The 69,213-nt window shown below is 55.0% G+C and overlaps 3 protein-coding genes and 2 long non-coding RNA genes across 8 annotated transcripts in view; all 5 read right to left on the bottom strand.

Moving 5' to 3' along the window:
• The window catches only part of LOC112316798 (TBC1 domain family member 14), a 168,565-nt gene extending 162,389 nt beyond the window's left edge, over positions 1–6,176 (bottom strand). Inside the window, exon 1 of one of the 4 annotated variants that reach the window (XM_053922485.2) lies at positions 5,976–6,176. The gene's annotated coding sequence lies outside the window, so the exon portion shown is untranslated. Of the gene's footprint in view, positions 1–5,204; positions 5,354–5,975 lie in introns of those variants that run through there. The other 3 variants (XM_053922483.1, XM_053922481.1, XM_053922482.2) reach the window with 3 other exon arrangements.
• An 11,358-nt stretch (positions 6,177–17,534) lies between these two features.
• LOC123477998 (uncharacterized) lies at positions 17,535–18,766 on the bottom strand. The gene is made up of 3 exons (XR_006653091.2): positions 18,679–18,766; positions 18,251–18,359; positions 17,535–17,710 (listed from the first exon to the last, which is right to left on the bottom strand). It is a non-coding gene; the product is annotated as an uncharacterized lncRNA (long non-coding RNA).
• Positions 18,767–35,182: 16,416 nt separating this feature from the next.
• LOC128780703 (uncharacterized) lies at positions 35,183–42,366 on the bottom strand. The gene is made up of 6 exons (XR_008426703.2): positions 41,987–42,366; positions 39,937–40,081; positions 39,209–39,368; positions 38,338–38,491; positions 35,949–36,107; positions 35,183–35,824 (listed from the first exon to the last, which is right to left on the bottom strand). It is a non-coding gene; the product is annotated as an uncharacterized lncRNA (long non-coding RNA).
• A 5,058-nt stretch (positions 42,367–47,424) lies between these two features.
• On the bottom strand, positions 47,425–48,752 carry BLOC1S4 (biogenesis of lysosomal organelles complex 1 subunit 4). Its single transcript, XM_024573750.4, has one exon. The coding sequence runs from the start codon at positions 48,707–48,709 to the stop codon at positions 48,053–48,055; it is 657 nt and encodes a 218-aa protein (XP_024429518.2). The 5' UTR covers positions 48,710–48,752; the 3' UTR covers positions 47,425–48,052.
• Positions 48,753–55,135: 6,383 nt separating this feature from the next.
• S100P (S100 calcium binding protein P) lies at positions 55,136–57,335 on the bottom strand. The gene is made up of 2 exons (XM_024573751.4): positions 57,126–57,335; positions 55,136–55,406 (listed from the first exon to the last, which is right to left on the bottom strand). The coding sequence occupies exons 1-2, from the start codon at positions 57,261–57,263 to the stop codon at positions 55,260–55,262; spliced, it is 285 nt and encodes a 94-aa protein (XP_024429519.2). The 5' UTR covers positions 57,264–57,335; the 3' UTR covers positions 55,136–55,259.
• Positions 57,336–69,213: the final 11,878 nt, after the last annotated feature.

The raw sequence follows: 69,213 nt of genomic DNA, 5'->3' as shown, positions 1-69,213 counted from the left end.
ATCATCCCCAATTCTTTGGGGCAAGTTTTAAGAGCAGTTTATTAAGAATATGTAGATTCCTAGTGATTTTTTAAAAGCTCATAATCATAAATATAGTCAATGTACATTAAATAGCAATCAATACATATTCTTATGTTGTTGCAATTAGGGACTTCCATATTATTTTAGAGCCAACAGATACCACTTTTTAAAGTTTCTGGATACAATTTGTTAATAAGTAATGCATATAAACTGAAAAATAGTAACTAAACATTGAATTAAAAATTTCCAAATTATAGCTGGTTTTCCTCACCTAGTTTCTCCCTGCGTAGCCAGGGGTAAGACTACTGACCAGAGAGAGAGAGACAGAGAGAGAGAGATACAGAGAAAACCTCGTTCGGGGGAAAATGACTTGGAGATGATGTTAAAGACAGAATTTCAATTTCAACCATCATTCCAAATACTAAATAGGGAGACTATTGCTTAATGAATTATTTCAAGATAAAAGATTAAAATGAAAATATTTGCTTTATTGAAAAAGAATATAGAGTGTAAAATTTGACAATTTCCATTTTCTAGTGACTTTCTTAAGTCACACACAAAAAAACAGACTCGCCTACAGTTAGGTTTGCCCATCTTCTGAATAATTTTGGATCACGGTCCTGAGTCTGCTTGTGAGACCCTCTCCAACCGAATGCTCACTTTTCTTTCTTTTTTTCTCTTCTTTTTCAAGATTTTATTTATTTATTTTTAGAGAGAGGAGAAAGGAGGGAGAAAGACAAGGAAACATCAGTGTGTGGTTGTCTCTCGCACGCCCCCTACTGGGGACTGGGCTTGGAACTCAGGCAAGCTCCCTGACAGGGAATCCACCAACGACCCTTAGCTTCGCAGTCCCGCGCTCAATCCACTGAGCCACACCAGCCAGCGCCTCCAAATGCTCACTTTTCTGCTTATTCCCAAAACTAATGAAAGGACAGAGGCGCGGGTGGAGAGACGAGATGACTTCTTCTTTATATTTGAGCACGAGGAATAAACCCGTGAACACTGTCACAGTACACCAGCATAAGCTATATAAGCAATCCACTTCCCCAAGCACCGGTACTCTCCACACCTGCTCCGACTGGCAGCGGCTTGCGGCCACTTACTGAGCACTGCCTATGTGCTGGGCCCTGTTCTGGTGTGGCAGGAGGGTTGGAGTCAAGAGGCTGTCACACAAAGCCAGCCCGACCCAGAGACCGCGGAATGAGGGAGTTAATTCGAACACTTGGGGAACGCATGCTGTGTAGAAGGCTGCAAGGCACTGGAGAGGGAAGCAACATCGGATAAGACTTTCCTCTCTTCTCTCAAGGGGCCCATAATCCAGAAGAGACCTCCATGTGCAGACTTCACCAAGAAGTCAAATGGAAAAAGCAGCTAAGTGGAGATAGCAGTCAAGCACCGTGTGGAAGAATAACAAGGAGTTAATTCTGAAAATCAGGGGAAGCTCCTCTCACAGAAATGGAAGTATTTAAGCCAAATCTTCAGCATCAGAGACTCTGACAGGAAGAAAAAGGCAGAAAGGGCATTCCAGCATGAAGGAGTGGGACAAACGACCATGAACAAGGCCAGAGGTCTAGTGCTGAAACACAAGGTGACGAGAGATGCAGTAAAACATCAAGCTCAAGGTTGGAATGAGGCCAGATGGCACAGGTCTTTGAATGACTTCCTAACCCTGTAACATTCATTCTCAACCGGGGCCAGGTGGTGGGGCCTCCAAACTGAAACCTTTGCGGGAGTGAGCCTGCCGCAGAACTAGGTCACTCCCCTCCGGCGCAGTGAGATGGGGGCACTGCTGAGGGCCTCTGGTGTAGACACCTGAGGGAAGATGTGCTCTGATTTGATTTACACAGTAAATCTTTCCGGTAACAGAACACAGGAGGACCAGAGAGGCCAGAGGAAGGGAGGCCCATCAGCAGGCCTCCCCTAACAATCCCCGGAAGGACTGCCAGGGCCTGCACAGGGCGGGGGCAGAGGGGCTCTGGAGACAAGGGCGAGGGAGAAGACACGTGGGGGCAAGCCTGGTAAACATCTGGTCGGGAAAGGGGAGACTCAAAACACTTCCGCCTGGGGTGACAAGAAGACGAAAGTGCTGCGAAGTCAGACGTCTTACTGCCCGACATCTGAAAGAGGACATGCAGCACACGAAGTGTAAGCCACTGTAAGTGACACTACGAAGCAAAAATAGCACAGGCAAGACTGTTCTCATTTCACAGAATAAAGGGACTAAAGTCCAAAAGAGATGTAACCGACTTGCCCACGGGGGGTAGGGGAGAGCTGAGCAGAGACACAAACCTGAGTCTTTCAAATACAGGTCTGGTGGTCTTTAAACAAGCCCCCCAGCCTACAAACCAAAGCTCACCAGTTCGATTCCCAGCCAGGGCACATGCCTGGGTTGCAGGCCACGTCCCCAGTTGGGGACTTGTGAGGGGCAACCAATCAATGTTTCTCTCCCTTCTTTCCCCTCTCTCTAAAAATAAGCAATAAAATATGTAATAAATAAGCCCTCCAAATGCAGATTACTATTTAATGAGAATAGTAAATCTTTTCTAAACAACCATTTTAATCAAAAAGCATGTAATCTGCTGGGAGCAGAGTTCTATTTGGAAGGAAAGGAGTATTTTCAAACTTGGGCTCTGGCCTCCTCTAGCCAAGAGACAGGGTGCAGTGACTTCAGCCAGCAAGCAGGCTCACGGGTCCCGCCAGTTTAGACAGATGGGAGGTGGGGGTTTCGTGCTTTGTATGAAGATCCCACTTGGTATCATGTGAGAGACCAAAAATAACTGAAAAGAAATATTCTAAGTATTAACTATCTTCAACAGAGCACCACTGCATTTCGAATGCTGTGGTTGGTTCTCCATGTCTGCAATTAACATACTTCATAATAATAACATGCTACGTGAGTCGGACTACAGACTTTATTTAGCAAACATTTGAGTGCTTTCATGTTTAAACTCCAGGGCAAGGTGCTGGGAGCCAATAATGACATGGCCACTACAGCCAGAGTCTGACACACGCAACTCAGCGTGACAGCACAATCGGTGCGAGCACAGAGGGTTGTGACCGCAGAGGTGCCAGAGCCCGTTTTTTACAGGGCTTCCAAAGGGCTCCAGAGAGGACCTAAAACCAGACGTGGACTTTTAAAAACAGAAAGGGATGGGAGTGAGACGGTTCTTCCCAAGAGAGCCAAGACGATGCGCAAAGGAGGGAAGCGGCGGCTTGGCTTGTCCCCAGGACCTAGCTGGGTACCGATTAGCAGCAGAGTGTGCAAAAGTGAGGAGGAGGACAGGTGAAGTTCAGAGACAGCTGGGGCTGGGCCATGAGGGGCCTTAAATGTGGTGCTGGTGGGCCCATTCTCCAGTCAACACGCAGTCTTAGAGCTTTCTGAGCCAGAGACTGGCAAAACCTGACCAAGTGCCAGAAAGGCGACTCTGGCAGCCAGACAGGGAGAAGTGGAGAGGAGCCTGAAGTCAAAGCTTTAAGCCTAGAAGGAATCTGGATCTCTGACACGCTGGCATTAATCTAATATTTTAAGGGGGCGGAATGTTGCCGGAATCTCTCACACCCCCTCACTTGATCATCCCCCGCCCCCAGGTCCTGAGTGAGACAGGTGTCGTCGTTACGACCATTCTGCGGATGGGCAAACTTGCTCAGAGGCCAGTAACCGTTCCACGTGAAACGACACGAACACAGAGAGAAAATCCAGGCTCAATACTTTTCCACACTGGGGAAAAATTTTTTAAAGCCTGTTACTTTTGAAAAGTGCTACTATAAAACCTGAGTGACCTATAAATAGCATTAGAGAAGTGCTAAAAATCTATGTAATTCTCCTAAATGCTTGTAACTTGTGTAACAAATAAGCTAATTACCCTTCAAATAGTTACATGCTTTCTGCTAACGCCACGTTAAAGATCTGTACTCTAAAAAACAAACAAAAACCCTGTACCTTAAATTCCACTTGCTATATGGAATTAAACTTTTAGGAGTAGTATTCCACCCTCCATTCAATGTTCCAGTGGCCGAATTGGCATTTCATTAATGAAACAGGCTTCAGTAGAAAGCGTTATACATGTGCCCAAACTGAAGCAGTAAACTGACTACTTTTTGAATTATTAAAAATTCATTATTTAGCCATGGATGGTGTAGCTGAGTGGATCGAGCGCAGGCCTGCAAACCAAAGGGTAACAAGTTCAATTCCCAGTCAGGGCACATGCCTGGGTTTCGGGCCAAGTCCCCAGTTGGGGGTGTTCGAGAGGCAGCCACACATTGATGTTTCTCTCCCTCTCTTTCTCCTTCCCTTCCCCTCTCTCTAAAAATAAATAAAATCTTTAAAAAAAAACTAACTTAAAAAATTCATTATTTACCAGGTACAGCAATTGAATCAAGAATACAGGGTGAGGCAAAAGTAGGTTTACGGTTGTAAGGAAAACAATAATAAATAGTAACAAAAGAATAAACTGTGTTTTGCATAGGCACAACTGTATTCCTACTTTTGCCCCATCCTGTATAAACAGTTGCAAGGAGCTTACCTACAGATTCAGAAACATTGTCTGTCACAAAGGGATGGCATAAAGACCCTGAAGCCCATTTAAGAACGGTAGATCCAAAATAACTGAGAGAACCTCTGACCTTCAGGATGCACAGTGGCAGATTTTCCCCCCGTTGAAATTCGAAGTCTGTGATACGGTCAAGGGGTTCTGGTGCGGGTCTTATTTTACGTGCACGGAAGAAATCTAGCTTGCGGGTTTCTGTGCACAGTTTCATTCACAGCACCTATTATCAAAAATGCTTGCCCTCCCCACCTTACCAATCTTCTACTATCGTTTTTGGTTTTTGTTTCTAAACAAGCAAAGACCCAAAGACGTAAAACCCCAAGTTCTCAGGAACTTGGACGCAATATTCAACCTAGATATCCAAGTATCCAAGCCAGGTAATTATTAGCAGAAGCCGCATTTAGTTAAATCATTCCAACGAATCTCATGCTCCCCTCCCCGCTTAACTCCTATACTTTCTACTAGGTAAGATCTCTATACCTGGCCTACAAAAGACAAAATCTGAGAGGCAGCGAAAGTGAAATCAGGGAAATCAAAACTTGGTTCGGCTACGATTTGGGGGTCTGCTGCCAGGAACGCGCGAGCCCTGCCATCAGTGCCCTCCGTCTGCACGCCGAACCCTGGAGCAGAACGCACCATTTCACTGGCGACAACCCTCGTTTCTCCCGCAGAGAGGAGCGGAGAGCTCGGAGAAGCCGCGGCGGACGCGTGTGCTCAGGAGCCAGCTGGTTAGGGACCTAGCGGGCTCAAGACCTCTCGCGCCGCGGAGACGAGTGACTTCGTGGGTTTGTCATTCCTGCAGGCGGCCGTAACCTTCGCTAAACCTTGCGCCGCGCCCGCCCCACCCGGCGAGCGCCCCGCCCCGCCCCCACCAGTCCCCGCCCCTCGCGCGCCTCACCACAGGCCAGCACGCCCGTCAGTCAACGCCCGCCCCGCCCCTCCCGGCCCCTCCCCCGTCGGCGGTTTCCCTTCCCGGGCCCCTAAAGGACAATGCTAGAGGGGAGGGGGCAGTGCAGCGAGTGCCCACCCGCCGACCGGCCGGCCACTCGAGGAATCCCGCCACTGCCAGCTCGGGGCTCCGAGCCTCTGCCTACGTCCGGCCCCCACCTCACTTCCCCCAAAGAGCCGCTCCCAGCGCTGTGACACCGGCCCATTGTGCGGACTCATCGTCCGCCCCCCGCTCGCCCGAAGCGTGGCCACAAGCCAGGCCCGGGGCGGGGGTCCCTGTGCCCTTAGCCCACCGCACACCGGGGCCGAGCTGGGGTTCTCAAGGAGTCCGCGGCTCAGGGGGCTGCCCGGCCTCCATCGGGCCGGCCCCAGAGTCCCTCGGCGGCAGCGGCGGCCTGTCTGGTCCACACCCGCCCGGCCGAGGGGCCGCCGCCCGCCCTTCCCGGTCTCCCCCAGTACCTGCCGAGCGGCGCGGCAGCTAGCGGCAGCGCCTTCTCTCCCTCCGAGGGCTCCGAGCGGCTGCCGAGCGCCGGACGGCCCTGGCCTGCGCCTTACGTAAAGCGGCGGCGGCTCCGGCGCCACTCGCGGAGGGCGGGAGGCGGCGCGCCGTGGCCGCTCTGCTCCGTTACCCGGCAACTGGCCTCAGCGCCCCGCCAACCAGGCGCGCTCCATATCCTTCCGCCCAGGCGTCGGGATTACATCAGCGCCGGCCGCCCCGCCCCGGCCCCGCCCCTCCAGCCGGCTTTTGGGCTGCGGGAGCGTGAGAGCGGGCGGAGCGCCCTGGCTCCGGCCCGAGCCGCGCAGCTAGGCGTGGGTACCCAACGCGAATGGGAGGTTGGCGAGCTGGAAGCACACCCAATATGCGAAGCGTCAGAAGGCAGACATCCCACACTAAGGCGCGCGTGGGGCTGCTCTTTGCAAAAGCCCCTAAACTCCGCCGCCGCTCTGGCCCCGCCCGGAAAATGGGGCGCGACTTGCACCGCCCCACCCGCGGCCCGGTGCAGCCCCCGCCTTCCCCGGCACGCGCTCCACCTGTCTGCGCCCCTCCTCTCTGCGTCCTGGGATGGCTGGAGTGGGCGGTTTAAAATAAAGACTTTAATTTTTTTTTTTTAAAAAAAGACAAGCTAAAAAAAAAATGTAACGTGGCTCTTTTTATTAAGCAGGCAAAAATAAATTCTGGAAGATTCGGAAGTGGAAACCAAAAATGCACTAACCTTTTAATCATTCTCTTCTCACCCACCCACCTTCCCCAAATGTGATTCCTAGGGCTGGCCCCAAAATGGAAATCACTAGGTATGATAGGAACCAGACAGGAAAGCGCTGGGAGGTTACATACCTACAAAGTGGAAGGGGTTTCAGAGGGGGAGCAACCTGCCTGGGGTCATTATTCACTGATTTATTTATTAAGCACCCACTGGGTGCCACGCACCGAGCTTTTCTGTTCAGAACTTGTGAGCAAAGTTCCCACACCAGCTCACAGGCTCCTGGGAGAAGCAGACCTACGGCCTGAGAAGGGGCACACGTAAGGTTAGGTGCTGAGGGCTGGAGGGCTTTACCATCAGCGTTTACACACTGCCTGCAAAGAGTGTTCATCTCAGTTAAACGAATCTCATCAGGAATCCGGGTGTGTTCGTTCGATCAGGATCTTCTGAGCGCCTGTTGTGGGCCTGGTTGCATGCCAGGTAGGAGTAGTCCTACCCTTTTGGAAACAGAACTCTGAAAGGGGAGAAAAAGAATGAAAGGGTGTAGGAAATCCAGGGTGCTCAGGGAGCAAAAGTAGGGGTCAACTAATGGAGCTTCAGGGGCTGGTTCCCAGGTGTGCCCAGACCTGGGATTCACAGACTATTAAAATGCTCCCCCCGAATATAGGGGATTTGAAAACAGTTGTCAACTTTTAATTTTGCCACTTTAGTAACATTGCTGTAATCAACAGTCACAGCCTTGTGAAAGGATTTACTAACAGCAAAAAAAAAAAAAAAAAGCAACAATATATCTCAGATAGTCTCAGAAGGGCTATATAACCACACACAGATTAGAGAATGAAATTGCCCTGGTTACTTTGTTTCCTTAACAATTGTTTGCTTTGCTAAAAGTCCTGGAAGTTTGTCTGACCCCAGCCTCAGGGCCTATGCACTTACCAATTCATGTTCAAGGAACCCTCTCTCCCCAGGTCTTTGCAGAGCTGGCTCCTGTTCAAGGCTCAGCTACAATGTCGCCTACTCAGAGACACCTTCCCTGATCCCCTATTTAGAGTAGTAACCTTTCCAGTCAAAAGGCCACCACCCTGTTTTGTTTTTTATTCACAGCTCTGTTCAGTATTTGGAATTATCTTGGTTGTTGGCTAAGGTCCCCAAGGAATGCAAAGGAGGCTAGAGGGCGCTGGCATTAAAGCACAGTTGGTGTGGAAGCAGAAGAGTCCCATGTCAGGATTTTCTGAAGAAAAAAACACTTGGTCCCTGGGCATGTCCATGAACACTCGTTTCTCCAGGCTCAGAACAACCGACCACAGCTCTTGAACCCCTGCAGGAGGGTGAGGCATGGACAAGGGGAACATGACAGCTTCCTGTGCCCTCTGACTTGGATGGTCTGGATGCTAGCTGGGGCAGTGTTTTGCACCCACGTGCATGCGTGGTGAACAGCAGCCAAGGCTGCATCTGGGATGCTTCCTGACACACACGCTGACTGGCAGACAGCAGGGGCCAGGCCTCCCGGGCTCCGTGATCTCTGGTGCATAATCTCCCTCTCTGGGACTCAGTCTCCCCATCCACATAGCTCGGAATTTAGACAGGAAGATTTTAAAGTCTCCTCTTGCCCCACCCCCCTTTTTTCTGTGAACTTTGGAAACAAAATTTCAATGAAGCTGCACTTGGATAAAAGGGAGAGGCCATGTGTGGGGGCAGGAGGTATATGGGAACTCTCTGTACTTTCTGCTCAGTTTCACTGTGAACCTGAAGCTGCTCTACAAAATAACGTCTGATTTCAAAAATAAAAGAATATGTACAAACCCCAACTTTTGTCCAACAGTAAAATCCCAGCTCACTGACTGACCTCCAGCAGCGGCCCAGTGCTTTTCTCACATTGCCTCAACCCCCACAACGCCCGGGGGGGGGGGGGGGGGTTCTCCCCGCTGACAGTGAGGGGGGAGGGGGGGGGGCTTGCCCAAGGCCAGGCTGCTCCCCGCAGGTGGCAAGCAGCAGGATTGGATGGCAGCCTGCTCTTGCCACTGTGCAGTTCTGTTTCACTCAAGTCCATCCTGAGTCAGCTATTAATCCGTGTCCAGAAAAGAGCCCGCACCAGGCACGCTCCCCTTGCCTCCCCAGGGGCCAGCACCCTCATTTAGAGTTTGAACTAGTCATCTCGGCTTGGACGTTGTCAGTCAAGGTGGCCAGCTCATCTCCCCAGGCCTGCAGCCCCCCTGGCAGCCCCTTCTCAGCAGCCCTGCATTCCTCTTAGGAGTGGTAAACGCCGTTCCAGCTCTGACACAGACTCAGGATAAGGCCTTGAGGAGCTCGGGGAGCTTCACAGGGCTCCCCAGTACATGAAGTGATGGAGAGAGAATGGCGCTGGCCGGGTCTGTCTGTCATATTCGGGGCCAAACAAAATCAGAGATGTGGTGTCCTCCCCAGACTCTAAGAGGCCATATAAATGTCAAGTCTCATCTTATTATTTCAAACTTGTTCTAAGGGCTGAGGGCTTTCCGCCCCCTCCTGCCCCTCCACCCCTGTCCACAGAGACCGTGCAGGCTGGAGGTGGGGTAGCGTGATGGTGAAGCACACGGGCTGGACCACAAGACTGAAGCCCACTCCACCCCTTACTAGACTGCTGACCCAGGTTAGCTATTTAGCCTCTCAGTTTCCTCACCTGTAAATGGCAGCCTCATAGTAGGATCTATGGAGGCAGTTGGTGTGAGGGGATGAGGGAATCCACGCAGAAGCTCAGAGCAGCGCCCGGCCCACAGCACACACTCAGTGAATGTCTGCCCTCCCTCCCTGCCCCACCTCTGGTCCCTCTTCCTCCGCCCTTCCTGACTCTGCCCCTTCCCCATCCTTCACCATGCTCCTGGACAGTTCCATCCACGCTGCAGCCCTCAGCGACATGAACATGTCGGGACAGCCACATCTTTCCCCACCCCCCCAGGGCCGAGACCTGACGCCTGCACTGGTCTACCTGGCTGGGGGCATCCCCCGCCCCAGCATGCCTTCAGGGGCTCCCACAGTCACGCCCTTTCACCCATGGCTGTTTCCTGCCTCTGCCCTCGCCTTCTGCCATCTGCTGAGCTGCAGTCCTCAGCCTCCGAAATGACCTTGCAGGCAGTCCCTGAGGTCAGACAGCTGGCTGCTGTGCAACCTTAAGCAAGTGCCTTCCTTTCTCTGACCTGGCTTCCATGGCTCTGAAATATTGGGTCGGCCAAAAAGTCTGTTACGATTTTTTCAATAAAATACGAGACATTTTTCATCTCCACCAATATTGATTTGGATATTTTGACTATGTCGGCTATCTCCTGCTATTGGCTTCTAGTGGGCAGAGGCTGAGGGGAGCAGAGGCCACGGGGGCTGCTAACGATCTTCCAATGCATGACAACCTCATGGCAAAGAATTATTTGGTCAAATGTCAATAGTACCAAGAAACTTTGCAAATCACTTTTGACATGTTCATTCAGTCACAGAACCTTCTCCGTGCACTGCACAAATTTGTGTGTGTGTTTCAGTTGTGTTTTTCCCTTTCTTGAAATAGGAAAGAATAATATGTTGAAAATGTTGTGTATCTTCTTCCATCTTCAATATTCAAATGGCTGCACAAAAGTTCACCAGTTTTGATGTTTTTAAATGCATGCTGACATGACAGCTGTCACAATGTCATCTAACAACATTGTTTTGAATGAAATTAAAGACAACTAAGCACTACCAGAGCCATCGTACAGAAAAAAAATGTAACAGACTTTTTGGCCAACCCAATAGATGTAACCAGAGCGCGGTCTCCTGATTTGGCTGCCCAGGATATGAAGCCCCTCTGATGTTTAGGGAATCCTCCCACCCAGTGAAACTGGGTGGGAAGCAAGGCCGACATCCCTCGACAGGAGCCTGAAGGCTAGACACCGACCAGACCTCCCAGCCTCAGCCCCGACGGCTTGTCGTCATTAATGACGCCACACTATTTGTGAGGCTTCGTCTGCACTGCTTTTCCCTTGCAAACCCGGGAGCACCCCGTGCCTGGGTGGTTGGCATGCAAAAGGCCTGGAAGTGATTTCTAAGCAAGGTATTAACCTGTGAACATAGCCTGCCAGCAGCCACTCAGCAGCCAGGCCTTCTGTAGGAGGGGCTGATCCACCCAGGTGATATTTGAGGGCCTGGAGCAGGTGAGCTGGAAGGTAGTCGTCCCCTCTTCTCCATCCAATGGGACTCCCCCAGCATTGGGCCAGGAGGAGGGACCTGGAGGAGAGAACACCATTCAGAGAAGAAGGGCCCACCCCTGAGATCCTGGGCCGGATCCAGATCCTCTCCTTTCACCTCCACATTTGGGGTCAGACAGGTTCTCCCTGGTGCACAGCATGGGGCAGACCGCAGCCAGGCAAGGACAACGGACATTGGCCCTTTTCCTCCCATCACTCAGTGCGTGCGGAGCTTTTTGAAGGGCTCTGCGTGTGTGCATGTGTGTGTATGTGAATCGCACCTCCCAGGCGCTCACGGGCCAGCGCTGTGCTCCCTGTCAGGGACCCAGGTGAATAGGGTGCAGAGCCAGTGGGGGCCGTGCGCCCTGTCCGCCGGGGACTGCGTGGGAGTGAATTGTGATAGAGCCCTAAAAGAAGGAGGGCACGCTGACCTCACGGGCCCTCTCCAGGGCTGCCACAGATCGTACCCCAGACTCGGTGGCCTACACACCAGAGACTGGTCTCGGCCGTGAGAGTCTGACACCAAGGGGTCCGCAGGGTGTGCTCCCTGGGAAGGCTGCAGGCCAGAGCTCTCCCTGGCCTCTTCTCGGTTCTGGGGCTCTGCAGCTCGTAGACGCATCAGTCCAACCTCTGCTTCCTTGTCACACGGCCATCTGTCCCCCATTTCTCTCATAAGGACACCCGTCATGTTGGACTAGGGTCCACCCCACTCCAGGATGGCCTTGTCCTAACTAATTGCATCTGCAAAGACCCTCCCTATTCCCAAATAAGGTCACCGAGGGTCTGGGGGTTAAGATGTCAACATATCTTTTTTGGAGGGATACATTTCAACCCGTGACACCTACCATGTTCTTGGCCTTGCATCACACACACGATCTCACTTAGCCCGCCAAAGAAGGGGGAGCAATGATTGACTCTGAGTCACAAATGGAGAAGCCGAGGCTCAGAGAATTGAAGTGATTTTTACAAGTTCGCAGTTCATCTGGTATGTGCGCGGGTCAGGAATCAAACTCAGGTCGCCGTCAACCCCACATCTCCTTTTCTCCCCTCCATCCCTCTCTGCATTCTCTGCTAAACTTTCCTGAGCTCAGACCGACAGGCCCCATCTGGACCCTTGGTAGGTATTGGAGAGTAAACCAAGCAGGCTCCCTGGAACCTGCAGTCAACGAAAGGATGGAGACTAACTATAAAAATTTTTAAATATATCATTACTAGCAGTGATAAATGCCACAAGAAGAAGAAGAAGAAAAAAACCAGGAGGAATCTGCTCAGCTATGGTATCAGCAAACAGTTTCTCCGAGGAATCAATCAATATTCAGGTTGAAGAACGAGAAGGACTCAGCTCTTCGTGATTAGGAAGGGGGCATAAGCTGGGAGGAATGTTCAGGTAGAGGAGTACCATGTACAAAGGTCCTGAGGCAGGCAAGGTCATAGTGTACTGAGAAACCGAAAGCGATTTGGCATGGCTAGAGAATTCCAGCTGCCCATGGAGACATGGGGTGTGTGTGTGTGTGTGTGTGTGTGTGTGAACAGAGTGCAGACCAGGCCAGGCCTTGTAGGCCATAGCCTAGGAGTAAGCTCTTAGGCAAGGAGTTTAGAATTTATTCATAGGACAGAAGGGAAATGCAAATCCAAGGCAATATGCTGTGGAATAATTTGTCTAACCACTCAGCCGGTTTGGATTGAGCACATGTGACGAGTTCTTGGCTCCGGAGACGTTTGCCTTCCAAGTTCTTGGGTGCCAGGTCAGACCCCATTCAGAAAAGCCCACGAGGAAGTTCAGGAGTCAGCCCTGGACTGTCTGGGGAGCAGGGCCCCGGGAGAAGGAGCCTGGGTCCTGGGTCTCACTCGTTGTGTGACCTGGAGGGAGCTATGCCCTCTCTTGGGGCTCCTGCCTCCTCCCTGCAAAGCCAGTCAGGCTGTGTGCACTTTCAGAAGCTCTGAAGGAGACAGAAAGAGAAAGATCTCTCGGGTGGCCCTCTGCCCTTGACTTCTAACTACACCTAAGACTCATGTGAAGTTGCAAGTTTCCATAATGTCAAGAGCCAGACTCTGTCAGGCTCTGGATGGCCACTGAGCCTCAGGTTCCTCACCTGTAAAAGAGGGTCAATAACACCTGCCCTGCATAGAGAGCGAGCTTTGGGAACTCCAGCTACACCTGGGATTGCCCTCCGGGAAGGTTATACATATTTACACTGTTAGTTAATTCTTCCAGTGGATGCTTTTACTGAGCACCTACTACGTGCAGGGACTGTTGCTAAGAACTTTCACCTCACCCACCACCCCACGAGCCCTCGTTTTACAGGTGAGGCTCAGAGACGTAAAGTGACTTGTTCAAGGTCACTGGGCTTAGCACCGCGACCCAGGTCATCCTTTCCCTTTAGTACTCTTTAAACAGCCACAGGTATTCCAAGATGGGACGATCCCTCTCAAGGGTGGTGAGCAACTTGTGTGTGGAGGATTTGCACATGGACCGACCACTTAGCTGAGAGCCTGTAGGAGACGTGGAAGCACCTGGTACAGTCTGGGCAGCGTGCTCTCCAAGGATCTCTTCAGCCCTGCAGGTCTGGGACGATAGGGTCGGAAGGTGGCCGAAGAGTGCATTTATGAAGCCACATCCTGGGGCGGAGGCCGGGAGGGTGTGGTAGGAGTTGCAGTACGGAGGCCTGACTGCCAGTCGCTTTGGGGCACATCCCAGGGGCCTGCGAGTTCCTGAGCCACGCAGGCTGTTGTCGAGTCTCCTGGCTGTGCCAGGCCACCCTGGAAACCCAGGAAAAAGGCGGCTGTCTGATGCCTTTGCCAGTTCCTGCACGTGCAGTTACGGGAGTCCGGTTTGCACTCATGCAGGAGTTCGGAGGACCAGCTCCTCTGCTGATGAGCCGCTTAGCTTGGGCAAAGGCCCTGGCCCTCTCTGAGCCGCAGCTTTCTCATCGCCCCTTCTCAGTGGTTGTGAGTTTGGAAGGAGAGGATAATCTACGTCAGTAAAATGCTTGCTCACTGTCTGGCACAGAAACTGAGCCATAAGGAAGTCATGTTTCCCCGGGCTTGCAGGAAGCTCTGCGTGGCAGTGAGAGACTTTGCCTGGAGAAAGAGGACGGGTAGCTTCTGTGGGAAATGCGCTCAGAAAGGAGCTGAGATGTTCGAACAGGAAGGAGAGTGACATTTGCTGGGTGATGTGTCTTGTAACTTCCCCTTTTCTTTTCCCACCAGAACTTCAGTAAAACATGTGAGTTTGACAAAGCTTTTGGAATCAGATTTGACTTCTTTGGGCGGGGGGCATGTAAAGTGGGCCTCTCCCCTCCACTCCCTTGCTCTCGTGGTAGCTGCCAGAGTGGTCTGATTACTGACCACCTCAGGTCAGGTCACCCTCCAGCCGTGAACCCTGCAGCGGTTTTCCAAAGCAGGCAGTGAAGGTCAAAGTCCTTTACTCACAAGGCCCTCCCGCTGGGCTTCTGACCGGCTCGCACCACGTGCGGCAGCCACATCCACTTCTTGTTCCCCAAACCTGCTCAGGCGGCCTCGGGGCCTTTGCCCTCACGATCCCCTCCACCCTCACAGCTCTGCTCCGGCAGCCAGGCCAGCGTGGCTGCTCCCTCACTGTGTGCAAGCTCGGGTCAGAAGTCACGTGGACCAGTGTCCTGGGGCTGTGGTAGCACATCGCCACAAACTAGGTGGCTTACAACAACTGAAGTTCATTCTTCCAGAGACCAGCAACCAAGGCGTCCTCGGGGATGCGCTACCTGCAAGGGTGCTAAGGGTGAGCCCCGGGTCTCTCCAGCTCCAGAGGGGCCAGACGGTCCTCCTCCGCTGGGGCTGCATCTCGCTCACCTCTGACCCGGCAGTCACTGGGCCTCCCTGCGTGTCCGCGTCTGCTCCTCTGCCTCTTGCCGTTGGGTGTGGAGCCCATCAGGATCACCCAGGGTCATCTCCTCTGGAGATCCTTCACTTAATGACATCGGCAGAGACCCTCTCTTTCAAATAAGGTCGCGGTTGCAAGTTCTGGGTGGACATATCTTTGGGGGGCCACCATTCCACCTACTACGTTATGTTCCTGAAAACCTCCCATAGCCGTAACACAGCACACCCCAGCGGCGCTCCCCCGGGGTCACCTGGTTTTCTCTCCGTAGCTAGTCTCCGCGGGCCTCCCGTGTGTGTGTGTGTGTGTGTGTGTGTGTTTGTCTGGGTCCCTTATCCCTGCAACCACTGTGACTTCCAGGGGGCCTCTGTCTGCTCTGTGTTCTGCTGCACCCGCAGCCCCAGAACAGGGCCTCCCACACAGCAGGTGCTCAAAATACACACTCCGTGAACGAAGAAAGGATGCTGCGGACCAAAAGGCAGGGTTGTCCTAACAGCTCCCGATGTATGGTGTTTACACAGACGCGATTAAAGTGGACATCATGCATGTGTGTGTCTGCCACGAGTATGTCGCAACCTGATGACGGTGCTTCAGTGCCCTCAGTAGGAAGCTGGCATCTTCCAGGAAGAAGTGACTTTAAGGGAGAAGACGCCTCGGGGAAAGCTGATGCTGCAGAGCCTGCCACAGAGAGAGGCATCAGTCAAAGGCGGGGGTTTGGCTCCTCCGAGCCTCCGTTTCACACACGCAATAGCTGGGCTGGGGGGCCATTTCCCAAGGCCCGTTCAGTTCAGGCTGGGGGACCTTGGTGGCAGGCACATCCACCTGCCCCACCTCACCTGACCAGAGGCATCTTCTCCACTGACTCCCCAGGGCTTGGGGCTCCCACCATCCCCAGGGGCACCCCTCAGGGGTAAATGGAGAGGGTCTGGGGCCACTCCTAATGTCAAGCAGGAATTTCACTCACCCTTGGCCTCATTTTTGGGGAGCAGAAAGAAGGTCCCACAAAGTGTGGTGGCCAGGATGGGGTGCTTCCAATCGGGGGGGTGGAGATGGCTGGGACTTTGGGATGGGCAGGCTCCCCATGAGGACCCCGGGGTCTCAGAAGGGGATTCTCTCCTAAGAAGGGGGGGCAGCCAATGTAGGGGAAGGGGTTTCTCCAGGACCTGAATGGAGTAAATCCACCCTTCCCTCCCTGCCCACTTATACGCCTACTGAGAGGGTCAAGAAAGGAGGCCTCTGCCTCCGAGCATCTCCTGCATCCCTACATGATCTTAACTGGTACTCCAAGGTACTCACAAAAAGAACACCTCTCACAAGGCAGCATTATCACCTTCATTCATTGTGTGAATGGGGAGCTGAAGGTTCAGAAACAGGAATCACCTTACCAGGGTCACCCAGCAATCCGCCTGGCCCCAAAGCCCTCCTGCCTCTGCAGCAGGCCCTTGGGCCCCCACGGGGCAGTTCCAAGCCTGGCGCACTGCCCGGCTCTGGTAGACCCTTTCACCCTCCAAAGTCCAGCTCACCGTCCTTTTGCCCGGGAAAATCTCCTTCGAGGTGTTCAGCTGTGCCCCTCTCCCGCCCCACAGCTCTATTGGGATCTACATGGCTTCCCACAAGACAGAGCCCCTGAGCTCCTTGTCTCTGTCTAGCCCCTCCAGCCCGCAGCCTCTGCTCAGCAACGCCTCAAGACCTGCCCTAAATGCCACTTCCTCCGGGACACCTTTCCCAGTCCCCAACTAGCGCACCACCTTCCCCTCTGGCAGACACTCTGTTGGCCTTACCCCGGAAAGCCCCTCCCCCATTACCCATCTTCATAGGATCTATTCCTGTCTATTCACTTGTCTATCTCCTGTCCCCCCTAATAGGATGTCAGCCTCACATCAGGGGCCTGGCCTGGAACTGAGCTTGGGGCTTGGTAGGCGCTGGGGGGAGAAGACAGTCCCGGCAACAGCAAGGACAGAAGGGCAGGAAAGGGCCCCTGCAGGACGTACCTGGGCATCCTGTCTCAGCCCTCCCTAGCTCCGGAGCTGGAGGACCTGGATGCCCCCACAGGAGTGGAGACACAGAGCCCCAAGAGGTGCTGTGTGTCCAAGCCCGCACAGCAGGAGCTGCCCAGCCCACCCCCCCTCCCCATCTCTCCTCTCTCGCAGGATGACTGTTCTGATTCTGGAAGCCCCCCACCCTGACTTTTACCCATTCAACGGACACACAGCAGCGAGGTGCGGGGCTGAGTCCTGCCCCTCATCTTCCCAGCAGAGAGACCTGGGCAAAGTGGGGTCATTTATTTTTCTTTGGAAGAAGTTCTAATTGTAGTACAATATGCCTGTCATAAAACGTACCACCATAGCCATTTCTAAGTGCACAGTTCAGTGGTATCAAATACATTCATAATGTTGTGTGACCGTCCCCACCCCCATCCTCATAGCTCCTCATCTTTCCAAACGGAAACTGTTCCCATTAACAGTGACCCCCCACCTCCTCCCCCAGCCCTTGGCAACCACCGTTCTCCTTTCTGTCTCTATGAATCTGCCCACTCTAGGGACCTTATATAAATGAAACCATACAGAATTTGTCCTTGTGTGACGGGCTCATTTCACTCAGCATAAGGTCCTCCAAGTTCAGCCATGCGGTGGTGGGTGTGAGAATGTTACTCCTTTTCAGGGTCAAGTAATACTCCACTGTGCGGAGGGACCGCCCTTCATCCGTCCACTCATCCGTCGAAGGGCAGTGTGTGGTGTCCTGCTTCCACCCGTTGGCTGTGCGAGGCATGAGACTACGGATTAGCTCTTTTTAAGCCTCGTTCCTCATTTGTAAATGGTGTCCTTGTCCTCATATTTGAACTGAGTCGGTTCGTTTCTCACGTGCTCGGCAAGCTGCGGAGGCCTGGTGAGCAGCGGCGATGCTGGCATTTGCTCTGGGCTCTCTGCGTGCCAGGGGCACTTTGGTGGACTTCACATGTTTTGTTTTTTTAAGGTTTTATTTATTTTAGAGAGGGGGAAGGGAAGGAGAAAGAGGGAGAGAGACATTAAGTGTGGTTGCCTCTCGCACACCCCCTGCTGGGGACTTGGCCTGCAACCCCTGTGCCCTGACTGGGAATTGAACTGGTTAACCCTTTGGTTCACAGGCCGGCGCTCAATCCACTCAGCTACACCAGCCAGGGTGGACTTTACGTGTTTTTATGCATCCAACCCCCACAACGCTATGAGGTGGGTGCCAGTACCATCCCATTTCATGGCAGCAGAGAGAAGTAGTGACCTTGCCCAAGGTCAAACAGCCAGGAAGTTGTAGAGCTAGAATGGGAACTTGAGACTGACTCCAAGTCCAGGTCCCTCAGCCCCATGCCCTCTCGGGATGGGCTTTCTCCTGCTCCTGGTCCCAAGTGCAGGGAGCTCGGGACTTTGCAGGGGACTGTTCTCATGACTACCCCCCCCCACCATGCCTTGTCTCTAACATTCCCAGTGGTGGGGAGTGGGCTCCCAAAGGGGTCACCTCCAGTTTCCTTGGGAAGATGGAGAAAGACACTCCAAAGCTCTGCGTTCCGTCCAGTTGGCCAAAACGTGCCCAGTTTCACCGAAAAGTAACATCCCTTCAACCCATCCTGCGTAAAACAGAACAAAGCAACAACAAAAGCCATTCAAAATCATGCTAAATCTCTTATTTTATACATCTTTTTTGAAAAAAATGCTAAGGATATATCATTAATATCCAAAATGTCAAAATCCACCCCTAACTCATCTCCAGGACCAAACGGAGGCAAGACCACCAGACGCCGCAGACGCGTGCCTGGAGGCGGGACTGGCCCTTCCGTCCCTGACTCGCAGCTCCGGGTGACGGCACGCTCCCTCTGGTTTGCGGCTGGACTCAGGGCCCCTGGGGACTGTCGGAATTTCTGCCTGGAGACCATCTGGCCTAATTACCCCTGTGGCTGGCACCAGGCCTGCAACTAGTCTCGGTTTTGAGGCAAAGGTGCTGGCAGGTGCCCAGAGGAGCCCTCTCCCGGGCCACCCTGAATGCCAGCCCCCTTCCAGGCAGCGTCAGCTTGGCTGGGACAAGTGTCATTGCTCCAGGCTGGGAGAAGTCAGCTGGTTCTTTGCATCTAGGAAACGAACCAACAAACAAACTTCTTCTGCCCCTAAGAGGGTTGGCAGTGCAGGGCGGCAGCAAAGCATGTAGTTACTGTTTCTCTCCTCTGTGAAGAGGAAGACAAAGGGCTAAAACTACCAGGTCACTGTCAACAGCGGCCCTAAGTCCTGAGAAATCGGCCAGACACTTCTGACCCACCCCGTGATCCGGGCAGGCCCCTCCCCCCCTCTGCCAGCAGAGCCCGCCGAGGCTCTGAGGGACAGTGGGTAAGAGGCCATGGTCAGGGGCCGGGGGCCCCAAGGAGGTGATTCCGGTGAACGTTCCACCAAACCTGATGTTGGTCACAGGTAGAACCGCCAAGACACCCTAGAAGGAGGTGGAGCAGTGCTGACCGGTGCTGGGGGCACCTGGAAGGGAGCGAGGGGCCGAGGACTAAGGTTTGGGGTTCTTAATTTGGGGCCCCCCGAAGCAGACCTTGGGGCAGGGATTCAGTGTCAATGGTTTGTTACGAAGGTGAGGTCAGCAGACTAAAAGCCCCCAAGAAGCCCCTAAGGATGTCCTAGTCCCCAAGCCTGAGAGTCCGTTCCAGGATGTGGAAATGGGGCCTTGCTGTGGGGAGAAGATGCTCGATTATCTAGCCAATCATGGACAGTCGGAAGGCAGGCAGAAGAGGGGTCAGAGGAGCATGGTGTGAGAAGGACTTGACCTGCTGGCTGGCTTTGAAGGTGGAGGAGGGGAGCAGGGGGCCTGGCAAGGGGGGGGCGGGTGATGGGAAAGGGGAGGACCTTCTTCCCTCCTAGAGTCTCCGGGAAGGACTGCAGCCCTGCCCACACCTCGATTTAGCCAGGACACGCCCAAGTGCCAGACTCCTGGCCTCCAGACCTGTGTTAGAATAAATTTGTGCTGTTTAAGGTGGCAAATTCAGGGTCATTTGTTGCAGCAGAGACAGGATACCTAGTCACGTGGAGGGCCCAGGACTCCTGTGAACGTGGGAGGCGGTGGGAGGGGCTTTGATTCTGGCAGCCAGAGAGAGCCCTCAGGAAGACTGGCAGGCACTGGGAACCAGAGGTCAGGTGAGAGGCCTCAGCCACCTCTGCACAGCGCACAGGGACCAGATGGTGGGGTCCAGACCACGGTGGGGTTTCTCATTGAGTTTGGGAATGCCCAGACTCTCTCAGACGCTGATCTGATGCGCCACCCTGCTCCACAACCTCCCTGGGCTCCCCATTGCCCCACAGTCCTGCCCTGCCCCCCCCCCCCACAGTAGGGCTGGCCTGCTCCCCTAGTCGGACCCTGCATCCTGCCCAACAGGCTTCCCACCCCCCAGATGCGTCCAGCTCCTTGCACTTTCCCATGGCCCTTAGTTGTCACATGGAGACTTTGCAGATGCTGTTCCCACTGCCTGGAACCCCCTCCTCCTGCCTCTTCCTAATGACTGTTCTGCCAGCGACCTCTTTTTCCTGCTAGCAGGGCTGCTGTGCCTGACTCGGCTCTGCTTCCGGGAGCCCAGCCCAGGGCCCGACCCACAGGGCGGGCTCAGGGTGGGACGCTGCTCTGCAGACCCCGAGTCACGGGAAGGGCACGCCCTGCAGCCCACAGCCCAGCCACTGTCCCCTCGGCTGGGCTATTCTTATTTCTTCCCCTGCAGAGCGGAGGCTGGAGGGCAGGTTCTCAGATGGAGCCAGTGAGAACTGCCAGACCCAGGGAAGACACTTGTCCGGTGCTGCCCGGCCAGAGGCCACCAGGAATGACCACGGGGGCCCCTCCTCTGGAGCCCGGCCCCACAACCTCAGCTGCTGTGGGGGGAGTCCCCTGAGATGCAGCTGGGATCAGGGCCCAGCTTCGCCCTGCTCTCGCTCTCATTGTGTGACAGTGAGTGGGTCCTGCTGCTTGTCTGCCCAGTGGGTGGGGCCCCGCTCTCTCCTGCAGGTCGTTCTGAGGGTCAAGTGATAAACCAATAAGCCTAACTCGAACATCACTTTAAAGAGGTCAAACTGTCACTTGATTCAAAATCAAATACAGATCAGTGCCAATCCGGCCAGGTATCCTCCCCTAAGGCTGTTTTCTCGGTCCTCTCCTTCCTCCCCATCCCTGCCCCTCTCTCTAAATATATTTATTTATTTATACTTATGTAAACACACGCAGAGGGAGTGAGAGGTTGTTACGAGAACGTATATTTGTATTTCCATTTTTACACACATCTCACCACGACGGAGCGCCTCCCCTGTGCCCCAGGTTGACACCTAGCAGGTGCTCCTGAACAGTAGCTTTTGTGCCGCACCCTCCTTCGTCAGCAGCATCACGATTTGGGGCTTCAAATTGTACTCACTGATGAGTAGCCCCCAGGCACTGTACTGGGCTCCCTGCGGGGAACGTCCGCATTTCGTGGATGAGGAAGCCAAGGCTCCGGGAGGCTGCAAGGCCTGGCCAGGATCTCACGGCTGGCTGGAGGCAGAGCCAGGAGTCACACCACAGGCTTTGGACCCCATTCGGCTCCATTCTGCGGCCACTGCGATCGTCCGACCCCACGGAAGGGCAGCTTTTCTCCACTCTTGTTCCCAGGCACCTTTTGCAGGTCCCAGGCATGACAGGCTCACCCAAGCTGTCCCCCACCCCCAGGGCCCCCTCATTCTTTGGACTAGCAATAGGGAGGAATGTGTCTGCCCAGCTTCCCCCGAACTCCATGGGACCCCACCCTGCTCCTGGAATCACCAGGGTCAGGCCGTCAGTGTCATCCCTGAAGGGTGACCCAGTGTCCAGATGGGGCAGGGCCGAGCCCTAAGTCAAACGGCAAGAGAGAACATAGGGCCAGCCCTGCCCTGCCCCGCCCTGGCCCTCCCTGGCCCGCCCTGCCCTGTCGTAGGGGAAGTGGTTTCATCAATCCCTCCCATCTCTTGTTAGGGCACCCCAAAACACCACTGGGACTCTGGGTCGCAGGTCTGGGTCACCCTCATTAAACCCAAGCTCCTGGAAGGCGGGACCCCCCACGGTTTACTCATCTCCAAGGTCCCATCCCCCCTACTCCCCACCCCCACCCACAGAGCTGCTGGGACGGGCCTGGGACGAGGTGGGAGGGATGCCTGAAAGAATTCTTCAACTCCCGACACTAGGCCATTACTGGCGGGGATCTAGACTCATAAAGTAAGAGCTCTCGGCATGTCTGTGTTCTGTCACATGTAGCTCCCGGGACAGAGAGGCCCTGGACTCAGAGTCAGAAGACTTCTTTGAACTCAGGGTGCCCCACGTACCGGCTGTGTGGATGGAACAACTCGCCTAACCTGGCTGAGCCTCAGTTCCCTCATCTGTAAGACGGAAGCAATGAAGCCTACCGTGCGGGTTGTTGGAATGGGGGGGGGGGAATCAGACAGCACAGGTAAAGTACCTGGCAGAGAAGGATAAAATCATATCAACCATAACACCCCTGACACATGCCAGGCCCGTTTCTGTGCAGCAAGCCGGGCTCCCTGGCTCCTTTCTGTGGGGCAGGGTCATTTGCACCCCACTGCAGTCTGCTCTGGGTGTCCTTGCGTCCTATGTCACTCAGCCCCCCGAATTAGAATATACTCGCTGTCTGTTCATTGTCTGTCATTCCCCCACAAGGACACCACTGTCAGAACAGCAGGAGCTTACCCGTTCTGTGTCCCACTCCATGCCAAGCACCCAGAACGGGCCGCCTAGCGCACGGTAGCAGTTGGTTAAAGACTGAGTGAATGCTCGCTTCAGTAACTTTTCCATTTTACAAGATGAGAAAACCGAGGTGCAGACAGGCAGAGGGGGCTGGCTCTCCCAGGCATGTCCACACTCCTCCCACACCACGGTTCAACTTTGGAGCGACAGGGAGTGGAGGGGCCCAGGGTGCCTGGACTCAAGGCCTGGCTCTGCCCCAGACGAGCTGTGTGACCTACGGTAAGTCACTTGAGCTCTCTGGTCCTCAATTTCCTGTTGGTAAAACAGAGGAGTTGCTAGTAGCTGCCTCTCGGGGTTGCTTGGGAATGAAATGAGGTCAGTCTGTACAGTGATTAGCTTAGTGCAGGGCCGAGACACGAGCTGAAGGAATGTCAACTATCGACAACACCCTCTGTGACGCTAAGAAGAAACATGTCTGGAGAGAGGTGACTCAGCCACAGTTACCTGCTGAGCCCCACATACTCCCCACCTGCCGCCCTTGAGGACTGACCACACTTGGGGAGTGAGCCAGGTGGAGCAATGGGCTCCCAAGACTGTCGGGATGCTCGAGTGCACCGTGGGGCGGGGGCGGGGCCAGGCCTGGGGACCGATATCGGCACCACACTCAGCTCCCGGAAATGGGCGCGCCCACGGTGGCCCGTGCTGGCCAGTGCTGGCCCATACTGGACACAGCTGCTGAGGCTCCGGATTGGGAGGAAGCAGAGTAGGACTGTGGGCCTGGCAGGGAGCCGGGGATGGGTGAACAGGAATGGGGAGCATGCTGAGAGGGAGGGGCACCCCATTGCTGGAAGCCTGCCTCTGCCCCAGCCACGCCCAGGCACGGACCCATCCGGTTAGAGGCTGGGGCTCCAGAGGACCCCCATTCTGCTCTGGAGGGCTGACTTCCTTGACCCAACTCCCAGGGACCGGAAGGCAGTTCTAGATGCCCGGGTGTCGATTTACAAAGAGCCATGGGTCAGTTCGGCAGACAAGAATCATCGCGTCCTCCCTCACCCTGCCCCAGGACAGAATCGAATTCTGGTTAAGAGGCGGGTGTAGGTTTCTGAGACCCTCTGGAATGCAGATCACCTCCAGGGGCTTGGGACAAGCTGTTGCAAAGAGTTGATGTGATGTGGCTTGAAGAATGAGGGTCTGCTTGCCCTCTGTGTGACCTCTCTCTGCCTCAGCCTCCCCATCTGGAAAACGGGAGGGATGACAAGCCCCTCACAGCTCTTCCTCCCAGAAGACCCTCTTTCCGGCCAGAAGGACAGCAGACCGTGTCTCTGCAGGCGCCTGGTGTGTGGGAACGCCTCGTTCTTGCTGCAGGTGCCTGATGACCCGCCTGGCCTACCCTTACCCCGGCTGTGAGAGGATTTAGCGTGAAGGCAAAGCATCGTCAGAATTTGCATGGCGGGCAGGGCTCTTGTATTTATCTGACTTTGATTCAGTGCCCAGCAGGTAGTGGGCCCCGTGTGACCCTCTCTGCCACTTCGGGGTCCAGAGTTTCTGCCCAGCTCACATCTAAAGTGAGACAGGCTAAGGCATCTCTTTCCACCGCAGAGGAGACCCGTCTTGGGGGTCGGTTCCAAACAGGTGGCCAGAGTGTCAGAGCTAAATCTGAGTTCTGACTCCACTGCATGGCTCTGGGCAAGCCACTTAATCTCCCTGCGCCCGCCTCCTCGTTTGGAAAATGGTGTAACTCATCACCCTGGGAGAGGTCAGCATTGTTGGTGACCAGCTCAGCGCGGGAAGAGCATCCTTCTCCCACCTTGGAGGAGCTGGGGCCCTTTGTCACATGTCTCTGGCCACCGGGGCCCCAGGATCACCGAGGACACAAGACTATGGGAGGGGACCCTGGATGGTGGCCGAGCTCCCAGGGAGACAGTGCTGCTTGAAGAGAATGCCTCAACCGTGCCAGCTGAGAAAAGTGGGCCTGGGGGACCGTGACAGTGCCTGTGAGCCCCTTCTGTCCCGGGGGAGCACCTGATGGAAGGCGGGGCTCAGTGGGCAGCTCCGAGGGCAGGGAGCACGAGGACAGGGAGACCTGACGAGCTCACAGCCACGAGAGCAGAAGCCAGAAGCCTGTGATGGGCTCAGGATCGTCCCAGAGAGGGGTCGAGGGTGGGGGCAGTGACCGTTAGCGCCCTGAGCCTGGGACTCAGCCCGCATTGGCTCCTTGTTGGCTCGGCCTATGTCCCTTTAAACAGGAAGGGCGGTGTGCTTGGTCCCCGGGGAAGCAGTGGGCAGTGGCGAGCTAAGGAGTGAAGGGAGAGGGCCCCGCCCTGAGCTGGTGGGAGGAAAGCCTGGCATCCACTCAGGAGGCCGGCCGGGCCCTGAGAAATGAATGCTCTCCAGAGCTGCGCGGGATCCCGGCACTTTCGGGGACACTTAAGTTGTGTTCCTCGCCGTGCAGTTGTCCTTGCTGCCCCTGTGAGGTCCTTCCCCTGCAGACAGAGGCCGTGAGAGCATTCTGGGTGGTCGGGCCAGATGGCACTGAGGCAGGGCCCCTCGGCGAGGAGTGGCCGGCTGCCCTGTCCCAGGGTGGGACCGACAGGAACTTGCTGCGGGGAGCTCTGAATTGTAGCGAGAGCTCCAGAAAGCTAACAAAAAACGTGTTTTCAAGACGGACAAGGCCAAGGCAAGTGACAGGACAGGGGCCCTCAGGGGTGGGGGAGGAGACCAGAATAGCTGAGTGTGTGTCCCTGGGCACCAGGCACTGTGCACAGAGAGCTCGGGGCGCAGGAGCCCTGCGAGGTCAGGTGGTCACTCAGGTTTACAGGAGAAAAACGACATTTGGAAAGGCGAAACCGCCGGCCGGGCTCCCTGGGCTGGATCCCTCGCTCCTCCTGACGCTGCATCGCAGGCCGTCTTATCGTGGCCTTTGTCTTCACCTCCCTCACTCCCTCTCTGTCCCTCCCTCTTTCATAAGTGATTTCATGGACTTGCACGCTCAGGTCTAAGGCACGCGTGTCTCCAGGTGTGCGCACTCTTGGTGCCACTGCCCCCGTCAAGACCTGGAACAGCCCCACCTCCCGATCCCCTCGCCCTCACACCCCTTTCTACCCGACGCCCCTCCCCTACCAAAGCACCCCCTGACCTGTTTCCTGCCCCCGCAGGAACTTCACGTGCAGGGTTCAGGCTGGCTCTCTCCTGGCGTTGTTTTGCTTTCATTGTGAAATCGGGGGTGGGGGGACAGAGGAAGGGCTGAGGCCAGGCTCCACCAGCCCAGGGAACAACGTTTTCTGAACTGCGTGTCCTGGGGGCCCGGCTCCCACTGGCAGGGTGTGCGTGTCGGCATCAGGTCCCCTCCCCGCTCCTCTGCGCAGCACACTGACCCACTTTCCCTCCTGCTGACCCGCCTGCAGCCGGACGCTCCCCTGGCCCCGAGCTTTCCTTCATAGCCCTCGGCACAACTGTGCTGGATCATATTAGTTTTTCTTCAGTATCCGCATCCCCCGGCGAGGCAGCTCCCAGGCATGCCCAGGTACGTTGTGGCCTCGTTGTATTCCCAGGTGTCACTGGCCCCAGAGCTCCCAGCACTCAGTAAAGCTCTGTTAGATGATTGCTATAGGACAACGTCTCTGTGTGTGTGTGTGTGTGTCCATGTGGGAGAGAAAACCAGAGCGTGGGCCAGCATAGGCTGAGGAGTACAGACCAGCTCAGGGGTGGCCCTGCCTGGGAGGTGAGGGGACAGCAGCCCCAGGTGGGGTTTATTGAGCCTGGCTGGGACCCACGTGCATTACCTGTGCGCACCCTCTCAATCCTTACCCGCCTCCCGGGAGGAAGGGACCTCCATCGACTCATGTTATATACCAGCAAAGAGGCCTAGGGAGGCCCTGCAAGCTAGCCCAGGCCTCACCAGGCCAGCGTCCTCTGCAACTTTCTGCTGAGGCCGTCACAAGCCCACCCAGGGTGCGGAGGCAGTGATGCGGACCCGCCGTGCCTGGCATGCAGGGAACTTCAGGTCCGCGTTGTAAAATCATCACTATGCACAATTAAATCAGTGAAGAAATATCTAAAATTTAGGGAGTACTTATCAGAGCCAGGCATTATGCGAAACCTATTTATATCGCTAATACGATATGAAATACACGTTTACATTTGATATTTAAAATAAATAAATGTAACAGTAAAAGCACACAGGTGAAAATCACAGGGACTTTGCTTCTGCCCCTGGCCGCGCTGGTCACAGTGATCACAGCCAGTAGTTGGGGAGCCCTCTGGCCCTCACAGCTCCCCATGCCTGGGGCTGGCCGCCCAGCCCAGCCCAGCCCAGCCCCCCGAAGCTGGTGGCTGCTGGACACTTCCGCCCCTCACACAGGGCTTTGAGCTTCTCTCTCCTAGGTGGGCTAACCAGCTCTTTGCGAATGAGAGCCCTCCTGCCCCCTCTCTGTGCTGACCGCCAGGCCAGAGCTTCTTGGGGCATCGCCACAGCAGGAAAATCAGTTGGTTGCCCACACATGAGCTTCAGCCCACCTGAACACTGGACAGTGGGAGGGAAGGACTGGGTGGTGAGCAGTCAGGGCCGCATGGCGACGTGGAGTAACCACTGGGACTGGGGACAGAGCTCCTTTGTCCTCGGCCTGCCAAGGGATGCCTCCTCTCCGGGGCTGGTGGCACCATGTTCCCGTGGAGGCAGGACCGGGCTGCAGGCCGGAGTGGGCAGTTCCCCTCTTCTGTGCGTGTGTGCATGTGAGTGAGGGGGTGGGGCAGTGGCAGAGGAAGAGCGTGTGTAGGTAGGTCACTTAACCCGCTAATCCAACAGGACCACAGACAGCGAAGTGACCAGAGGGAGCCGTTGCCATCTGGACGTGACGAGTCCAGAGGGAGGTGTGGGAGGCCACTGTGGAACCATACCTAGGGACACTGAGCATCGTGTGGTCCACCCTTTCGTTTTACAGATGGGGAAACTGAGGTCCAGAGGGAGAAAGGCCTTGTCTGGGGTCACACATGTACATACACATGAGTGGCCTCCCGGGCACTAAGCCTCCGTTTTCTCATCTGCAAAACGGTCCGTGTGAGCTGGGCTCCGCCTCCGAATCTTCCCAGGCAGTGGCCGCTGCTCCGGGCCCGGGAAGCACTCTTCTGTAATCGGAAAATGTTGTGTCTAAGTTTCGGAGGCTGAAACCTCAACGTTAAAGGGTCACATAAGATAGCAGAGGATGACAAGCCACCCTTATTTTTATGACTTTTCTGGTTGGCTCTGCTTGGAGCACTTTCTGGTATTTTCCGTGCCTGGGGCGTCACCAGCTGCCCTTTGGGCCTGAGCAACCTTTCCTCCCAAACCCCAGATACCAGCCCAGCTGTAGGAGGGCTGGTGGCCATTTGGACGGTTCCCAGCTGGTCTCCTCTGGACATTTGTGACGTGTGGGCGAGAGCTTCCTTCCTGCCACGTGGGGGCTGGGGCCTGTCCTAGAAACGTCGGGTACAGTGGGGGCGGTAGAGTCGGAGCCCAGAGACCTGGGCCTCACCCTGCACAGCCACTTACTCTGTCATCTCAGGCAGCCAGCTTACCCTCTCTGAGCCTAATTCCTTCACCCAGCTCTGCCCAGTCTGCGCCAGCGAGTGCACAGAGCCAGGCAGCTGAGCAGTGGGGACTCGGGTGAGACAAACGGGCCCTCCCTCCAGGCACTCCCAGTTTCGTGGGAGAGGCAGCCAGGGAAACAGACAGGGATAGGCAGCGGGACTTTTCTGTGGCTGCAGGAGACTGTGTGCTGCCTGGGCATCAGGAGGACTTCCTGGAGGAGGCAGAGTCTGGGCACCGGTTTCTCTTCTGTGAATTGAGAGGGTCATATTAACTGACGTTTTGTATTTTGGAGTATAATTTTATTTTTAACTATTTTATTATAAAAGTAATACATGTGCCTCAGGACAATTTTCAAGAGAGCAGAAAGGCGGTGAGTGCAAAGTCATTCCTGGGAGGAACTGCTGTCCAGCCTTCCGGAAATGTTCCGTGTGCGTGGAAACTTGCGTGGGAAAACCGTCACATAAATAATAATAGTAATAATAGCTCCCACTTACTGAGTGTTCACTAGGTGCCAGGCTCACTGATTGTGCTCGCTCTTGTCACTTACCAGTATCTCTACATCTGAACCCACTTTTCACGATGCTGCAGAAGATGCCTGGTGTGTGTGTGGTGGGGGGCACGTGGGTAAACACAGGCCACCGCCTTCGTCAGAAGCTGCCTGGCTCCCTCAGAAACCTCCCTATGGTTGAGTTACTGTTTCCTTGGCGTTCAGACATGGAAACTGAGCCTCAGAGAAGCCAAGTGACGCTCCAAGACTGCAAGGCGACCAACGGCAGTTCCGTGCTGTGACCAACCAACCACGTGTGGGTCTGGACCCCGTGGGCTGCCACAGTCCTCAGATCTGGGGTCCCGGAAGAGAGCTGGATTAAATATAACCCAGGTAGGCAGGAGGCGGTGTCGAATGCACGGGCTTACACACCAGTGCCAACCAAAGGCCAGCACCGCCCGCACCCTGCTGGGCTCCTGGCACAACCACATCAACCTGTCTCTCCGGATTCAGGCTGGTGGCCCTCACTGCCACTCACCCGGGTGCCCGTGCAGGGCGAGGCTCTGTCCCCAGATATGTCACTCAGCAGCCTCATGACTCTGCTTCCAGAAATCAGGGTCATGGCACTGGACTCCAAGCTGGATGGGTGCAGGGCTCTGCAGCGTGGCCTGTGGTCGGCCAGCCGGAGAGCCACCGCAGCCCCTTGGGTTGTCACTGGCTGGGTGGGCCTGAGCCTGGGCAAATCACTTGCCTTCATTTCTTCTTTTCCAAAAGTTAAGGTGGAATTCAGATATCACAAAATTACCTGTTTTAAAGTGGCACTGAGCACATGCACCATATTGTGAGACCACCGCCTTATCTAGTTCCGGGACATTTTCATCTCCCCAGCGGAGACCCCATGTCTGTTAGCAGTCACACCCACCCCTGCCACCAGCCCCTGGCAGCCGCTCCTCCGTCTCCCACCCTTACGGAAGCGTCTGTCCTGGGCATTTCACGTACAAGGCGTCATCCAGTACGTGGTCTTTTGTCATTGGCTCTTTTTTTCACTCAGCATGATTTCCTGAGGTCCCTCCATGGCGGAGCCGAGCCGGTGCTATAACATTCCTCGTTATAGCTGAAAAATATGCCGTCGTGGGACATATCGCATTTTGTCCGTCCATCCTTCTGTCTGTGGACATCGGGGTTGTGCCCGCCTTTTGGCTACTGTGCACAGCACCGCTGGGATGCTCGGCCTTTCTCACATCTGTGGAATGGGGGTAACACACACACCTGCCCCGGGGGCTGCTGGGAAAGGCAGTGGGCTACAGATGGAAAGCCCCTACCTGGCACGTGGTGAGCGCTTCATTGCTGTTTCTGCTGGGTGCTCACTGAACAACCTAACGCCTGTCGAGCGCTTACTGGGTGAGATTCTAAGCCCTTCAACTCATAACTCACTCTTACCTGTTCTCACTCCTCCGTGGCAAGGCTTTCTATTCATTCGCTGACTTATACAGCAACCCTACTGGGTAGGCCGCACTGATCAGTTTCACCTTCTAGAAAACCTAGGCCCAGAGAGGTCAGCTGATGAGGTGTCTATGGAGGAAGGATTTCAACCCAGCCGGCCTGACCCTGAAGCCTGTGCCCTTACCTTAGCATTCCTGCTGGTCTACCCTTGGGGGGCGGTTGTCCCCATGTCCACCCACAGTGAGGTCTGGGACAGTCGTTGGACGCTGGACCGTGGTGGGCACTTTCACTTTCTCTTCCCTGGACTTGATCTGTTCTGCGTGTTTGTAACTGATTGTTTTTACAATGAGCAGATAAGAATTCTGTGCTCAGGGAGAAACAGGAAGCATGATTTTAGCCGATGGCACATTATATGTTCCCTACAAAGAGCTGAACACAGTTCCACGTGAGCCGGACCCCAATCATTCGGGAAAGTGCCAGGGAGACCCCGGGGGCCCCTCGCCAGCAGCTTAGTAGGAGGAGGATCATCTCTGTGGGCTGGGGGGGGGGAGGTCTGAGGTTTCATACAAGTTTAGTATCTTTCCAGCTTTTCCAAGTTTATTTCGACAACAAACAAGTTTTGCTTTCATGACCAGAAAGAAAGTAACTCTTTCCTCACGACAGTCAGCATGGAGGGGAATAAAGGGGAGAAAGGAAAAAACAGAACTTCCCAGCTTGAGCCCAAGGGCGTCTCCATTTTGGACCTGGCTGGCCAGTGTGTCTGATCCGTGACAGCCAGGGAGCTCACGGGAAGCTAGCAGACGGGATTTCCCTGCATGAGGGCCAGGCCCAGGGATTGCCAGCTGGACACTGCTGCTTGTCACCTCGTTCCAGCCCCCAGCCCAGGGCTTGTCCACTGCCTTCCGCCTGGGGTTCCTTCACCCTCTCCGGCCCTTCAGGCACAATCGGTGGGCCTACTGGAGCATTAAAAGGAGCCGACTGCAATTGAAGAAGGCGTCGGCCAAGCTGTGGCGGACAGGTGCTTCTACACTGTGAAGCCGTATTGCCTGCTCTGATCACAGGCCCTGGCACACCGCAGGGGCTTCGTACAGGCTAAATGCCTGGCATTGGCACTGGCCCTATCTAGAAAGAGGACACCGAAGGCCCAGAGAGGTTAAGCAACTTGACTAAGGCCACGCAGCCAGGAAGAGGCTGGGCCACAGCGCTCTGTCCCATGCTGCACGGGTGCTCTCGGCCGTGTGGCAGCGCTCCCCTGCTCTGGGTTCTAGTTTCTGGTGGGAGCTGGTCCTGGGTGATGGCCAGAGTCCAAATCCCAACTCTGCCACTTCCTATCTGTGTGACTGTGAGCAAGCTTCCTGACCCCGCTGTGCCCCCATTTCCCTGTCTGTAAATGGGTACAGTAGCAACGCCTTCCATGCTGACTGTCGAGAGGACTAAGTGACCCCTGCCTGGTCCAGAGTGCACATGGCATTTGCTAGTTAAAGAAAAGCGAGCTTCGTAGGGGGTCAGCTGAGCTGCTGGGCAGAGCTGGGCACTGAACCATCATCTCACTGGAGGCTGCTGGATGCTGGGCTGTGCAGCAGTGGCAGCGGGGCCTTCTCCCAGCCCAGGGGGGGACTGCTGAGCCCTTTGCCCCGGCTGGACAGCTCCACGGCTGCCTGTCCTTCTCCCTGACACACACCTGATTCTGGGACCCCTTACGCCCCCATTCGCCCTGGTGTAAAGTGTACCCCCTCACCTAAGAGAGGCGGGAGTCGAGCCTCTCAGCCAGGGAGGGGGACTTCTGCCATAGCCAGGATGGCCAGAGAGAGGGCTGGACCCTTCATGACAAGGAAGCAGGGTCAGAGTCCCTCTGGGGGAGTCCGGAAGTTTCCTGGAGGCGGGGTACGGTGGCTGGTTGGCGTTGACAGGATGGGCCGAGAGGAGAGAGCCTTCTCAGCCGTGGAGGGGCAGCGTGTGCGAAGGCGGGGACAGCAGAGAACACGCATCTGACCCCGCGGCCACCTTTGCTTTGGCAGGACACCCAGGGCTGGCCTGGCCCAGCCCTGACAGCAGCTGCCAGGAAAACAGGTCAGAGCAGGACAGACCCTGGCGGCACTGCACGCGAGCTTGGTGGGGACACCAGTGTGGGTGGGCTGGGCAGGAATGGGCGACTGGCCTGGCCCCTCGGCCTCCCTGGGACTGTCACTCCCACCCTGAAGTCCGGGCCACCCAGTGAGTTTGCAGGCCAGTCACAACCAGCAGCTGGGGCAAGGGGGGAGGAAGGGGAAGCCCAGAGCCTGGGTGGGAGCCCTGTCCCCGCCCAGCTGTCCTGAGCCAACCCCGCCCAGGAACTAGGCCCAGCCTTTGCGGGCTGGATCGCCCTCAGCCCAGGTTGCACTGGCCGGGGCAGCCAGCACTCTGTACCTCCGTTTGCCCTTTGTAAACGGAGATAAGAATGTCCTCCCTCACAGCTCCTCAGAGCGCCCAGGGAGCTGGTGTGGGAGAAAGCGCATTTAGGCAGAGGGCTGTCGCCACCGCCGCCGAGACCATTCCTGTTACTGCGCTGTTAGGGCTGGCGCTCCGGAGGCTGCTCCGTTCGGTGGCAGAAGGCAGACAGACCTATGTTTGAATTCTAGCTCTGCTTCTGGGGAGCTGTGGATCTGGGCAAATCACTTCTTCGAGCCTCAGTTTCCCTGTCTGTAATCATCTAGGAGGGGTGTGTCCCTGGCTCAGCAGTGGGGGGTGGCTGTCCTCCAGGAAAGGCCAAGGTCAGCCCCAAAGGGCAGGGTCCCACCAGGGCAGCTCCAAAGCCAGAGGCACTCTTGGGCCAAGGCCAGGCCACTGTCTTGGCCTCCTGACGCCATCCCTGACCCTGGCTGACCCCTCCCCGCCCCAGCCCCACTCCCAGCCAGCCTGCAGTGTTGAATGTCATAACCCCTCACCCCTGCACGAACCCTCCCCATTTATGACGAGGCATTCACCTAAAAAGTGCTGCCATCCCTTACACAGCGCACTGTTCCGCTGCCGCCATGGGCAGGCCCTGTCGCTTGGGCCCACAGAAGCCAAGGCTGGCAGAGACAGGCAGACAGACAACCGCAGCCAGCACCCCCTCCGAAGCTCAGGCACAAGGGTCAGGGGCTTTGGGAGAGATCGGGCAGGGCTCTCCTGAGGAGGCGGCCTTAGGCTGGGCCTCAGAGGGGCCCCAGGGCCTTGGTGTCCCCCTCAATTTAAGACTAGCTTCGTTATGGGCTCCCAAGGCCCAATGCACGCTGGGAGCTTGGTGCGGGCTCAGTGGTGTACACAGAGTGAACGAGATGGGACCCGGAACTCTTCCCGGGGAGAGAATGTGACTCTGGGAAGTTCCTTAGTTGAGCCTCCTAGGGTGGCAAAGGAAGCATCAGGGAACATCGGTGACTGAATGGTAGACAATCCTCCTCAGCTACCAAATCCCAGGCCTTGTCACTCCGAGCTCCTCCCGGCCTAGACCACCCAAGGACAGGGAAGCCCTGACAGTTGGCGCCTTCGCTGTGCCGTGTGGCCTCAGGCTGCCCACCGGGCTCCCTCGGCCTCAGTCTTCCCGTCTGGGGAATGGGACTGGGGAATGGGACCGGGGAATGGGACCGTAACCACAGTGTGCCCAGGGCTGCGTGGGGGTGGGAGAGCTTAGCTCCTGATCTCTGGAGCCCCCAGGGTCCCTGGGGAGACTCCATGGGGATTCGGAGCAGGAAGCTCCCTTATCAGCAGCTCCCAGGCACCCTGGTGCCAGCCATGCAGCACCCTCTTTAATTATCACATCTTGTCCCCACACCCCAGTGCAGCTCTGTCTGCCTGAATACACTAATTCAGACCCTCAAATGGGGTGACGATGACGCATGTCAGAGATGAGAAGACAAGGCCTGCAGTGGCCTCTGGACTCCAACAGGCGCCAGGAGGGCAGGCTGGGGCTCCTCAGGGGCAGCGGGGCAGCGTCTGCTGAAGGGCGCAGCAGGGCCTGTGCCGGCCTCTCCTGAGCGGGGAGGGGAATGAGACAGACAGAGAGGGAGGCAGTGCAGGGCGAGGGGAAGGAGGCAGTGAGGGAGAAGGGCAGGGAGGGGACTTGGAACAGGCAACCTGGGCATTGCAGCCCTGGCCCAGACACAGAGGGTCCCTGGGCCTGGGTGGCCCTGCCAAAGCACACAGAAGCCCCGGGGGGTGGGGGGTGGGCACAGGAGAGGGGCATGTGGCCAGCTTGGGAGGGTCCCCCTCAGCCCCCTCCTCCCTGCTCCCAGCCGGGGCCAGCCCACACACGCCCTCCCTCCTGGGCAAACACACGTGCCCACACACACGTGCACACTCACACGCTCACGTCATGCTCCCTCCTGCACACAGACCCACGCCTACCCCGTCCGCTTGAACCAGGGACCAGCTGCTGCCAGGACGGCATGCACAGGCCCAGGCACATGGGCACATATCTGGGGCCTTGTCCCTTGTGACTGCCTGTGCCCTGGGCTCCCAGACAACCCTGAGGGGCCTGCAGGTCCTGGAACCTCCCGGACCCTCTGTGGGAGGCACCTTCCCTGCAGGGGCCACACAGTCCCTGCTTCAGCCTGATCCCGCCTGCCCTCCATTCATTCTGCAAGGAAGATGGCAGCGGGGGGCCTGCCCCCCCCCAAGGGTGTCTATGCCACAGGCCCCCTGTCTGTGCTGCCCCACTACTCCCCGCTGGTCCTGGTGCTTCTGACACATGTGGCACGCCAAAAATCCACTCCCGGCCGGCACCGTGAACAGAGTGGGGCTTAGGGCCCTGGGTGGGTGGGTGGGTGTGGAGACACCAGGAAGCTTCACAGGACAGCAGTGACCGTCACCCATGCTGCAGACAGCCAGATGTGGCAGCCACTGGAACGGGCAGCCCAGTTCGCTCTGCCCTCCACCCACGTCCAGGGCAGACCCCTCTCTGGCAGGCCTCACCCGTGACAGTTTACACAGAATATTCTGCCTTGAGTGGATGAGAGAGTTCTCCCGCTTCCATTGTGGTCGATCCAGTTTGTGGGGATGGATTTGTAAGTTACAAAATCCAAAAACAGTCCCCAAGGCACATCAGGGCAGTGGGTTCCCATGGAGAGCCGCCCCGTGCCAGGATGCGCACGGGGTGAAGGTTGCTGCTTTTAATCCATTCACAAACTGCCCCCTCCATTTACTCTTTTTAGTAGCATTTTTTATTTAGATGAATTTACATAACATACAATTTGTCATTTTAAAGTTTACAGTCCAGTGGTTTTTAGTAAATCCATCATGTTGTGCAACCATCACCACCGGCTAATTCCAGAACATTCCCATCACCCTCCAAAGAAACCTTGTCCCGGATTAGTAGTCACCCTACTGCCCCTCCCCCGGCCCCTGGGTCCCACCCATCTCCTTCCTGTCTCTGTGGATTTGCCTGGTTTGGACGTTTCATATACAGGGAATCACACCCCCTGTGGCCTGATATCTGGCTGCTTCGCACTGTGGTTTCAAGCCTCGTCCACACCGTAGCCTGTGCCTGTGCCTAATTTCGTTTTACGGTTGGGTGGCCGTGCGTAGCGTGAACAGACCACACTTCGTTCACCCTCGCCCACTGATGGCCTCTGGGGTTGCTCCAAGCGCACTTGAGGGGTCTGTCGTTTGCAGAAGTTTGGGAGACGTCCGTGTGCAGCTGACAACTGTCCTCCCTCGATTTCCCTATTCTGAGAGCAGATCCTTCCTTTGCGGAAATGCTCTTTTCTCTTAAGAAAGAACAGTGACTCTCGATGAGAGTTTTTGACTGCATGATGAGTCGACTCCCAACCCTTCTCTGCTCCCCTTGGTCCGGAATGCATGGGGCTGACGGCCTGGCAGAGCCTGTTCAGCTGGGACAGTCCTGGGAGCAGAAGGAGGATGTGTCACCTTTCCTCAGGCACCCGAAACATTCTGTGTGCCTGGCCTCCCCACCCCAGGGGCAGCCCTGTCCCGGGGAGGGGACAGGAGGAGGACCCTGTGCTCACCTCCACTGAGTCACCAAGGTGTGGGGAGGTCACGCCTGCTGGTTTCAGCTGTGCTTCTTGTTCCCAGCTGTCGACTCAGAATACTAAGAAAGGACACTTGTCGATCCGTACTGTTGCTCCCAGGTACGCTGAGGCCTGGCAATAGCCTTGGGGGTGGGGCTGTGGAAAGGTGATAAGAAGAGTGGCCATTCGATGTGTTAACAAGTAAGTGCACAGAGAGTTTATTATAACAGTGATACAGTAAACCACAGTGAAATCTTAAAAATAGGCCCTGGTGGTGTGGCTCAGTGGATTGAGTGCTGGCCTGCAAACCAAAGGGTCGCCGGTTCAATTTCCAGTCGGGGCTTGTGCCTGGGTTGTGGGCCAGGTCCCCAGTAGGAGACATGTGAGAGGCAACCACACAATGATGTTTCTCTCCCTCTCTTTCTCCCTCCCTTCCCTTCTCTAAAAATAAATAAATAAAATCTTTTTAAAAAAATCTTCAAAATAGGAAAAGAAGGAAAAAGTCACCTTTAATCTCACCCCAAAATAAGCACTTATTCACAGCAGAAGGAAGTGTGCACCCACCCCACGTGGACAGGAAGCTGAAGGTGCTGCCTCCCAGGCATAAAGACAGACACACAGACCAATGGGATACAGGGCCAGGAGCAAAACCCCACCTACTTGGACAAATGACTTACAACAAGAGTGCGGAGACCATTCCATGGGGGAAAGGACAGTCTTTTTAACAAATGGTGTTGGGAAAGTTGGATCTCCACATGCAAGGAATGAAGCCGGACCCTTATGCAGCACCACATACAAAAATTAACTTAAAATGGATCCAAATGTAAGAGCTAAACCGATAAAACTCTTAGAAGAAAACATTGGAAAAAAGATTCGTGGCTTTGATTTTGGCAATGATTTCTTAGATACGACACCAAAAGCGTAGGCAACACAAGAAAAAAATAGATACGCTGGACTTCATCAAAATTAAAAGCTTTGGTGCATGAGGGGCTGCTATCAACAACCCATGGAATGAGAGAAAATATTTGCAGATCACACGCCTAATACGAAATGATTCGACTCGACAACAAAAAGCCCTAACACCCTGATTTTACATGGGCGAGGAGCCCTTCCTATGTGGCTCCGTCGGTGGGGGTGTTGTCACGTAACTGAAAGATTGCAGGTTCGATCCCCGGTCTGCGAACATCTGACTCCCCATCCCAGTGTGCACAGGAGGCACCCAACTGATGCTTCAGTCTCTCGTGGATGTTTCTCTTGCTCCCTTCCTCTCTCTCTAAAAACAGTGAAAAAAATGTGCTTGGGTGAGGACGAAAAAGAGGGGGACAAAGGGCTTGAAGTGGCCTTGGTTGGACTGATCTTTGGGTTCTGTCTGGTTCTGGGCACCCTGGCTTTTCCTGTGGCAGAGGGATGCTCCTCCAAGGAGGCGGCAGCGGCTGGCAGAGGAGGACACTGGACTCTCCCGGCATGTAGATGTTGCTTGCTCCCCGGGGAGTGCCGAGTGGGTTTCCACCACCTGCCTTCCCAGGGCCTAACTCTGCTCTGGGCTCTTCTGGGGGCCTGCTGACCACCGGCCACCCCCAGCTGGGAGGGCATGGCTGGGTCACAGCAGTTTGGGCTGCCAGGCCTGGGGTCAGAGCAGGCCTCAGCAGAACCAGGTGGCCATCTGGGCCTTCCTCGATGGTACACCAGCTTCCTAGGGAGTGACCTCCTCGAGGAGCAAGGAGATCAGACTTTGGGGACCCCTGGGAGCAGGGAGCTCGGCACTTCCCATGGTGGTAAATAGTGAATGGTGACTTCTAGCTGGTGGCTGCCCCCTGGGGAGGCCGAATCCTTTTGGCCGTGAGAAATGGGAGAGGGCCGTTGTACGATCTCAAACCATTCAAAACAGATGGGCTGCTCCCTGCACAGGGAGGGAGCACGCTTGTGTCGGAAGGCAGCTCCAAAGGCAGATTCCCGTGGGTGGAGGGATCTGTGTGCTGTTATCTGCCTGGAGCAGATGCGGCTTTGGGACACCCCAACAGCCTGGACGCCTTGCTTGCCCAGATAAATGTCAAGTGTGCACCCCACGGGGGCTACAAAGGCAGCTACGGGGGATGGGAGGCAGAGATGGGTTAGGAGTGGCCTATTTGAAACCGAAAATTATTTTCTTTCCCAGTCCAGTGAGTTGTTCTCGTGGGACCCCTGCCAGATGGAGGAAGGATGCCATAGCTTTACACGGTTCAGCGTGGCCTCAAACCCCCTATTCAGAGCTCAGCAAGTGAAACAATGTTTTCTAACCCTGATGCCTTTCTATTTTTTCTCAAAGTTTTTCACATTACAAACATGATGTGTGTTTATTATAACAGTGTAGACAATATAAGTACAATATAAAGAAAACAAAAATTACCTCTAATTCCATCTCCCGGCAACAATCACTGTTACCAATTTGATGGGTTTCTTTCTCTCCTCTTTCCTGCATTGTGTCTCTTGCACCCACTAGGTATGACTGACGGATATATGAGTGAATCAGCAGACAAGGGCCCGCCCTCTTGGAGCTCCATCTGGAGGGGAGGCACAAGATACACGTATCAGTGAACTTTCAGTTTCTTCCCAGTTTTCCTCCATTACAAACATTTGGCAGTGAGCCAAGGGTCTGAATACATGCATGTCGATTGCATCAGTAAAACTCTGAAAAAGTGACATTTATGAGACGGGTGTTACCCATTATGAAAATCTGTAATGATCACCTCTGTGCATATTTATATTAGTATGTTGATAGTGTCTGATAAATACCTCCTCTGCCTGTTGTGGACGCTTTTCAATTATAGACCTCTGGATTCTCCGGGTTAGAAGGGGTGGGCAGCTTGCCTGCCAAGCTAACCCCTCGTCCCGCTCCCGATCTAACTTACATACTGCCCAGACAGAGAGCTCATTCCTTCCTCAGGCGTGTCCCTGTCCCAGGCCCTGTTCCCCTACACTGACATGAATTGGTCCTCCTGGGCTTCCCACGCTGACCCTGGTTCATGAGACTGTGCACAGCAAACCCAGGCCTCCTCCCCACACCAACCCAGCGAAGCATGAGGCCAGCTCCGTGTCCCCTCTGCACAGCTGCTTGCACAGTCCCCACCCCCTGCAGAATGGCACCTCCTTTCTTGGGATTCCATCCAGGGATTGCCTCACCTCCCCCAGGGAGCCTTCCCTGACCACCTCTTCCCAAGGAGAGGACAGCCCGGCTTCTCCACACCCCTGCTCCTGTCCCCCTCCATGGAAACACCTGCCTCTTTTACTGCCCATCTCCTTCCCACAGCGGCTTCAGCTCCATCTGGATTAAAATCTGTCGAGTAAACAGGAGGACACGAGGCTTGCATCTCGGACAAACGCTGTGACCCTCACACGCTGTGACCCTGGGCACACCACATGCCGTGTCTCGGCCCTGCGCTGTGAAGTAGACATCAGGTCAGCATCCTGGGGGAGTCGGTACACTAGAAATATCCACTGAGCCAGGACTGTGAGCCTGCACTGTGCTGAGAAGCAGGGACACCAGGGTGGACAAGACAGGACAGATCCTTCCCTTGTGATGAAAACAGGTGAGTGAACCTGGCCTTCCTGAGGTCTAAGGAGGAACTCTGGGGGCCGGGCAAGGAGCAGCAGGGAGTAGCCAAGAGGGGGTGGCCAGGGCAGCCCACGCTGGGGAGGGGTAATTCCAGCTGAGACCCGAAGGAAGAGGAGGATGCTCATGGGGGGCGTGGCTAGGGGGGTGGATGCAGCAGAACTCTAGGCCCAGGGAACAGCGGTGCAAAGGCCTTGAGATAGGCCAAAGCCAGGGTGACCCCAAATTGACCATAGGTCAAGTGAAGGGCTTCCTTATTCAACCAACATTCGTGGAGCGGTGGGCTGCCCGGCCCCAGGCTGCCCTTGGAAGGAGATGGGCCCCCACAGTCCTGGAAGGGCTGAGAGGTAGCTGGGGAAGATCAGGTGGTTTAAGAGGTTAGACAAGGATTCCCACCTGTGCCCCGGATCACTGTAATTCAGAACTTGATCCATTAACTCACGGCTTCACCGCCTGAGTCCTTCACAGAGCGGTTGTTGGGTTCACTCCTTCATCTCACTCAATCTGCGTGGCCCTCCGGGACCGGGCACTGTGCTGGGCTCTGGGGGATGGGCGTCAAGAAGACAGGCAGCTCTCAGACCCGTGAAGCTTACCCTCTGGAGAGACCAGACAAATGCCAAACGTGGGGAAACCGAACAGGGCCAGGAGACAGAGGGGCCCTGGGTGGCAGATCCTGGTACAAGGAAGCGGCCTTCACTGAATCTCAGGCTTGGAGAGGAGGAGACCACCCCACAGAAGGCTGCAGGAGCAGCTCGCACACCGGCCCAGCGCCAGGGCGGGCTGGCGTGCGGGAGGCTCGGAGGAGCCTGCTCTCCAGGGAGGTGTTTAGCCCTTAACAAATCATTCGCTAATCTGAAAGGGCTGCCAAGGAAGGGGTGCCCGTCTCGGGCCACACACAGCGCATCGGCTTCCTGGAAACCAGCAAAAGCAGCCTCCCCGGGTCCCCGAGGCTGGCACGGGCTCCTCCCTCGGAGCTGGCGGCTGGAGAACAGGGCCGCATTGTGAGTGGCCCACAGGAGTGGGGGCGAACAGAAGGCCCAAGTGTGTCCAGGGCAGGCTGGCTGGGCGCTCAGAGGGGCTCACGGAGCAGCTGGTGGCCAGGCCACGAGTGTGGCCAGGAAGAAACAGGTCTTTATTAAGGGGAGGCCACACTGGGCCATCCATCTGTGACCTTCCCGAGGCTCCGGGCAGGGTGAGGGCTGGGTGCAGAGCCAGGACGCAGACAGGCAGAGTGGGCCTGCGTACAGGGACCTCAGACCCTTGTCTTCCCCCCGGGAAATGCGCACACCTTCCTTCCCTCCTCCCCTCTCCCCAAAGACAGAAAAACAATTTAAATTCCCAGAGGAAAGGTGGTAGCTGATGAATAACGCCACAGTGCCACCTGAGCTCCGCAGTACTCCTGAGACTCGGGCACCCTTAACAACCCCACCCCGCAGGTGGGGAAAGCGAGGGCCAGAGAGTGGCATACCTTGGCCGGGGTCACGGCTGGTAAACAACGGGGCAGGGGTGGAGCCCAGTCTTCCCGAGCCCCGTGCTGTGTGTGCACGTGTGTGCATCACACGTATGTGAGTGTATCAGGCTGGGGTGAGTCTGGTTGTTCCAGGGCACATTCAGAAACTTGACTTGCTTGGACATGCAGGGCGGGCTTATGTGTAACTATTAGGGGGAAATACCCCAAAGTACCCCCTGCCAGAGGCCAGAGCAAAGTGCCTGCTCTCCAGGCTGGGCATTTCCTCCATGGGGACAGGGCTACAAGGGAGCTGGTCAGCCCCCGGAAGGCCAGTGGACAGGAAAAAGAGCATAGCCCCAGAGTGAGGGAGAGGAGGGGGTTAGGGCGAGGGGCCGGGCCTGCTGAACCTCCGGGCCGCACAGCAGACCCAGCCGCCTGCAGAGGGGAGTCCAGCGTTCATGGGCATAAGTTCCTCTGTGTATGGCCTCACAGCAAGGCCCTCCCACCCATCCTCCGCGTGTGGTGCTGGAGGGCCTCTCAGTCAGATCTGCAGGCCGTCCCGGTGTAGCGACAGACTCCAAGGCCTCAGGACCTGCCCCCTCCCTGGCCTCACTTCCTGCCTCATGACTTTGCACTTGGCGCTCTGATAAATCTCTCCAAGCCCACGGGTGGGGCCAGGCCTCCGAGCCCATGCTCTGTGGTCCCTCAGCAGCAACCCTCCAGCTGGTTCCACCTGTAGGCTCCCCGCCCCTCCACCAAGGCTCCTGGTGGACGGACGCTGCCTCATGATGCTGGGACAGTGCCTCTCCCTGCCCATCGGGCTCCAGCCCTTGCGTTTCCCCTGCCTGGTGCTCGTCCCACTGGAGGCTGGTGACTCACTCATCTGTCCCACTTCTGAGCTGCCCCCCTCTGGAGGGGGTGTTCCCTTACTCTGACTATGGAGCAAAGTACCCCAAGACTCTGTGGCCTGAAATAACCATTATTTGTTAAACTCACGGATGCTGTGGGTCGGGAATTTGGACTGGTCTCTGCCCCATGATGTCTGTGGCCTGAGCTGGAACTGCACGGAGGTTTGTCCACATGGGGCAGTCTGCGGGCTGTCCACCGGGGCCTCAGCTCCTCGCCACGTGGCTGGTTTGAGCTTCCTCACAGTAGGCGGCCAGTGTTCCCCAGAGTGAGCGTCCCCAAAGCTGGAGGCAGGTGATGGGGAGCTCCAAGGAGAGGAACACAGTCACCCCCACTGCTTGGTGGGAGAGCAGCCAGGTCACAGTGTGAGGAGAGCCCACAGGATTGTATCATTTTGGAAGGCGCAGTCCACCGCACACCGCATCTCTGGAGCCCAGCAGCACCCAGGAGATTTCTGCCGAGCTCGCGCGCAGTCGGGGCACAGCCTCCAGATGAGAAACGTGAGACGGAGATTGGCAATAACCTGCTCCAGGCTCTGAGCCCTGGGCACGTGGGTCCAGCTGCGCCATGCCGCCCCCTAGTGGCCAGAGGTGGCATGTCCAGGAGCCTGGCAAGGCCTGAGAACCTGTGTTGATGTGCAGAAGCTGACCCTGCCTGCCCCCGGCCTCTGGGACAAACTCTGGAACCTTGGCAGGGTCGGGCACAGTGAGTGATCCCTGCACATTGCGTCATCACACTCCGTCATCCTGGTGACCCCCAACCCCATCAGTGACGCCCCTAGAGATCTCTGCAGTCACTAGGGGACAGTGTGGGGCAGACTGGACCTGCTGCCTGCCGAGTAGCTGTGGGGTGTCCACGGGCTGAAACTACTCTGACCCACGGGGGAAGCCATTCAGTGGCTCCCACTGTCCCCGGGATGGGCTCGCCTGCGCCCACAGGTAACGAGCACTCCCTAAAGGCTAGCTGCTGCCCGAGAGGCAACATGGAGCCATGTCCTGCGCTCAGTGTCATTTCCCGTGTGCTGGAGCGGGCACGGGGCTTGTCCCTGTGGGCAGAGCTCTTCTACTCGGGCCTTGCCGCCCACCGCCACGAAAGCTGGGAGGGGACCACGGCACCTGCGGGGGGACACTAACCACACGCCCACGTCCAAGGCCAACAGAGAGGAAAGCTGCCAGGGACAGCGGCTGTAATTCAGAAACTCCACCAACTGGGAGACGGAAGCAGGGGCACCTGGGGCTTCCGCCCAGCCCCCAGAGAAATCACTCCTCCCCCTGGGGCGGGGTGGGGGGAAGGATGAACAAAGTGTGAGCCATCCATACAAAGGAATATGATTCAGCCACAAAAAGAAAGGACCTTCTGACACAGGCTCCGACAGGGGTGGCCCCTGAGGACATCGTGCTGAGTGAAGTAAGCCAGTCACGCAAGACGAATGCCGCGTGACTGTGTTCATACGAGGTCCCCAGAGGAGTCAGATTCTCGGGGACAGAAAGTAGGACGGTGCGGGCCGGGCGCTGGGGAGTTGTGTAACGGGCGTAATGCGTGTAATGGGTGACAGTGTCAGTTTCGCAAGACGAAAGGAGTGCCAGAGACGGGGGCGGGGCTGGCTGCGCCTCCCTGGGAGCGGGCCAAATGCCGCTGAAGTGGACACTGAACAGTGGTAAAGGTGGCACATCTGTGTGATGTGTATTTTACCACAAACTTTAAAAAATTAAAACAATGATTAAACTTTTCAAAAACTTAGTAAAAAAAAAAAGAGCACTTACATTTCCAATTGAAAAGACTTCCTGAGCAACCTTCTGAAGCCGGAGGGCTGGCTTTCGAAACTCCACACATCCCTCCCACAGCTCGTCACTGGCCCCGCAGAAGCTGCCGTCCTGCCGGCTCCTTCTCAATTCATAGTGTCACAGGGAACGAGAGGAAAGTTGCCAGGAAGCATCTCCACAGCCTGGAAGTTGTGACAGATATGGGGGGGGGGGGGGTCAGCAGCAGGGGAAGGACGGCTTTTCCCCTGAGAACAACTGGAGTAGATTTTCTGGCTCTGCCCAGACACGGAGCTGAGCTGCGGGCAAAGGAGCCGGTGACTCGCAGCCTCCCCCGTCCTCTCGTTCTCCGGGCCCCTTTCACTCCTTCACCAGGTGTGTCTGGAGGGCCTGCTCTGTGCCAGACACTATTCCAGGTGACACGGATGTGGGGCACCCAGAACAGACAGTGGCCACGCTCCTTGCCCTGGCTGGGAGACAGAACAACAAGCAAATAAACGAACATGCTCCTTCAGGACAGAGAGAAGAGTCACAGGGACAGCAGAACGGGAGCAGGCCAGGACCCTCATCCACCATCCCCCCAGGCTGGGCACTCCCCCCCCACGGCCCCCACAAGAAGAGCAGCCTTGGGGGACAGCTGTGCTCCCCACACTGTGAGCCTTCAGGGTGGGCAGAGCCCAGGGCTATGACCCCCAGCTGCTGTTGTGTTTTAAGTCCTGAAGTCAGGACTGCACCAGCTGCTTCCAGGCCTTTCCTGCTCCGCCAGCGCTCCCTGCTGGGCAGGGACTGTAGCCACTCGGCCTTGCCGGCTCCTATAGGAAGGGGCCCCGGAGAATCCCTATGCCCTTTACCCCGCCCAGGATCTGGTAAGGGCAGGCTGGGTTAAGGGAAAGATTGACCTTTGTCAGGAAACACAGCGGCCTAGGATGGGACTACGCTGTATGACTCACTTTTTCTTACAAAGTTTTCATTTCAGACCATCTGTGTGGTTACTTTGGTCTCCGAGTCTGTGAGGCCACCAGGAGACCTCCCCTGAGCTTGTCAGGGTTAGTATGTGGCCCCTTCTGAGTCCTCACTAAAATTTAGGTTTTATTCTAACCTAGTAAGAGGCTATTGAAGGTTTTAAGCAAAGCCTATATATCTGATTTATGGGTCTTGAAGACCCCATTGGCTGCTGGACAGGGAAACCACCAGGCGAGATGGGGTAGCGGAGGGGGCGGACAGAGCAGGAGGTGCCTTTGCAATGTTTTGGGTGGTGCCGCAGTCGAATGGATGTTGGTTCTCACCATTAACGGCGGGTCATTCAGAGCCAACGTCCTTAGAAGTTACTCCTGCAAGAGAGTCCAGGCGGCCAAGTTTCTGGTAAAGACAAAGTGGGGGTGATGGGGCAGATGGGACCCCGATGTGGGCTCTGCCTGCTCATGACTGTCTCAAGTCCAAGAGGAGCTGGGGACCTGGCCTCCACCCGCCACCCTGAGCCCACCTGTCTCAGTGTTCACTTTCAGCAGCAGAAAAATCCCCGGGGCCCCAACTTGCCATCCCCCGCCTCTACCCCGCCGCTGCCCCCTGACAGCTACTCAGCCAAGGCAGTTTAAGCTTTAAATTCCTGGCCCTTACTAGTTTTTCCCTCTCAGTATGTCTCTTGTGTTTCGAGAAATGCCCGTGTCTGTAAGCTGACCTGGTCCCGAACACAGCCCACGCGCTTGTTTATGGTGTATTTATTTTCTGGGGCTGCTGTGCGGCAAGCACAGGGCCCGGGGGCACCGGGGCGCCTCCCAGCCTGCAACCCGCTTACTGCCTGGCCCCCTGCTGACCCCGGGCCTCTGTCCTCATCAGCCAGTCCACGCTGGGCTGACTGTAGGCCCCGCCTCCTCATACACAGCCCGGCGCTCACATCCCTGCAAGGCCTGCTGTGGGGGAAGCAGCCTGAGGGTGCTCTCTAGCTCAGGAACCCCCGATTTCACGTGTGTGTGAATAACCTGACTCCTGGAAGCCCGGGGCTGCCTCGGGACTGAGGAGATGTCCCGTGGACTCCTGACACCTCCGTGTGCTTACTGTGCTCTTGGGCGTGGGAGTGAAGAACATCTTAACTGTCTCCTGTGTGATTGGGGGCTGCCCCTCTCAAGCTCTATTCAACCCCGTCTCTGTTTAATCTTCTGGAAAGCGAAGGAGCTCCAGACTCCAGCAGTTAAGATGCTCTGCAGGGTCCCCCAAGAAGACAGCTGAGCGCCCCACCCCTCTCCAGCTCCCCCAGGTTAACTGACTTAGGATGAGGTGGAAGGACCGGTTTTCTAAGCTCCAGATGTGCCCTCTTAACTCTACAAGTTGATCAGGGGTGGGAGGAGGGAGCCAGGAGGTCTGAAGGTGGCAGTGCCAGAGAGAATGGGGGGCGGTACCTGGCTCCCCCAACCCCACTAGAGACCAGTGACCTTTATCTAACCTGTTCTGTGTCGTGCAGACCAGCTTCAAACCCCGACTCCAACCGCAGTCCTGCACTACCCCACTTAGAACCCGCAGAAGCAGCACCCGTTCGCCCAAGCCCGAGTCCAGCTGCACTTACATAATCGTGTCAGTTACTGTCTAAACCAGAACTTAAAAAATACGTACTCCCAGAAAATTACATATGGCTAGTTTGAAAAGCTGTTAAGCTGAATTTCATTCATTTAAAAAAAAATCTTTATTGTATTTTTGCTCCATTACCATTTAGTCCCCTTATACCCCCGCCTCCAGCAATGACACCGTTGTCCAGTCCTTTTCCCTTTTACTCAATCCCTCCGCCCCCGCCCCGCCCCCTGCCCCCAGCTGTCATTCTCTCCACGGGCGTCTGGCCCCATTTTCCCTGTGAGTTCGCTTTCCTTGTTAGTTCATTCTTCTACTGGTTACTATACTTTCAATTTCCCCAACCCAATCTACTTTTTTGTAGGTAATATATCTAAGCTTTATGTATTCCTAGTTAGGAACGTTTTACTGTCCAGCACACCTGTTAACTTATGCTTTCTGGAATTTAGGGTGTCTGTTATGCAGATATTAAATCTCAGCTTTTAAATTACTTTTTCATAATTTGTCCTAATTACTACCTGCTGTTTAATATCGGCCACAAGTTTAAAAACCACTTTAGCAACATGGATGTTATGGAAGGAAGCTACTTTCATATTCAGCGACTGTTGTAGGGATATACTAATTAATTACAGCCGTACCCAGTGGTGGCCAAATAGTAAATGCGACTTAATTGTTCTTTCAGCTTCTGAACTCAGTTCTCCAATTTGCAATCAGAGAACGGGAAGTGTAACTGTGAACGACACAGACACTGAAGGTCCAGGAAAGCTCCAGCTGACGTGACGTCAGGCTTCCCAGGCTGCACAGCTAAGCGAGGACAATGCCTCCTCCACCAACCTCAAAGATCTTTGGTAAATCACACAAAAGCAGCCGAGGCTGCATGCTCCCTGGAGGCCCACCTCACAAAACAGATTAGGGCCAAGATCAAGGCCTGTTCTATCTACAATGAATCTATGTTGTCGGGGTGAAAGAACAAGATGCTAGGACCAGTCATCCAAACACATGATGTAACCGTTCCTGTCGCGGGGAAGAAACACGGCATGCTGGGAAAGAGCAGCTGCGGTTAGTGCTTCACACTAGCCTTCCAGCGGCGGGGCTCCCGCGCCCTGTTCTTTACCCCGCTCCTAAGATCCTAAGAGCAACACGTCTGCTTTCAAACCAACAGAAAATGAAAGATGTAAAGTCCTTTTCACAGAAAGAAATCTCTTCCAATAAAATTTAAAATTTTTATTAATATTTAAATTACAAACCAAACGTTGGCAACCATATAGACATGTTTGCTATGAACAAATTAAGATTGTGAGGTCATATTCTCAATTACAACTTCAGAATTAGTTGGAAAAATTCAATAAATGTTCTCAGAAATTGTATAATTACCTTAGGTTTACAATCCACGTGACAAGTTGCATATGATGTCCACAACTACCGCAAGAATAAGCTATAGAAAACTGAATCACTATTAGGGTCGAATTATAACAAAGCTTTAATGGCTCAGTAGTTTTTCAGAAGAGAATATAAATATATAAATCTTTTAAAGGTAACACTGTTTGTTGAGCCGTAAAATCCATAAAAATAACAGTTTTGCCACAATGCATAAATAAGTTCATTCACTCTGCTTGCCCCATCGCTCCCACCAAGCAGCTTTCAGGTGAGAATTGGAAGACATTTAAAAAGCATACATTCAACGTGAAATAACGAAGACAGTGAGAAAGTGTGTAAACAGTAAACGTTAAAACTCCATACTCCGACATATGACTATTAACAGGATTTTCAATCGATTTAATTCATACTCGAGATAATCTGAGAAGGCAGCGTCCTCTCGCAGTGTGGTCTTGCCGACTCAGATCTGAGGTCTTTCGCTGCAACAGGGAAAGTGGTCCTCGGTCCGAAACAGGACCGGGGGCTCGTAGCGGCTCTGCCGGGGCCCACTAGGGGGCGCCTTGTTGAAAATGGAGGGCACGGGAATCGTGTGCAGGAGTTTCCGGAATGTACTGGGGAAAGACCCCAGCTCGGCCTCCGCCCTGGCGACCTGCTCTTCCATTCTGGCCACGCTGGCGCCGACCATGCCGACGAAGGCCTCGAGTCTGTCGATCTTGCCGTACACCCGCCGCATCTCAGTGGCCTTAGCGTAAATGCGGGGCACGCCCTCGCTGACGACGTGGGAGGAGTCGCCGCGCAGCATGTCCAGCATGCCCACGAACTCGTCCACTCTGGTAAGCAGCTCCTCCAGGCTCGCGTCCAAGGCCTCCACCTCCGGCCGCGCTCCGGCGCCGGGCAGCAGGCAGGCGGCGTAGCCCGCCGCAGCGCGACGCAGCAGCGGCAGATCGCGGCTTGGTGAGCCCAACTCCAGGCCCTCGTCCTCCCACGGCCCCGAGGCGCTGCTCTGGCTCTGGGACACGTTACCGCTGTCCCCACTCCAGCCGGAGCCTTGGGGCTCGGCCTCCTCCGCTCCTAACCCCTCCTGAAACGGCCCACCGTCCGCTGTACGATCCTCCATTGCCCGCGACTTCCGGGCTCCCAGACCGCTTCCGGCCTCTGTGAGCGCGCACGCGCACACACAATAGCACGCCCCTGCTTCCGGCCTTCGTGCTCGCGCACGCACCGCTACGTCCCGGCTTTCGGCCTCCGCGCGCCCACTCACGCGCGTGCGCGCTGAGGTCTCTGTACGCATGCCCTCCGTCGGAACCCTATTTAAAAATGAAGGCGTACTGCAGGTGTAGGAAGTGCAGACATCCTAACGGTACGCGTTGGGGACTTTCTGTATCTCATACAGCCATGTACCCCCTGTGGATGAAAAGGGGCCGCACACGAAACCTAACAAGCTAGGGGGAGGCCTGCGTGACAGCCTTACACACTCTGAGACCGAAGGTAGCCACACGGGCTGGTCTGAAATCAGTATCGAATAACCAAAAGCAGGTCACGGCGGGCAGTCGTTGCCCTGGGCTAGACTCTTGCGTGCCCGAGTCAGTCTTTACTTTGATTGAGCCCGTGGACTGTCGTGCTGCATCTATGATAACACACCTTTGGAAGGTCAGGTAACTGCCCTTTTTCCAAACCCCTGGGGCGCCACCGCCACACCCACCACCTCCGATCCCTCACCGTCGCTGTCAATCAGGTTCGCGCTGACTTAACTGTCCGGTACCCGCCTGTGTAAAGGAAGCACGCGCCTATCATTTTGCCCTTTCCCCCAATCCCATGGTTTCCCCCGCTTTGCTTTCGCCCACCTCCCTCATCTACCACCAGTGGATTTCACGTAAGCCTCCTTCGGCCTCCTCTTTTGATTGTAAGGTATAAAATAAGGTGCAAAACTGATGTTTTCTGGAACATTTTGTCAAGCCGTTGAGGTTTTGCTTCCCAGCAATTGTCAGTTTGGCTCAAATAAACTCATAAAAATTCTTGCAGATTTGGACGTTTCTTATGTTGACCCCTCCGTCCTGATCAAGAAAGATAACATGTGCAAGACCAGGAAGGGTTCCTTTCTGTCTCTGGCTTTTTCTTGCTGCTTACAGTAAACTGAGGAAAGGTTAACTAAAGATATGCTTGACGACTTCGAAAGTTTTCAGCCTCTTCAGATGGCTAAAATAACAGGGATAAAAGTAAGAAATGGTTTCGTAGCAAAGGTCAAATCCAGGGCACTGCCAGAAAAACCAAAGGGTTTGACTGTAAAATCCATCAGTTGTCCAATATAGTGTTAAACGAGACAAGACATCTTTGTCTGACGTACCTCATTTTCTCCCCTTTTTATGCTCAATTATTAGGCATTGAATGGAGGAAACTTAGAAACCAGAGAAGACATCTTTCGGAGGCAGGATAGTAAGAAGTTGGGAAATTCCCTAGCAAGAGGAGTGGGAAACTGAGACAAATTGCTGAATGAACTGGCTGAGCAATCTGCAGCCAGGTACAGAAGGTCACCGTGGCAGAAGTGCCCGGCAGGGGGCAAAACTGGGAAGACAAGGACCTCAGCCCCAGAGTGGCCTCTCTGCCCGAGGGCTTTCCTCCCCGCAGATAACAGCTAGGCCCGGAAAAGTGGCAAAACCAGACAAATGACTCCAAGCTAACCTTGGGAACAGCTGCATTGAATAATGACCCCTGCCCTGGGCCAACCAACTGTGAAACCACGCCCTTGAGAGGACATACCTGGAAAGCTGATGAATACGCTGCCTCCCCAAAGACCTCCACCCTTAAAAGCTTTTATGATGAAGGACTCACGGAGCGGTCTCTCTCCCCCTCCCTGCAGCATTCCCATGCCTTTCCTTCCTCCTCTTTCTCCCCCCTCCTCAGACATGCACCTCCTAAACTCTGGGGCACCCCATGAGCCTTGTAACTGGGGCAGCAATGGGCAGTGTGACGGTTTGTCCTGGACAGATCCCCTAAACCTGTCCCCAAAGTCCCCCTTTTCTCTGACTTCCCAGGGAGCTAAAGCAGCCCACCAAGGCTCATTTGTAGGCCCTGCTGTTGCTTCTTCTGTGTTAAGCCCTTCCTTGTCTTCCTGTTCCAGCTTTAATAAATGCCCCCTCATAGTCACCTGGGCTCATGTTGTGACATCTTTCCTACACGAAGTCAGGAACCCACACACTACCAACCGACCCTAGGCAGACCCGCTCAGGGCCGGGTCTCCTTTCTGGTAACATCTCTATGGCAGAAAGCAAGGCCATGTTCAAAAGCACTGGGGATATGTCAAAAGGACCCAGAGGCCAGCCTAATGGGCGCCCACTGGCGGTTCGGGGGCAATTTGATGATCAGAATAATGGTAGTAACAATTATAACCCATTGAATAATATGGGAGACTATGAGTTCATATAAATATAAATACACGAATAAGTTAAGTGCTTAAGGAATAGAATATTTACATAGTTTCAAAGTACCTCACTACAAAATACTTATTAGTTACAAAGGTGAAAAGAATAGCTTGATAGTGGAGAAGCGTTTGATTAGGCCAGGGGGAGCCTATTCAAAGTGGCTTCTGTGTCCTTTCCCTGTGTGCTGGTCATTCTTCAAACATGTCCTTACTCTCTGTCAGAGCCGGATGTTTCCACACAGCAAGATGTTTCTTGCCCAGCTCTGGAACTGGCCATTGTTTTCACAAATGCCGTCTTAATCTAGTGATCAAATGACCACAGTCAGCTACAGGACAGGCTGAAACCCAGGGCCATCTGATAAGACGCAGTGAGAACATTCATCGCTCCTGTGACATGCTCGCCAAAGAAACATGACTCAGACCTGGCAGTGAGGAAACACCAGACAAAGTCAAATGGAAAGAACGTCTAAAAAAAAATTGACCTGTAACCTTCAAAGTGTTGAGCCCCAGGATGGCCAAGGTTGCAGAACAGCTCACAGCAGACAAGCAGTCGGGCGCCGGGCAGGAGGCTGTGGTGTGGAAGAGGGCACCCGTGAGCCTCCAGGACTGTGGCGAGGAAGGGGTTCCAAAGGCCACAGGAAGGACGAGAAGGGAGGGAGGGTGGTGCAGCCCGACAACCGGTGCTCCAGGGCCTGCTGGAAGGGGAGGGAGGGTCGTCTAGAATTGCCCAGGAACCCTGTAGAAGGAAGCACACAGGATGTAGGAAGACAGCGTGTGGGAGAAGTGGGTGCCATTTTCACGGCGGGCAAGGAGCCTCGTGGGTGGAGGGCAGGGCGTGCTGGCAGTGGGCTCTGCAGCCAGAGACAGGCCCGGGGTATGTGGGCAGAGCAGGGCTGTCGCTGAACAGGGAAGGAGTGACCCTGTGGTAAGCTGTGGTAGAAGCAGCCCCCTAGGCCCACCCCTGCCACACGGAGAGGACCTGAGGGACGAGTCTGGAGAACTGAAGCCTGAGTTCGGGCTAGGCCTAGCCGACGGGCATGTGACCTGCTGTGCTCGGAGAAGAGTTAGTTAGCCAGGCCCAGGAGGTCTCAGCACCCACGGGCAGGAGGGCACTCTACCTGGAGAAGGTGGAATGCACCATCCTCACTTGGGGACACAGCTTGGCCAAGGACCAATTCTGCAAGTCATCAGCAGGGGGTGCTGGTGACAGCCCAAGGGCCGGGGAACCCTCCCTGTTGGCTTCTGCTGGAGTAAAGCACAATTACCAAGCACGATACTGCAGAGACACTTCGCCTGGACTAAATGTATGTATTACTTTAAAGTTTGGCCCTGGCTGGTGTGGCTCAGTGGATTGAGGGCCAGCCTGCAAACTGAAGGGTTGCTGGTTCAATTCCCAGTCAGGGCACAGCCTGGGTTTCGGGCCAGGTCCCCAGTGGGGGGCGCACTAGAGGCAACCACACATTGATGTTTCTCTCCCTGTCTTTCTCCTTTTCTTCCTCTCTCTCTAAAAATAAATAAAAAATTAAAAATAAATAAAAACGTCTGGAAGCGACCCAAGTGTCCATCAATGGATGAATGGATCAGCGAAATGTGGCGCATCCATACAAAGGGCTACTAGTCAGCCTTGGAAAGGAGGGAAGCCCTGCCCCTGCTCCAGTGTGGATGCGCCTGGAGGACGGGATGGCGAGTGAGAAGGGCCAGTCTCAGTAAGGCGCACACTGTGCGATTCCACTGACGTGAGGTCCCGAGAGGAGCCGAATCATGGAAGAAATAGACGTGCTTGCCTGGGGCTTTCAGGGGCTGTTCAAGGGGGATGCGGTCTCAGTTTTGCAAGGTGAGAGGTTTGAAGGCCAGCTGCACAACCAGGTGAATATACTTAACACACCAAACTGGACATTTAGAAATGGTTGAGATAGTGCATTTTATGTTGTATATTTTTACCATTAAAAATTTACCAATAATTTTTTTTACCAATAAAAACTTCTCCTCTGACCTAGTAATCGTCGGTTAAAAATGGGATTGATCTGAGCTTACATTAAAGATACATGCATGAAAATATTAACTGTAGCATACTTTTAAATAAAAAGAACTCGTCTTTAATCATGAGCAAAGGAGGGTACCCTCGTTCCAGCAAATTCCACGCGATCATTAAAAAATGCTAGTTGGACACACTTCCGCTTCGCTAGGACCTGGGCACTGGGTGGCGCCCCAGGAAGTTGTGACTTCACCCACGGGGAGCAGGCAGTCTGCCTCTTACTCAGGGGACCCGCACAGAGATGGGTGACAGAGAACCAAGGGAGGCCGTTCTTTCGGGGTAGGAGTCTGTTCTCCAACTAGCTGGAGGCCGGGGAGGAGCCACGGTGAGGTGAAGAGAATTCCAGGGCCTCCGTGCAGCTGTGGGTGCAGCATGCGCCAGAAAAGAGACCGGCTTCAAAGCCGGGCACTCTGATGGAGGCTGTCCTGTGGAGTGACATTGGACAGACTGATGGCAATGGGTCCTATTGTCTTCCTGAGTTGAGGCTGGGACTTGTAAGGAACTGTCCAAGAAGCCCAAGGACACTGGAAGGGAGTGGCATGTAGCCACTCTCCTGCTCCAGCAGTCTGTGCTCATAGTTGGAAAGCTTGGAACTCTTCCTGCCCCAGGGGCTGATGATTCAGGGGAGATTTGGCTGTTGAAGATGCCGAGTCATTCAGGACTGCTGAGACCTGGAGAGCCAGGGGCAGGACTCCATAGCTGGAAACTTCTACAATCTGGCTGCCAAACCCATGAGTTTCTCGGCATCAATTGTCCCACCCCAAGTCTGGGGGTCCCAGGTCCAGTGCCTGAGAGAAAGAAGGAGCTTATACCCTTTACAACAGCATGGATGGAACTGGAGAGCATTATGCTAAGCGAAATAAACCAGGCAGTGAGGGACAAATACCGTATGATCTCACCTTTAACTGGAAGATAATCAACAGAAGAAAAAAGCAAACAAAATATAACCAGAGACATTGAAGTTAAGAACAATCTAACAATAGCCAGGGGGGAGTGGGGAGGGGACAGTGGGGAGAGGGGATTACAGGAACTACTATAAAGGACACAAGGACAAAATCAAGAGGGAGGGTGCAGGTGGGGGAGGGAGGGGGGTTTGGCTGGGGTGTGGTGGAGGGATGGGGAGAAAAGGTATACAACTGTAATTTAGTAACAATAAAAATTTAAAAAAAAAAAAAAAAAAAAAAGGAAGGCCGGGTAAAGCCCTGGCTGGTGTAGCTCAGTGGATTGAGCGCGGGCCTGGGAACCAAAGGCCGAGGCACAGGGTGGCGACTCATTTGTGAAGGAGCAAGAAAAAAGAAAAAATGATTCCCACTCCGGTCCACACCCCCAGCTCCCCCATGGCACGTTAACTTGGTTTTCCACACTTTCCTTAAATGTGTACCTGCTCTTGTCTGATTTAATGCAACCCTCCTGCATACAAAAACCCGGGCCACCCCTTCCCCACAAGGGACAAACCAAAGCCTCAGTATCAGTGTGTCCACTGCCAAGTTCAGGGTCTCTCAGTGGTGCCCAGTCCTGCTCTGGTGATCGGCTCCATCTACAGCAGGTCAAATTACTGACCTAACACGCAACCTCGGTTGCTTTCTAGACAGATTTGTGAACGGGGAGCATTAGAGATGTGAGCAGTCATGCACTGGTGGTAATTCTAACCCCCACTTTTAATTCATTTCTCCTCTATTACTGTGTTTTATGGCCTTCTTGGCCAAAAGAGAAAAAACAGTACTGTACCAATACAAAGGTGTTACCTGAAAAACCTGGAGAGATAAAAGGTGGAGGGGCCAGGGTTTGATGAGCGGCCACCGGATGGACGGACTGACTGGACACATGTCCCGCTGGACTCCCTGGGGTCCAGTCTAGGGTGGCTGTCACCGTGCGGAATAAACGTAAGCAGGGATGTGCCTCCCCCTTTGGGCTGGCACTGGGTGGGCACTCAGCAAATGGCTGAGAACAGATTACCAGCTCACCTACGCCCTTCCTTCTCCATGTCTCCACTGGTCAGGTGACGAGCACGAAGTGGCGACAAATTATTGAGTTCTTTGGTGAATGTGGTAGTGAGGCTTTGGAGAAATAATCAGCTTCCCAGACCAGGATCATTTCACAAACATTTTATTAATCAGCTCGCTCAGCCCAGAGAAATAATTGCTGCCCAGAGCTTTCTGGAAGCCGGGGGGCCTGCTCCCTGGGCCCCCTTCAGGAATCTGGATCTGCAGGGCCTCAGTTGAGTCCCTTCTGGAAGTACGAGTGACAGGCAGACGTGATGGCAGCCACAAACACTATGAACTCGTTGAAGTCCACCGTGGCGTCTCCATTGGCGTCCAGGTCCTTGAGCAGTTTGTCCACGGCCTCCTTGTCCCTTCCGCTCTAGAGGAGACAGGGGCCAGGGTCAGTGATGCAAGCCGCGCCGGGGGAAGGGGGGTGCGGGGACCCGAGAGGTGGGGCAGAGGAAGGGAAATGGAGCCCATGCTCCTGCGCAGCAGACACGCGGCCCCTGGAAAGGAGCCTGGGGCTCTGGGAGGCCGGGACCTGCCCAGGCGCGTTTGAGGGGATTGACTTTGGGCCCACAACGAGCTCCACGTTGAGGGCGCCAGGAAACGCGCTCTAGCCCCGCTCGGTCACCGTGTTCAGGTAGCTCTGCGGGCGTCGCCCTGGCAGGTGTGGCTCAGGACCCGGTCGGGGCAAAAGAGAGGCCACCGATCGGACCTGCCTGAGACACCGGGGAGAAGAGAGAATCTGGGGTTCAGACAGGGTCCCTGCCCTCCCCGGCTTGGGCCCCAAGTCCTCTTTCAGAGGGCGGGTGGGGGTCTCCGAGAGCCTGCTCACGTGACAGTGCGGGGGCACCAACCTCAGGGAGGGAGCAAGCACCATCGCGGTGCAGACCCGAGCAGCAACAGCAGGGGGCGCTGACGGCCCAGCCCCGGGCCGGCGAATCCAAGCGCGGACCCTTAGCGGGGCGGCCGCAAGGGCGGGACGCCGGGCGCCTTCCAGGGGGAGCTAGCCCGACAGCCACCCAGGGTTCAGGAAGCTCCCACCGCCCAAGTTTGAGAGTCCTGGCTCAGCTGCCGGCTCTCCAACTGCGCTCCCAGGACCCCCTGCGTGGGGCGGGGTGTGCAGTGAGCACGGATATTAAGTTCAAAAAGAGATGAAATTGCACATAAATCAGACAGTCGTTCACATCAACTGTCACGTGGTACGCGGCTGTGTGTACGAGGATTTCTTTCCTCATTTTTGTATTTTTACATTTCCTACCGGGCATATCTATTATAATAGAGAAAGGAAAGCGAACTTTAGTTTTAAAAGTATCTCTGTTGCATTCACACCTGGAGGGAGAGAAACACATGTACTGAGGCGCTGGGTGTCTCTAAGTGACACTCCGGGCTCTACATTCCAGGCTGCCGTGGCTAAGAATCAGTATCAGCACAGGCCCTTAGGGGGCAGGTAGGCCGAGCCCGGAGAGGCAGAGGAGGAAGTGAATAAAGGGAGGGGCGGGGGGGGGAGGGGGCAGGCAGGGGAAGGCAGACCCCAGACGGTCAGCTCTGGACAGTCAGGTACCAGGATGGGACCGCCTCCCTGTTGTACTGCCGTCAGTGTCTCTGACACCAGGCCCCCGGGGACCTGGGAATGGGGGGAGGGAGGCGACCAAGCAGCCAGTGGACAGGGATGTTTGTGGCCAGCAGCCTTGGAGAGGGGCAGTTCTGAGGGACCCACAAACCCCACCTCGGAGATGGCCCTGGATTTGACCCCTGTGCCCCGCCCCACCCCCCCACCCCCCCCCCCCGCACCACTAAGGTCCCATCCTGCGCCGGGCCATGGGGCCCCAGAAGAGGAAGGATGCGGGTCCCAAGTCAGTTGGTGCCCCAGCTCTTGCAAGGGTTGCCTGGCCTGTCCCCTTCCTGCTCAAGAAACTCCAGAGTCCCCCGGCCCTGGGGCAGCAGGTCCGCCCCAAGCATCCCTCAGTGTCTGGAGCAGCTGGGTCTTGATAGTTTCTGCCCCTTCTCCCAGCCTCTCCCCGTGCCCCCCACCCCCCAGCAGGCCCCTTCCTCAGGTGGAGCCCCTCATTCTGCCCCAGGGCCCGCGACTCACCTGCAGGAAGCCCGGCAGCTCCTTCTCCAGCAGCACCTTCATCTCCCCCTTGCTCAGGCTCCGCGCGTTGCCGTCTGCGCCCGCGTACTGGGAGAAGACCTCGATGATCAAGGCCATGGCCGTCTCCAGTCGCGACATGGTGCTGGCTGCGGGTGCACGTTTCTCGGGGTGGCTGGTGTGGCTGAGGAAATGGCCCAGGGGAGTCCTCTTGGCCCTTTATAAAGCCCAGCTTCCTGTTGACACAGAGGGTGGGACAAGCCGGGCCCGGCTGCTGGGCGAACCCGCCCCTCCCCCCCGCCTCTCCCCGGCCGCATTACTCAGTCCCAGAGAAATGCATCCTCGCAACTTCCTGGTGCCCTGATCTGGGACCCCCCACCAGGCCGGGTACAGCCCCCCCACCCCCACGTTACCGTGCTTCCCTGGGTCTTGGGGTCGTCACTGAATGACAGTGGTGACCCCCACCCTGGGGGACAAGCGGGGTCTCTGGGGCCTGGGTGCCTGGGCGTGTTTGCTGAGTAATGAGGGAGCAGGCCCGCGTTTTGGCCCCTGTCGGCCCCTGCGGCTGTCAGGTGGGCCTGGCGCGCTGCCCGGCGGGGGACAGAGGAAACGGTTGTGTGAATGAATGTGGAACTTGCCGGCCTTTCACTGCACCCTGTGAGTCACTCCGCGGACCCGCCCTCCTCGGCTCTCAGCTGCCCCGCAGACCCCCGCAGTTACAGGATTAGACCAGGGAAGGCTCCGCTGGGCCTCTGCCCAGGGCCTGGGTGCGGCCCGGTCAGGAGGGCTCAGCAGTGAACGGGGTGTGGACCGACAGGGGCCACGTAGCAAAACCGACAAGTCCCTGGGAGGCCTGCGCGACAACCTTACCACTCAGAGACAGAAAATAAGCACAGGGCACCGTCTGAAATTAAAATAACTAAAAGCAGGTCAAGGTGGGCAGTCACTGCCCTGGGCTAGAATCTTCCCCGACAAACAGTCAACCTTTACCTGGGTTGAGCCTGTCTACCATCTTTCTGTACCTCTGGTCACGCAGCTTTGGAATGTTGGGTTAATTCCCTTTTCCCCAACCCCTGGGGCGCACCCACCGCACCCACCACACACTGGAGCCGAGTGACCAGTGCCCTGGTGTTTCTGTCACCAGGTTCGCCGTTGACTGCCCACCGTCCTGTGCCCGCCTGTGCAAAGGAGGCCATTGTCTACCACTTTCCCTTCCTCAGCCCCAGAGGTTTCCCGCTGTGCTTCCTCTCCCTCCCTGATCTACCCCCAGCGCGTCTCCCGTAACCCCTTAGGCCTCCTCTTTTGACTGTAAGGTATAAACTAAGGTGCAGAACTGACATTTTCCGGAGCATTTTCTCAATCCGTTGAGGTGTGGCTCAAATAAACTCATGAAAGTTCTTACAGGTTTGGCTGTTTCTGGCGGCGACAAGGGGAAGACAGGGAGAGGGCTCCTCTGGGGCCTCTGCACAGGTCAGGAGCGCCCCGGGCGTGGGATCTGGGTCAAGTCTGGGTCCCCCAGCCCCAGGTGGCCTCTCTCTCCTCCCCAGTGGTGGGCACAGAAGTGGAGGCGTGTGTCACCGGGGAAGCCTGCAGGGCCCCCACTGTCCACAGTGGAGGCAGGGGAAGAGCCTGGATAGAACTTGGGGGGTAGGGAGTGGGATGGCACTTAACAGCCCCAGTCAGGGTGACCATGGCCGGTGCTCTTTGGACATGTCACCCTCTTCCAGGTTTCCTGCCTCAGTGTGGCCCCACTGGGGGTCACTGGGGAAGGGGAAGGCCCAGCTCCACGCATCCCTCTTAGGGTGAGATTCCAGGGCCCAAGTGCCCGGGTGTACCCTCTCAGCCAGGAGGTGGAGCCTCCCAAAGGGATTGACAGCCCTGCTGCTCTCAGCCAGCCTCAGGGGCCCATTAGGGTCCGACCCTGCAGGCCTGCCAGCCCTCCGGAGTGGCAGACTGACCAGCAGAGGACGGCCAGTTTCCAAGTGTGGAAGAAAAGGGGCCATATGTTAACCTGACAAGCCCCGGGGAGGCCAGGTCCAAGGGAGAGCTACAGAGGAAACAAGAATATGGCCACAGAGAGGGACCTCTGTCCTGGGGGAACAGCTTCAGCTGGGACCCCATCAGGAACCAATCGTCCCTATAGGAGCTTCATTACCTCTACTGCACTTTGTCATGTATGTGTGCCGAGATTAGAGCCCTAAAGGACGGTTTCACGGAGTAAACAGTGCTACCGGAAATCTCCTCCTACCACAGCTCATAAAGTACACAGCAAATGTTCTCTCTGTCCAAAATACACCCTGGGAGAGCCGTCCCTGGAGGCTCCGGGACATCTCTCACTTCCTTCAGCTCCAGGTGCGGTCACTGGATCTTACCCAAATGCCACCATCTCAAGAAGACACAAATGTATCAGTCACGATTTTGTATGGGATGAGGCATTCTCTTGCAGGAGCGCAATAGCTTTCATGGTAGGTTAATTATTTTTAAAAAATTAATTCCCAAGTTGGGGAATTTCCTCTGAGTCAGTGACTGAGGGGCTCCTTTACTAGGTAAACGATACAATCCATTTGTAACATTGGGCCTATTCTGTGGTATTTCCACTGTACCTGTTGCCCCCGGGTCTCTGGATTGGTAGAACATACAAATGATACAAGGAAAACTCAACTAGCTACATTTTCAGAAGTTTTTCACCTCCCATGGCCCAAAGCTCTCCACATAGTGCTCCTCGGCCTGAAATCTCTAGTAACACGGCCTTTCTCCTCGTGGAACAGTCTCCAGCTGCCCTGTGAATCTGGACGAAGGGGCGGATGACTCAATTTTACTGAAAGGAGACATTCTGCATTATTCCTAAGGGCTTCTTAGCCAGCTCAGAGGCACCAATACATTAGCAACATTTCACTGGGGACAAAGACTTCAAAGACCACAACTTAGCACCAGGAGATTTTTGTCCACTGGAAAGGACATTACGGAATCTCCAGCACTGTCGGAAGGGACCTGCTCAGGGACCTAACAGCAAGTGGACACGTGCCCCTGTCTCTGACACTGGCCTCCGCCTTCAGCAGAAATGAAGGACTTTTCAAGGACGAGACGCCGCCGACCGCGAAGGCAGACAGCTATCCCAGACCGCAGTGAGACCTGCACGCTCGCAGGCGGAAGCCGCTATTGGCTGAATGTGCGTGGGGTGATTTTGTATTGTTATTGTCCTCCTTACGGCTTCCAAATGGAAACAGTGCCTGTCTCCCCAGGCCCCTCCCTGATTAGATATGAAAAGCTTAACTTGGGTACCTGCTAATCTCTCCCACCTACTAGACAATGATATTCTAATTACTAGTTAGGATAACAAAGTTAATGGTTTGTTGGCCACACGTTGGGCTTCTCCTTCTATCAATATAATAACCTTTGGTACATTTTTTCCTGGATGTGTCTGTTATCAAGGACCCATCTCGGGGAAATTCCTCCAAGAACACGTTCCTCACAATTCCCCTGGTGGAATCATACCTGGACCCACCTAGATGAGTGTTGCGTTGCTATAGCAACGGGTGAGGAAGCCACCAGGATGTGGTGATGAGAAGTACCGGATGTGGTGGGAAAGGCTTGCAGGGACCTGCCCTGCCTGTTACAGCGTGTCTTGTCCTCGACTCACCAGCCGTGGTCTTGTGGCTGGATGTCTGTGAAAGAAGGAACAATTGTATTGGTGGGCCCCCATTTCAGAAATTATGATGAGACTCGTGGAGGGTTTGCGGCTGGCCGGGACGCCTGTTCCCGCAGACGCTTCCTTGTCCGCTCTTGGACGAGTTCTGTCCTGACCGGCGTCGCGGGTTTAGTGCTGTTACCCCTGCTCCTCCCAGGTAACTGTTATGCTAGATGCAGGAAAACGAAAGACGAGCAGCGAAAAGACTCGGGTCACTGTAGCTCAAAGATTAGAAATGACCCAGAATATTTTGTAACAAGGACATGTAAGATCTGACTGCCTCCCATTCACCTGAGTTTTTTTTGAACAACAGTAACAATCTGACCCTGAATGCCATCTGCCGTTCCGGCCTTGCCCCATCCCCAGCGTCCACCCGACACACGCTGAGTCCAACAGGAGTGAGCCCTCCTGCCGCCTTGGGACCTCGTTACCCACCACAGTGTCGGTCATCAGTGCATCCTGTGGCTCGATTCATGACCAAAAGGGGGTGTGTGGAAGAAAAGGGGCCACATACTAGCCTGACAAGCTCAGGGGAGGCCTGCGTGGCAGCTTCACAGACTCAGAGACCTGGCGTGACCACCAGGGCCGTCTGAAGAAATGAAAGCCATAACCGAGTGTGCTTGCCGGCGGGGAGGCCTGTCTAAGCAGGCCGGTGTTTCTCCCTGATAAAGGTCAGTCCTCACCTTCCCTGGGCCCGTCTGCTGTCTTCCTGCATCTGCGATGACACAGCTTCGGGATGTCAAGGTACCTTCCCTTTTCCCCAAACCCCTTGGGCACAAGCTGAGACCACAGTCCCCTCACTGTTACTGACATCATGTTAGTTGTTGACTTGCCGATCGTGCACCCACCTGCATAAAAGAAGTGTCTATCATTTACCTTTCATCCAATCCCAGAGGTTCCCCCACCATTGCTTTCTCCCGCCTCCCTAGTCTATCACCAGTGGGGTTCATTCAACCCTCCTACGCCTCCTCCTTTGGTTGAAATGTGTAAAATAAGGTGCTCAACCGCCATTCTCTGGAGCACTTCTCAGACCGTTGAGATTTTGCTTGCCAGCAGTTGTTGCCAGTTTTGCTCAAATAAATTCATCAAAAATGCTCTCCAGTTTCAGCCCTGGCTGGTATCCTGGCTGGTGGCTCAAGGGGACTGAGTGCTGGCCTGTGAACTGGAGGGTCGCCAGTTCGATTCCTGGTTGGGTGCATGTGGGGCATGCGGAAGGCAACCACACATTGATGTTTCCCTCCCTTTCTTTCTCCCTCCCTTTCTCTGAAAATAATCTTAAAAAAAAATTTCTCTGCAGTTCCGAAGTGTTGACACAGGAAGGGGTCAGAAGGGGTCATACTGAGACCTCTGTGCCAGAGGCCCCCTAGCAGAAAGGTGGCCCCGCCACGTTGGGGCCGCAGGTAGACTATTCCAGACGACCGCCCTAGGAGTCAAGGCAATAGGAGGGCGGGGGGAGACCAGGCTCAACTCCAACAGGACAGGGACAGCTGTCCCTTACAGCCAGCAGGACAGAGTGAGGGGTCAGCCGGTGGCAAGTGACTAAGAGGAGACCTCCAGGGTACAGGGTGGCGATTCTTGCTAAAGGCAGGCCATGGACTTCCGCGTCAGGGTGTGAGTCAGATGGATGGGGGGAGGCGGATGGGCCAGGCAGGCTGAAGACGGGGAGCCAGCTGAAGTGAGCTCCATCACACCCAGCTCCCAGAGCTGCTGGGCGAAGACGAGGGACAGGATAGAGCCGGGCTTGGGGCTGCCGCCACTGGGGCAGCTGCCTTACCTATGCCCAGGGCAGCTGGGAGGGGTGGCCGGGAGAGGACAGGCCAGTGCCCGTGGTGGTCCGGTCCACCCTCACAACCTCCCACACCACCTCTTTGCTAAAAAAGAGGATGCTTCTTTTTGAAAATTTAGCTGTGAATGTTTTTTTCCAGTTTTGTGTTCTAACTTGTTGCAAAAGCCCAGGCAGGCCCACTCAGAGGCCTGTCTTGGTGGAGATCTTTGCGGGTTTTTACAGAGTGGCCAGGTCATCCCTGCAGTGTCAGCGCAAACAGGAGAGAATGCCAGTTCGCGTCCTGGGCCAGCATGGAACTAACATCCCGCCCTAGGTGTTTGTGCGATTTCTGAATTTTAAAAATTTAATAGAAATTGTATCTGTCCGGAAAGCTAGTTTCTTCCCAAAAGGAGACTGGGGATCGCATTATGCAGGAAACCCCTCTTTCTGTCCCTGGCCAGGGAGGGGTCATTACCCCCGACCAGGCGTGGGTCCCCCAGGTCACTGGTTCCTGCCGGGGTCTCCTTTGCAGGTTCTGTGGGGTCGTGGGCCACAGGAGTATTAGTGAGTCGGGGAGCAGGGAGCTGGAGGAGCTGGTTATCTTCCCGGGAAGGCACCAAACCCCCAGTGTGTGTGGGGGGTGGCTGGGAGGGTCGTCTCTTGCTGGCTCAAATGGGTGTCCTGGACAGGAAAGGGAAGTGCTTCTGCCCTTAGCACCTGCACCCCCCACTCCCCCCACCCCCACAATCATCATCCTCTCGGGGCCACACACCTGAGCAGGGCCTGGAGCCTTCCCCTGGCCAGCCCCTGCCCACTGCACCGTCTGCCCAGCTGCCTCAGACACCTGGGAGCCGGGCTGCTCCCAGGTCCAGGGTCAGGAGAGGTCAGGTGAGCCGGAATTACCACTTTCCTGGCTTTCAGCTGGTGAAAGGGAGACACAGAGGAGCCAGGTAATCAATCACCCAGAGGCCCTGCCCGGGGGTGAAAGGAGCCCAGGGGCTGTTGTGCTTCTGGGTGGGGCAGGGTGGGCAGGAAATGTCTCCTGCAGGTCTGAGCCTGAGGGGCGATCAGGAAGTTCTGGGGAAGCCCGTGTGCGTGTGCGTGTGCACGTGCGTGTGCGTGGGAAGAGCTAACCTCCAGGGTCCGTGTCAGGTGGGGTGTCTGAGGAGGGCGTTTGTGCTCAGCATCCACATGGAAGCACCCCTCATGGGCCCGGTCAGCACGGGCCCCAGACCACGTCAGGGCAGCAAGTTCCTGGGAGCCACCCAGTCACTGCACTGGGCTGGGGACACACAGTGGGAGAGACTCAGATCCTGACCTCGGGGGTCCCTGTTGAGAGCTAGGCAATTATAGGCATTGCTAAGCAGAAAACCTCTTGAAGGTCACCAGAATAGATAGGGGAGAGAAACAACATTGTCGGCCAAAGTAAAGGTAAACAATACGTGATTTGCAGAGGGCTCATTCTGAGTTATAGCCAATTAGTTAGAGGGCCATAAAACTTTGGGTGCCGGACTCATCTCGGGTCTGGACCCTTATCTTTAAACTGAGGGTACAAATTAAGTGGGACAGGTGGTTCTTATCGACAGGAGACAGGGTTTCAAAAGAAAATTTTAACATCTGGTTAATGTTCCTCCAGAGCCAAGAGCTATGCAGAGATAACAGCAACTCCTGCTTTTGTAACTTGCTTGCTTGCTTCTCACCCTATAAAAGAGCTAGCCTGTGAGCGTTTGGGGCGGCTCTCATCGGAGAGTTCGCCCCTGCGCAGGTAAAAACTTTGTTTGGCCAATAAACCATCTATAAATCTCTTAAGAGTCTGAGTCCGTCAGTTCCTGGAACGAGAGATCTCGCTCTCGCATATAACATTTGGAGGCCCCAGCGGGATTCTCCATCTGGGAACTGAAAGGGAGACTGGGTAAGCGACAACGAGGATCCTCATTCTGAGTTTTAGAGGTCTAGACCGGTTTGGATTTGGGCCGGGAGATGGTCCGTCCGGTATAACACCTGGCCAGGGGGTCTGGGCCCTGAGGTGGTAGGTGGGACGCCACTGGAATTCCACCCAGGGGACTCCCAAGGAGGGGACGCCCTCGGGAGTCAGAGACGAGGGGACGCCCTCGGGACGGGGAGCTTGGCTCCCCGGGGAGGGGGAGCTCGGCTCCCCGCGACAAGGGTTTTTTGTCGCGTCTGGTAACAGTTTCATTTTGCGCGCCGTCGCATCTGGAACTAGTTTCGTTTTGCGCTGCGCTGCGCTGCGATGTGTGAGTGTGACAACCGCGGTATGTCTAAATAGGAGTGTGAACATTGTGTTTGATTGTGTGAGGACAGAGTGTGTGGCTCCACGGGCAACAGCCTACGGAGCGTGCGTGGGTCCTAACCTGCGGTTCCTTAGTCTGTCATATGGCATAACGGCTGGGAGTTTAACCCGGACTCTACGCGGGCAGCCTTAGCTAAGACAGACCTAAGTCCTCGCGAGAGGAGAGGCCAGGCGGACGAAGTGCAAGTAAATTGTCATTTCTGTTTGTTTTGTTTTGTGTGTTTGTCTCAGTTATGTGAAACTAACATGAAAATGGGCCAGCGGGAGTCCACCCCTGAACTCCCCGCTTGATTGCATCTTGAATAACTTTTCTGATTTCCAGCATCGCGCACGCGGCTACGGGAGCGTCAGCTCGATCCAGAGTTCCTGCGGACTCTTTGCCAACTAGAATGGCCCACCTTCGGTGTCGGGTGGCCCGCAGCGGGGACCTTTGATCTCCCCATTCTCTTTGCTGTACAGGGAACAGTGTACAGGGTGCCACACCCAGATCAAATGGTGTATATAGATGTCTAGGTAGATATAGCCTCAGATAGCCCTGGGTACATACGCAAGTGTGAGTCTGGAAACCGGAGGACCAGAAGGGCGGTGTGTGTGGCTACAAGGGGAGGCGGGGAAGCACGCCCAGAGTGTAGATCCAGACCCACACAGCCGATAACCGAGAAGAAAGAGAGACCGAGACTGTACCCGGTGCTGCCGGAGAAACCGGAGGACCTGCTGGACTCCGCAGTAGTCCCTCCGCCCTACCCGTTGCAGAGGCCCGATACCACCGGGCAGAAAGAGGAAACAAAAGAAATCCCCGGAGCCCTCTGCGCCACAAGAGCGGAGGGTGCCTAAACTCTACCCCCCCCCCACTACCAGGACCTGGGGAGGACGTGTTAGACCCCTTGAATGCGCTCCCTCCCTACCCTAGGAGGGAAGTGCCGCATTCTACCCAGCCGGAGGAGGGAGGGACACTTAGGAGCCTTCCTCACACCCGAGGGGGAATTAGGGAAGGGGGGGAGGCTCCAGTGTCCCCAGCACCTCCGGCACTTCTGCCACTCCGTGAGGCACCGCCCTGACCGGGTGCCCCTGCCGGAGCACCCTCTCAGTTGCTATATGTTCCTTTCTCCACTAGTGATCTATATAATTGGAAACATCAGAACCCCCCGTTTTCTGAGAAACCTCAGGGTTTAATCTCCCTCCTGGAGACCATTTTTAGAACGCACCAGCCCACTTGGGATGATTGCCAGCAGATCTTACAGACCCTCTTTACCTCAGAGGAGAGGGATAGAATACTCTCAGGGGCCGCCAAGGCAGTTATAGGGGAAGAGGGAGAGACTGCAGCGGGAAGGAGGGAGGTGGAGGATATCCTGCCCAGTCAGCCCCCTGACTGAGACCCTAACACGAGCGGGGGAAGGGACGCGCTCCTTCAGTATTGCAGGGCTCTGTTGAGGGGATTAAAGGCAGCCGCTAGGAAGCCCACCAATTTTAGGAAGATTAGTGAAGTGATCCAGGGGAGGGAGGAATCTTCGGCTGCTTTCCTAGAAAGATTACTAGAGGCAGGTGTGGGAGTTCTTGGGAGCAATAGGATATTGCCACCTCTGGATTCTAGGGTTTGCAGAATTGGCTAAGCCTCTCCATGAACTTACGAGGGGAAAAGAGGGAAATATAACTTGAACTGAAAAAGAGAACCGAGCCTTTGAGGTGCTTAAGGCAGCTTTGGTATCTGCACCTGCATTGGCTTTGCCAGATTTAGGAAAGCTGTTCCAGCCGTGGCAGAAAACGGAGGCATTGCAAAGGGAGTGCTGAGCCAGGCTTTAGGACCCTGGAGAAGGCCTGTAGCCTATTTGTCCAGGAGATTGGACCCAGTAGCCTCAGGGTGGCCAGCCTGCTTACGAGCTTAGCTGTCACAGCCATGCTAGTGAAGGAGGCCAGCAAGCTCACCCTTAGACAGAATTTGCAGATAATTAGGGAGCATCATATAGAGAGAATTTTGAAATCCTCTCCTGATCGCTGGTTGTCTAATGCACGGCTAACTCAGTACCAGGTGCAGTTGCTGAATCCCCCAGCAGTCCAGTTCCTGAAAAGCGCCGCCTTGAATCCAGCCACCCTGCTGCCAGCCCCTGATCCAACCATCATGCATAGCTGCCATGAAATATTAGAGCGGGTCACAGGCGTGCGCCCAGACTTGCGGGATGAGGCATACGAAAAACCAGGGCTCACTCTGTTCTCGGATAGCAGTAGTTTCCTTAGGGAAGGGCAGCGGTACGCGGGGCTGCGGTAACCACGGAAACTGAAGTCATTTAGCAGCAAGCCCTGCCAAAAGGAACTTCAGCCCAGAGGGCGGAGTTGATGGGGCGTTTGCAAGGTCTAATCTTCAAAAAGCTGCAGGATGTCCCTGCATATCTAGGGACTTTGAGTAGAAGATGCCTATACTGGTAGGGACTTTTGGCTGCCACGTACTGAGTTTAAGTGCTGAGTAAAAGGTTACAGTCCTTCCCAGGGTGGGAAAGGAGCAGGAATTAAAGGTAAACTGTAGTTAAATCTGGATAGGCAAAAATATATAGAAAGATTGTGAAAGTTTTAAACCTGGAGGAAAGGAAACCTCAACTACTTGTTTTCTAGTTTTATAGGAATGTAGTTTCATTTTGCTTCCGTTTCTAATCAGAAACCCCCTGTATCTGAAGACCTAGTTAGGGTCACCTGAAGACCTAGTGAAGGTCGCCTGTAACCAGTTGGAGAGAATGCCTTTGCCACTCAGGACCCAGGAAGGGTCATTTGGGCCTGATGTGTGTTTCAGCCTGAGGCAAAGGAGCATATCTCTGCCAAGAGACGGGACCTGAATGGCATGTCTCTGCGGAGGCCCCAGTAGACGCACTGGTGCAAGAGGATGCCTCTACCTGTGTACTGTTCTTATAGAACTCTGTCTATGTTTTAGATTTTGTTCTGTATCTTCTCTAAAAAGAAAATTGAGGATTCCAGGGATAGTTAAAACTTCACACTCTGTATGAAAGTGAACAAGGGAAAGTACAAGATATGTAAATGAAGATGTATGAAAGGATACAGGTTAGTAGATGTTGCAGAAGGTCTGTGGGAAGCTGTGAAGATAGAAGAGGGTTTGTGAAAAGGTGTATAAAAGGTTATAAAAGTTTGTGAAAGTTTTAGAAAGAAAGTATGTAGGGCCAGTAATAGAAGGTATAAGGCATAGAGATGCAATCTTAGTAGATATCAGAAGGAAAAGGATTTTCCTTCGCACTTAGTATTTTTCTCCCTACTTGATCCCTCCAGAATTTGGCATTCTGAAGGAGTGAGTAATAGCATAAGGTTTCTCTGCATAAATCCATTAAGACCAGTCATTAATAGTTTGTTAACCGATGCTTTGACTGGAATGTCACGCCTGAAGGAGGCATGTCTGGGTTCTGGTTGTCACCAGGAAGCCCTAAGGAACTGGGATTGACTTGTGAAGCTAGCAAAAGCCCACGAGAAGAAGCCTGGTACCTTGGTTGATTGTGCGGTTCATGGCAGTCTTTCCAGGGAAGGAACGGAGGTTGCTTTCCTGAAAGACGGCTAAAAGGAACCTGTAGGCACAACGGAAGCCTCAAGGACTTAAGTGAAATAGCTAGTACAGGCAAAGCCAGGTGGCAGATGTGTGGCTCTGCTTCTGTGCCCCGAGGGGCGGACTAAAAGTCAGTCTAAAGGTTCCCTGAGTGAGTTCCAGCGAAGCGAACTTAAAGATCATAGGCGATCCAGGCTGCTCTTAGTGTGTTTATGCAAATAAACAAGCTTCTTAATTTCATTAGGGACAGAATCGATACTATAAAGCTTATAGTGTTGTCCCAACCATACACTAAGTTACCCCAGACCGACTGGTCAAGGGTTTGACCCATCGTCCAAGAGAAAGGGGGGAATGTTGAGGCCAGGCTTGAAGAAATTAGTGCTGTTGCAGCAAAACAATCACCAGGTTTCCTGTTATGAACTTAGAAGGAAGCCAGGCTACAATGAACTCAGTACGGTCGGCGGAGGGTTAAAATTAGCACAGCAAGTAATGCAGGACATGGGAAATTTTAAAGGGTTTGAGCGGTCTGTAGGCTTCACTTCAGAGCTTATCTTCCCTTTTCTGTCCTAATAGCCAAGACAGAAAGGGCCCAGAGATCTGAAAGGAGGGAAATCCTGGTATATTCCCCTCAGCCCGAGCGAAGTGTAGTGAGCCACAGGGTTTTGGATAGGTGTAGCATGTCTCATACACCTTCCTCCAGATGAGCCATTCTTTACCTAGGTGCCTGCCTTTGTTATTCAGTAATTATGATTTAATTGTGCCTTCCAACTCTCTTGCCAAGTCTGTTTTCAC

This window comes from Desmodus rotundus, chromosome 4 (genome assembly GCF_022682495.2).
Source record: "Desmodus rotundus isolate HL8 chromosome 4, HLdesRot8A.1, whole genome shotgun sequence".
NCBI lineage: Eukaryota > Metazoa > Chordata > Mammalia > Chiroptera > Phyllostomidae > Desmodus > Desmodus rotundus.
Note: the sequence above shows the minus strand (reverse complement) of the source record. Positions and strands in the feature narration are given on the sequence as shown.

Coding starts and splice junctions, on each gene's coding strand:
- BLOC1S4 (XM_024573750.4), bottom strand. CDS start 48,709: ATGGAGGATCGTACAGCGGACGGTGGGCCGTTTCAGGAGGGGTTAGGA.
- S100P (XM_024573751.4), bottom strand. CDS start 57,263: ATGTCGCGACTGGAGACGGCCATGGCCTTGATCATCGAGGTCTTCTCC. Junction 55,407..57,125: donor AGCTGCCGGGCTTCCTGCAG/GTGAGTCGCGGG, acceptor TGTCTCCTCTAG/AGCGGAAGGGACAAGGAGGC.